Source organism: Pinus tabuliformis, chromosome Q, assembly GCF_031772625.1.
Source record: "Pinus tabuliformis cultivar Carrire ecotype Pingquan chromosome Q, CPIR1, whole genome shotgun sequence".
Taxonomy (NCBI): domain Eukaryota; kingdom Viridiplantae; phylum Streptophyta; class Pinopsida; order Pinales; family Pinaceae; genus Pinus; species Pinus tabuliformis.
The window spans coordinates 34862472-34934560 of NC_142296.1; the positions used below are offsets into that span (position 1 = coordinate 34862472).

General features: G+C 39.4%; 2 pseudogenes; one reads left to right on the forward strand and one right to left on the reverse strand.

Annotated features, from left to right (window-relative positions):
* Positions 1-18788: 18788 nt before the first annotated feature.
* Positions 18789-21645, reverse strand: LOC149218146 (auxin efflux carrier component 4 pseudogene; annotated as a pseudogene).
* Positions 21646-22347: 702 nt separating this feature from the next.
* LOC149218147 (BTB/POZ and TAZ domain-containing protein 4-like) lies at positions 22348-43338 on the forward strand (annotated as a pseudogene).
* Positions 43339-72089: the final 28751 nt, after the last annotated feature.

Below are 72089 nucleotides of genomic sequence, written 5' to 3' on the forward strand. Positions count from 1 at the left end.
TATCATAGGCAACCCATTAATGAACCTATGAATTTTGACCTTTTCCTCTCGAAGATATGGGACATACCTCAATATCCCCAAAAACCTGATAAGATACTTCTCGCTAGTCATTTGTGCCATCCTGAGCTCATAAAATTCCTTTTCCTTATTAGCGTAGTAGCGTTCAAACAAATATTGTTCCTAGAAGAGCTTCTAAAATTGATCCCATGTCAACTACTCCTCAATAATGGCTTTAGTATTTTTCAGGTCCTCCCATTAGATATCGACTTTTCCTTTCAAATTGTTAGAGGAAAATTTGTCCTTCATATTCGCAGATTAGTTGTGTATTCTAAAGAACTTCTTCATTCCTAGCAACCATGCTCCTTTGTCTTCTGCCTTCTTCGCATCTCCATCGAATGTGGGTAGCTTTTCCTTTTTAAATTCTTCAGGCATAAGTTACCCTTCTGTTCTCCTTGAGTGACAGTGATAATTCCTTCGGTCAATGAAAGTAGATGGGTGGCTTACATGAGGTGACTGCGTTCTAGCCCTTCCCCTTAGAGTGCTCAAAAGTTCTCCCCCTGGCACAGTGTCCTCACTACCTTGCTTGGGCCTCTTTCAGAATATGCTCCCATATGCTCCATTGGTGTTCTCTTCTGACTCTTGAGGGCTCTTCCTATCTCTATGAATGGTCCTCATTTCAGATCACCTTTACCTTTACCAGTCCGAGAGACTTTGCAGGATGACTGCATTAATCTCAACCTGTCTCTCCTGATCTCTTACCAGCCTCTCATTATCAGCCTTAAATATTCTCACATCATCTCGTAAGCGTATCAGAGTATCCATCCAATCTAGGGATTGGTTTCCTGCCCCTTGACTAACTGATCTCTCCTTGTGAATGGTTCTGATTCCATCACTTCCTTGTTGGCACTGATCAGAACTATATTCAACCATCTTGGTTCTCATCGTTGTATATTTGTATGCTAAGTTTCTTGTGATGTGTTTTCAATCACACATTGTTAGACATTCTAAAACAACATTTAATCATCAATCAGGGTCATAATCTTGCATTCATAGAGTGTCAAGGGGTTCTGGTGATAACAAACAACCCTTGTTAACATACAAGCCATTTTATAATTATATGTAATTAGTCATTCAATCAAGCAGTAGGTACACAACAAGGATAAAATGCATTTACACTTACCATTCTTGCTCTCATGGAGCCATTAACCATCAACTAACACATCCTACCATAACTTTAGTGATCAAGTAGCGAGCAAATTCAATCAATCAATAAATTAACCAATCATTGACTCAATACTATGTAGAAAAATCCCTTCACTTGTTTGTGACGAGGCCCATCCAGTCAAAACATTGAACTCGGATGCTCTGATACCACTTTGTAATGTCATCGAACTGTCAAATTACCGTGAGGGAATGGAGTAAGCTTCCTAGGAGAACTTCCTTCCCATGGACATGAATTACGATGCAATATATATATGTGTGTGTGTGTGTGTGTGTATGTATATATTTTCATACGCACGTGTATATGTACACCCTTCCTCACATTCATAATGGTTCTGACTCCATCACTTCCATGTTGGGACTGATCATAACTATATTCAACCATCTTGGTTCTCATCATTGTATCTTTCTATGTTAAGTTAATTGTGACCTATTGTCAATCATGCACATTATTAGACATTCTAAAACAACATTCAATCGTCAATTAGGATCATGATCTTGCATTCACAGAGTATCAAGGGGTTTCGGTGATAACAAACAACCCTTGTTCAAATACAAGCAATTTTATAATTATATGCAATCAGTCATTTAATCATGCAGTAGGCACGCAACAAGGATAAAAGGCATTTACAATCACCAGTATTGCTCCCGTGGAGCCGTTAACCATCAACAAACACATCCTATCATAACTTTAGTGATCAAGTAGTGAGAAAAGTCAATCAATCAATCAATTAGCCAATCACTGACTCAGTACTACGTAACAAAATCCCTTCACTTTCCTGTTGTTAGCACTCCATAATTTCTTAAGGCTGTAAAATAAATTGCAAAGGTAACCACAAAACCACTTTTAAGTCTAGAAGCTGGCCATTCTGAACTCAAAGAGGGATCTCTCAGTCATATTTAGCTTTGTTTTGCTTTGTAAATTTAGGCTAGATGTGAAAGTTCAGAGTTTTGTTTTCTAAAATAGTTTGGTTGAAACAGTAAGGAAGTCCATTGAGCAATGGAGTCAAAGGAGCCTAAGAGTGATCAATTTGTAGAAATATCAAGCTTAAGTGTAGCAGGGAAATGTAGGCATACTAATGGATCCTTTTAGTCTGTGAAATGGAGGAGGAACAGATTAAGATTCACTTTAAATATAGAGCATTGTTACCTGAATTCTATATTTAAACTTCAGTGGAAAACATTGTTATTTTTTTAAGCCAGAACAAAGTGTTTTGAAACAAATTATGAACTTAATCTTCTTTAAAACAATACAGAACAGAAATACATATGAAAAACAAAGAAAAAATAGATTACATTAAGAAGCACTTCACCACATAGATATGACACAGGAATCCTGAAACAACTTGTCTTGTATTAATTCAAAAGGTCACTTGAACTAAGTGAACAACTTTACAATAGATGGTAGTCTTTCTCAATACGAATCCCAACACTAATACTTCGAATTATGAAGTATTTATACAAAAATTCTATCTAAATATCTTGATATATAATATCAATATCTATTACAAAATATCTCAAACTATTTTTATAGAGATAGAACACAAATATAGGCAATCTAGAACTGTTGAAGCTGTTGGCACTATTTTCCAGGGTTGTTGGTGATGACTAGATCTGAAAATAGAGGATTTGTTGTTGATTTCCTTCTAGAGGCTTGATGACTGTTTACCCTAGTAACTCACACCATTTTGTCCATTTCTCCTCATCTAGAAGTTTAAACTTAATTAACTTTCAATAAGTCTCATCTACCTCTGTGTATTTCTCAAAGGTAGGCTTACCAAGAAACAAATGACTGATTTCATGTTTAATTAGTAGGTCGTAACTGAGGCCTTCCATGAATGCTTTTCCTGTAATTGTACCCCTAATCTTAGCAAATTTTGGCGTGTCTCTAACAATGGAACTTACAATTTCTGCTGATAATCTTCAAGCTTGACTAATGTAACTCCCATTCCTTTTAGACTAGTGAGACCTTCCTGATGTAATATATTAAATTTCTTATGAAACCTCTATATGATAGTCTCCATACCATTGCATTTGCTCTCTAATTGTAGCATCAAGTTTCTCTTAGTGAGAACCTTTCTCACTTCCAGGATGGTGTCTATTCTGTCCTCTATATCTAGCTCTTCCAATTCTTCTCTGGATTTTGAATTTAAAAACCTTATCAGAGCAGTGGCATCACTGGGTCTAGTGCCAAGGTCCCTTTTCACATATGTTAAGAGTCTCTTTGATTTTTGTACCAATTCATCTTATTCAAAGATAATCTCAATGGATGGCCATATCTTTGTGATGGCCTCATTTATCTCTAGCCATATGTTCTCTTTAGCTTGTGCAATGGTGTCAGCCATAATGGATTGGTTTTCTAGATATTCTATCCTTTGTGAGCTTGTGTGTTTTTTGTAACTCTTCCAAATAGACAGTATCCACTTTAATTTTTTGTTCTTGCAAATTGTTCATTTTTGCAGTCAACTTCTCAATCTCTTGGTCTTTAATGGACATGTTTTCCATTACTTTGGCTAAGTCTAATGGTGTGTTGTTGGATTGTCCTTCTGTTGTTGTAACTACTACTAAAGTTGTTGTTGATGTTGTTGTTGATGTTGATGCCTCTGTTGCCAATGTACCTATCATTGGAATCACAACCAAATGGATGGTCGCACTAAAACTACTTGTTGTTCTTTTTCTTTTAGGAGTATTTCCATTTCTTTCTCCATCTTAGCAATTTGATTGTTCTATTAAATAATATTTTTGAATAGATTCTCTTTTTGTTGTTCATGTTCTCCATATTCCTTAGTCTGTGGATATTCAGTGGAGGGGAAATTAATTTATTTTCTCAATGTTGTTATGTCTGCATTTTTACTCCTTATAATCTCCTCAGCTCTTGTTCTTTCTGACCAGGGAGGTCCAATGAATGACTAGTTGGGGGTTCCCTCGACTGTCTAACTTTTGTATATGAAAACAAAACCTATCTGATTGATAATAAATAAACAAATACACCAATACAGATGTATACTTGAAGACTCCTTTAGTTTACAATTTCATGAATTATTCATGAATGGTTTCTGCTAAAAATTCACTATAACAAAAGATGGTAGGAGGCTTTTCACCTTTGGAAAACACAAAAAGAAAGGCTAGGATGATTTCATCTACCCATTGGTTAGAATGGTATCCTAATAGGTATGCAACTTTTGAAATTATCTGTTTGGTCATCTTAGGGAACATAGAAGCGGGATAAGGAGGGTTTGCTTTGGGCAATTGGCCATTTTCTAGTAAGAATGTCTCAAATATCTTGGCTCTCTGGGGGAAATCGAGCTTATTGTACATTTCCATGAGGAAATCTGGGTGAAAAGGTTGCAAATGATTAGAATTTTGGATTTGGAGCATCTCTGAGATTGAATGACCATTAATGGCAAAAATGCTTTCACCATTTTGGGCACTATTGTTCTCTCACTGGGAATGTATCGAAATTGACACCAGGTTACAAATTCTAGGAAATAATAGGTCTTGGGAAAAATAAATTGGCACGGGAGGGAGTCCCAGAGTTCCAAATCATCGTTGAGGTCAAGGTAATTCTTTTTTACCCAACTGTGAAGTTCGTAAAGATCGAACTCCCAATTGGTCTCTGCAACTGGGTATAAATGGTTGACTAGGGGTTGATGGTCCAAATCAATAGGTGGATTGTTAGACATTCTAAAACAACATTCAATCGTCAATCAGGGTCATAATCTTGCATTCATAGAGTATCAAGGGGTTCTGATGATAACAAACAACCCTTGTTAACATACAATCCATTTTATAATTATTGTAATCAGTCATTCAATCATGTAGTAGGTACACAACAAGGATAAAAGGCATTTACACTTACCATTCTTGTTCTGTGGCGCCGTTAACCATCAACTAACACATCCTATCATAACTTTAGTGATCAAGTAGCGAGCAAAGTCAATCAATTATCCGATCATTGACTTAGTTCTACGTAACAAAATACCTCCACTTGTCTGTGATGAGGCTCATCCAGTCCAAGTATTGAACCTGGATGCTCTGATACCACTTTGTAATGTCATTGGACTCTCGAATTACCATGAGGGAATGGAGTAAGATTCCTAAGAAAACTTCCTTCCCACGGACATGAATTACGATGTAGTATATGTATATATGTATATGTATATATATATATATACATATACATAATATATATATATATATATATATATATATATATATATATATATATATATATATATATATATATATATATATATATATATATATATATATATATATATCTATATATATATATATATATATATATATATATATTGTCATATGCGCGTGTATACGTACACACTTCCTCACATTCATAATGGTTCTAACTTGATCACTTCCATGTTGGGACTGATCATAACTATATTCAACCATCTTGGTTCTCATCATTGTATCTTTCTATGTTATGTTTCTTGTGACATGTTGTCAATCACACACATTGTTAGACATTCTAAAACAACATTTAATTGTCAATCAGGATCATGATCTTGCATTCGCAAAGTATCAAGGGGTTTCGGTGATAACAAACAACCCTTGTTAAAATACAAGCAATTTTATAATTATATGTAATCAGTCATTCAATCATGTAGTAGGCACACAACAAGGATAAAAGGCATTTACAATCACCATTCCTACTCCCGTGGAGCCATTAACCATCAATTAACACATCCTATCATAACTTTAGTGATCAAGTAGCGAGCAAAGTCAATCAATCAATCAATTAGCCAATCATTGACTCGGAACTACGTAACAAAATCCCTTCACTTGCATTTTGTTAGCACTATGTAATTTCTTAAGGTTGTAAAAGAAATTGCAAAGATAACCACAAAACCACTTTTAAGTCTAGAAGCTAGCCATTCTAAACTTGGAGAGGGATCTCTCAGTCAGATTTAGCTTTGTTTCCTTTGTGATTTTAGGCTAGATGTGAAAGTTCAGGGTTTGTTTTTTTAAAATAGTTTGTTTGGAACAGCGAAGAAATCCATTGGGCAATGGAGTAAAATGAGCCTAGGAGTGATCAATTTGCAGAAATATCAAGCTTAAGTGTAGCAGGGTAAGGTAGGCATACTAATGGATCCTTGTAGTTTGTGAAATGGAGAAGGAGGAATAGATGAAGATTCACTTTAAATATAGAGCATTGTTACCTGAATTCTATATTTAAACTTCAGTGGAAAACATTGATATTGTTTTAAGCCAAAACAGAGTGTTTTGAAACAGATTTTGAATGTAATCTTCTTTAAAACAATACATAACAGAAAGACATATGAAAAACAGAGAAAAAATAGATTACACTAAGAAGCACTTTACCACATAGGTATGACACAGGAATCCTGAAACAACTTGTCTTGTATTAATGCAAAAGGTCACTTGAACTCAGTGAACAACTTTACAATAGATGGTAGTCTTTCTCAATATGAATCCCAACATTAATACTTCGAATTTTGAAGTATTTATACAAAAATTCTATATAAATATCTTGATATAAAATATCAATATATATTACAAAATATCTCAAACTATTTTTACAAAGATAGAACAAAAATATATGCAATCTAGAACTGCTGAAGTTGTTGGCACTATTTTCCTGGGTTGTTGGTGATGACTGGATCTGAAAATAGAGGCTTTGTTGTTGATTTCCTTCTGGAGGCTTGATGATTGTTTACCCTAGTAACTCACACCATTTTGTCCATTTATCCTCATCTGGAAGTTTAAAATTAATTAACTTTCGATAATTCTCATCTACTTCTGTATTTCTCAAAGGTAGGCTTACCAAGAAATAAATGATTGATTTCATGTTTAATTAGCAGGTCGTAACTAAGGCCTTCCATGAATGCTTTTCTTGTAATTGTACCCTTAATCTTAGCAAATTTTGACTTGTCTCTAGCAATGGAGTACAGTTTTTGCTGATAATCTTCAATCTTGACCAATGTATCTCCCATTCCTTCTAGACCAAGGAGACCTTTTTGATGTAATATATTAAATTTCTTATGAAACCTCTATATGATAGTCTCCAGACCGTTGCATTTTCTCTCTAATTGCAACATCAAGTTTCTCTTAGTGAGAACCTTTCTCACTTCCAGGATGGTGTCTATTATGTCCTCTATATCTAGCTCTTCCAATTGTTCTCTGTATTTTGAATTTCAAAACCTTATCAGAGCAGTGGTATCACTGGGTCTGGTGCGAAGGTCCCTTTGCACATATGTTAAGAGTCTCTTTGATATCTGCACCAATTCATCTTATAAAAATATGATCCCAATGGATGGTGATATGCTTGTGATGGCCTCATTTATCTCCAGCCATGTGTTCTCTTTAGCTTATGCAATGGTGTTAGCCATAGTGGATTGGTTTTCTAGATATTCTATCCTTTGTGTTAGCTTGTGTGTTTTTTGTAAGTATCCACTTTAATTTTTTGTTCTTGCAAATCGTTCAGTTTTGTAGTTAACTTCTCAATCTCTTGGTCTTTAATGGACATGTTTTCCATTGTGTTGGCTAAGTCTAATGGTGTTTTGTTAAACTGCCCTTCTGTTGTAACTTCTATTAAAGTTTTTGCTGATGTTGATGCCTCTATTGTTGATGTACATGTCACTGGAATCACAACCAAATGGATGGCCTGCACTAAAACTACTTCTTGTTATTTTTCTTTTAGGAGTATTTCCATTTCTTTCTACATCTTAGCAATTTGATTGTTCTGTTCAATAATTTTGAACATATTCTCTTCTTCTTTTTTCATGTTCTCCACATTCCTTAGTCTGTGGATCTTCAGTGGAGGGGAGCTTAAGTTGTTTTCTCAATGCGGCTATGTCTGCATTTTTACTCCTTATAATCTCCTCAACTCTTGTTCTTTCTAGCCAGGGAAGTCCAGCGAATAACTGATTAGGGGTTCCCTTGACTATCTAACTTTTGTAGATGAAAACAAAACTTGTCTGATTGATAATAAAGAAACAAATACACCAAGACAGATGTATACTTGAAGACTCCTTCACTTTAAAATTTCATGAATTGTTCATGAATGATTTCTGCTAAAAATTCACTATAACAGAAGATGGTAGGAGGCTTTTCACCTTTGGAAAACATAGAAAGAAAGGCTAGGATGATTTCATTGGCCCATTGATCATAATGGTATCCTAATATGCATGAAAATATTGAAATTATATGTTTGGTCATCTCAAGGAACATAGAAGAAGGATAAGGAGGGTTTGTTTTGGGCAATTAGCCATATTCTGGTAAGAAATCCTCAAATATATTGGCTCTCTGGGGGAAATCGAGCTTATTGTACATTTCCATGAGGAAATGTGGGTGAAAATGCTGCAAATGATTAGGATTTTGGATTTGGAGCATCTCTGAGATTAAATTACCATTAATGGCAAAAAGGATTTCACCATTTTGGGCCACTACTATTCTCTTACTGGGAATGTATCGAAATTGACACTAGGTTACAAATTATAGGAAATAATAGGTCTGGGGAAAAATAAATAGGTGCGGGAGGGAGTCCCACAGACCCAAATCATCATTGAGGTCAAGGTAATTCTGTTTGACCCAACTGTGAAGTTCGTAAAGATTGAACTCATAATTGGTCTCTGCAACTGGGTATAAATGGTCGACTAGCGCTTGATGGTCCAAATCAATAAGTGGATGTAACATTGGGTTTTCATTGGATGTTTTGGATTTTCCATTAGGTGCCATACTAAAATAGAAAAATGAAATAGAAAATATAATGGTTACCCAGGAAAAACAAATTGGTCACTGTGTATTTTGTTGCCGTGATAGGTACTTGACCGAAGTAAGGGTTGTATAAATTTTGCAGCAGCTCACTGGATAACTAAGTGGAAGGAGGTGGTAGTTGAGTCACCGCAGCAAACCTTTATCATGAACAGAAAAAGAAAGGGGGGTCACCTGAGAAAATTTATAGCTTTTATAGGGCAACCATATCTTTTTGTTACATTTGGCCCGTTATGGAGCGGGTTCGTCACATACGGGAACGTTCCAATTATGAACGGTTAGATTTAATAGGAAGAAGAAATGGATGGGAGCGGGGAGCGCAGGTGGAAAAATGGGAGCGGAAGGGATGTTGATTCGTGGTGGAATAGGATTAGACGAGAGGTGATTATGTGGCGGGGTGTGATGGAATGGCAGGAAACGGTTGTGTGGGTGGTCAAGGGTAGTGGAAAGCAGATTAGGGGGAAGCCCGGAGGGGGGTAGTGGTGGTAAATGGTTTTGCAAGTTGGAGGGGGGGGGGGGGGGGGGTTGTTGATGAGGGGATGCCACGTAGCAAAGGTGGGATAGTGGAGACCACCTCCACAGACCCCTGTTGGATAACCTTCAGAAGTGCTGGGGGGTGGAAATGATCCCCCGTCGTTGATCTAGGCAGGGTGGATCGAGGCCATTGATAGATGCACCCACCTTATTACAAACTGACAAACGGTCTTGTCGTTTTTCAACTTTATTACAAAATCAAACCTTTAGCACAAAGCACCTTATTACAATTTGGTAATCGCGATTTAAATAACGCAATTAATTAATCTAACTATGATTAATTAATTCTAATGGCACATTTTAACTTGCAAGCCTTTTTTCATTTTTTCTAAGGTTTTTAATCCTTTTTTCTCATTTGTTTATCAACTAACCAATCTTAAACAATTTGGTTAATCCATTTTATTCTACTTAATCTACTTCAACCACGATTACACTGTGTGGTTGATTTATTCACTAATCTAGACTAATTTTATTTAATTCATTCTAACCACGTTTAAACAGTGTGATTAGAATAACTAATCTACTTCTAAATTTGATGTGGCATTTAAACAAGTTGCACACTTCATTGAAAATCTCTAAAGTATTATTGATGCATTTTTTATTTTTTGAGTGGCATTTAGACTTGCTCACTTTCATACATATTTTTTGTGGGGTTTCTTCATTCTTTTTCTTTTATTTTCTGATATTTTTTTATTTTTATTCTTTTCACACACATATATATATACACTTCATTGAAAATCTCTAAAGTGTTATTGATGCATTTTTTATTTTTTGAGTGGCATTTAGACTTGCTCACTTTCATACATATTTTTTGTGGGGTTTCTTCATTCTTTTCTTTTTTTTCTGATATTTTCTTTTTATTCTTTTCATATATATATATATATATATATATATATATATATACCTTTTTTTGTTTTTCTTTTGATTTTTATATTTTTTCTTTGGAAATAAATTTACAGGATGGAAGATTATTTACAATCATTTAATATACAAAATTATAGCTACAATCAAGTCATCCTATGAAATATAGGACCCTAACAGTGGCTCCAATGGGGATGGCACCTCCTTGTGAGGTGTCAAGAATGTTGTAGATCAGTAGCCTTGATCCATTGGGCATGTTGTCTTTATTCTGCAACTGAATCTGATCCATCTGATGTTATTTACCAATATGGGCAACAAATCACCAGAAGCTTAGGGCCTTCTCTCTGGGCTTCAACTTCTGATGTGAGCCACCCTCACTCTTGCAATAGAATAGTAAAATGACATATATACAATGGCTCTAAAATGAAACTGATTTAACTTTGAAGAAAATAGTGTTTAAGAAGTCTGCCATTGACAGGTCCACCAGGCAGTGCTTCTTCATTCAAGTCCTTCAAGAAAAATGCATTATTGCCTCTGAAAGCTTCAATTTTATATGGCCCTTTCCACAAGCTGTCAAACTTACCATGTTTTCCCTTGTCTTCATTCCTTGAATCCCATTTTAACACCAGGTCACCTAACTAGAAGTCATCTGCTTTTGTTCTTCTATCATAGATCTTTTTTATGTTGTCTTGAATAAGTTGAGTTTTGTTATAAACTTCTTCCCTGGACTGCTGCAATTGTATAGTCTGGTTGATTCTTCTTTGTAGATCATTGGTTTCCACTTGTGACTCCTGTAACAATTTCAACATAGGTACTCCTAGAGAAGCAGGAAAAACAACATCAACTCCATATACTATTTGGAATGGAGACATTCCAATAGACTTTTTAGTGCTAATTTGATCAGCCCACAGAGCATTGATCAACTTTTTATGCTAGGATTTTTTATTCTCCTGCAATAGATTTTTAATGATGTTGACTAAACTCTTGTTGGAGGACTCAACTAGCCCATTTCCTTGTGGGTAATAGGCAGTTGAGTGTCCTAATATTATGTGGTATTTGTTACAAAAATCAACCATTTTCTTTGACTTAAAGGCAACAACATTGTCAGTGATAATCTTATGGGGGCATCCAAACCTAGACAGAATGTTACCTTCTAAAAATTGGATAATGACAGTATATGTGGCTTGCCTGGTTGGGATAGCCTCAATCCACTTGGTAAAGTAATCAATGGCTGTTAAGATCCATCTATGTTGGCCTGAGGAGCTGGGATGGATTTCACCAATGAAATCTAGGCCCCACTTCTAAAAAGGAGTTTCAACTAAAATGGGTTTCAATGGTAAAGGCAAAATATTTCTCTTGCCTTCAAAGATTTGACACTGGTGGCAAGTGGTGACTTTCTTATGTACGTCTGCAAACAAGGTGGGCTAGTAAAAACCAGCCCTTAGGATCTTGTTGGTTGTGGTTTTCCAATACAAATGGCCTCCACAATCTCCTTGATGAAACTCTTCCATGACCCTGTCTGCTTCATCTTTCAGTAAACAGTTTAGTAAAATACCTCCAGAATCTTTCCAATATACATTCTGATCTAAAATACAAAATTTCATAGCTTTCAGTTTAAGAAACCTAGCTTTTGTTTTGGTTAAACTAGGAGGAGCTTGTAAGTTTTGCAGTACAAAGATAATGTCTACATACCATGGTGAAGTAGCAAAGGCTTCTGATACCTGTGGAGTCGCCAACTCTTCCTGTTCATCCAATGCAGAAATATAATTGATATTCGGTGCATGAAAATTGGATTCAACCATTAGTTTTTCTAGTCCTTGACCTTTTATAGCTTGGTTGGTTTGATTTTAATGGCATACTCTAGGATCACAGCAATCCATTTCCCTCTTTTTCAATCTAGGTCAGTGTGTGTTGGAATATCTTTTACCACAACACTTGGGACAAATGCAATGATATGTGAATGTAGGATGTATACTCTAAAATATTGTAATGTCTTCACCAAAGAAAAGGCTTGTTTCTCCATGATGTTGTACTTAAGAGATGCATCCATCAGAGCTCTACTAAAAAAAATCTATGGGTTGTTCATAGCCTTCACTATTTTTCTGCAATAAAACAACTGTAATAGTATGCTCAGATGCAAAATAATAAAAAAAATTAAAAAAAAAAAAAAAAATCCTTCGTAAAGTCGGGGCTTATCAAAATAGGAGCAGTAGTTAAAGCTAACTTTACTTCACTAAAGTATTTCTTGGCTTCAGTGTTCCCTTTTATTTCCATGTCTTTCTTTGGACCTTAAAATTTCAACCAAGTTAAGTATAAATATTCTAAGAAAATTTATCCTACCAATCAAGGATTGAACTTCTTTCTTGTTTCTAGGAGGGTCAATTTCAGTATGGCTTCTAATACCTTCTTTAGAAATGATATGACCTAGTATTTTTCCCTCCTCTAAACTAAAAAGAGTTTTCTTAGGGTTTAAGGAGATACCATATTTTCTGCACTTTCCAAAAACTCGTCTTAAATGCAACAAGTGTTCTTCACTTATCTTTGAAAACACAGTTATATCATCTAGGTAAGTCACAATAAATCTGTCAATTTCATCAGAAAAGGCTATGTACATTGCTCTCTAAAAGGTGGCCCCAGCATTCATAAGGCCAAAAGGCATTTTTACATACATAAAAGTGCCCCAAGGTGTAGTGAATGTTGTTTTGTGTTGGTCATCAAGATGAACCAGAACCTGGTTGTATCCTGAGAAACCATCCAGCAATGAGATTCTACTGGAGCCAACTACCATTTGTAGGATATGGTCCATTTTAGGAAGGGGATAGTTATATTTTATAGAAACCTTGTTAAGATTTCTAAAATCTACACAAAGCCTAATTTCACCTGTTTTCTTCCTAGTAGGTACAAGATTTGGGACCAATTTCAGAAATTTAATAGGTACAATGATCTTTTCATCGAAAAGTTTCTTGACTTCCTTTTCTATCAAAGGCAGTGAAACTAGGTTTATTCTTCTCAATTTCTATTTAAAAGGCTTTTGATCTTCCCTGATGGGAATGGTGTGTTGAAGGATACTTGTATCATAATGTTTTAAGTCTTCATAGCTCTAGGCAAACACATCAGTGAATTCGTTAAAAAGATCAATGTATTTTTTTTTTCTTTAGGAGGTAGGTACTTGGATAGTTTGACAATTTTGGGGTCCTTTGCAGTTCCTATGTTACAGTCCTCTACATCAGCTCCTACAGGTTCTCTTTTTGGCTTCTTGGCTACATCATCAAAGTCAAAAAGATCTTCCAATGGTACCAATCGTCTCGGTAACACGTTGTCCTTTAATTCCATAACCTTAAGTTCTTATTTATTATCATCAATTTCATTAACCACTATTTATTTTTCATTTTCATTTTCAACTATATCATTTTCTATATCAATATTTACAGACTCAAATTCATATTTCTTTTTTCCACCGGAAAAATTGTAATCTTTCATTAATAGAGTTGAAAAATTACATATAGTATATGCTTATCAGCATATGCGAATATATCCATATGTCCGTAATATTTACAAAACCCATTCTTGTGAATGGACGAGTCAAAAAATAACCAGTAAGATCATCACGCAGGATGATGCTATAGTGTTCATAAAAACATAAATACACCTCACAGGGTGTTGAGCATAAATAAAACTAGTTATCTACATCTTCATATATGGTCGATATTTCTGTACAAAAACTAGGTACCATCCACCTGATGGTAGGTCTGATCTATGTAAGGCCTGTGAAAGTACTGGTAATGATTTGTACCCCTTCGTTCTTGGATTATCCACTGTCCTCTTGGCAGGGGCGTGGCCTCCTTGGAAAGGTCGTCGGCACAGTTGTTGTGTTCCCTGTAAATATGACGAACATGGATTGTGTTAAATAAAGATTTTAAATGCATCACTTCATCCAGAATATTTAAGAGTGTGTGTGCGTGACATCTAGTTTTCATGTTGATCCAGTTGATAATGATATTTGAGTCACCGAAAATCTGAATATCTCTGCAATCATGATGTAAAGCAAAATGTATTAGATGTCGAAGAGTGATTGGTTCTGCAAAATTATTCAATCCTTCGCCCAATCCCATCTTGACTTTGTAGAAATGTTGATCTGAATGGTAGAGAATGAAGCCTCCCCCACATCCATGATGTTGGGTTGCTCCATCAAAAAAGGCCCACGGGATGGAGTGGTCTATAGGATCAGGAGTAGAGGGTCTGCACGAACGAGGTGGTGTGTATTCGGGAGTTCCTGATAGGAAGCGATGATTTTAGCAGTTATGTTCTGCCATATAATTTGACAGTTTCCGAAATTCATTTTATTCCTAGCCATCCAAATTGCCCAACATATGATCAGAGGCAGGGATGGCAGGTTTGACCCTACGTGAGTGTGGTTCCAAGCTTCCCATGTTGTTGATATACTATCACCTTCCCATGCTCCTGTGAATCTGATCTCAACAGCAACATCTCTCCAGATCTGTTTTGAGCTATTAAAGTGAGGAATAGATGCTCGGTCGATTCAGTACTCTGTTTGCATAGTATGCACCAGTGAGGTCCATACAAGGATCTTTGAGTAAGCATGTCCCTAGTAGGAACCTTGTTACACAGAATACACCAAAAGAAAAGTCTGGTCCGGAGTGGGGATTTTAACTACCATATGTGCTTCCACCATTTTTGAATGTTTTCAGGCTATTTGTCATGGAGCAGACAAAGGTATCCTTCCTTAGGGGTATAGAAACCAGATTCTTCCATACACCACATTAGCTCATCTGATCCCTCCTTGATAAGAATATGAGATTCACTCAGAGCGTTTGTGTATTCATTCCAGATTTGGTGCCAGATAGGAGGCAAGTTTAGCTGTGTGGCCGATTTCCATGCCTGTGAAAAAACTGAGGAGTTCTCATGATCCGCTATATGAGCAATTACCTTTATATTATGTTGATTAAGCAATAGGGTGAGCTCTCTAGGGAGAAAACATCTACCTCCTCCCCCAGTCCAGGGGTCCAGCCCAATGCGAGCACTGGTTCCTGCATTTATTCTCCATTCAAGGTGACTTCAAATAAGAGGGAAAGAGATAATTAAAGCTTTCCAGACTGAGGAAATGCCAGTCCTGTTCCATCTCGGCAATATTATCCAATCCATAATTTGGGGGGGCCAGATATATTTGTGGTAGGAAATGGTCGTCCAAAGATTGTTCTTAGTAAGTAGAGTCCACCCCATTTTTGTAGCCATAGCATGTGTAAATGAGGGTAGGTCTTTGAGACCCCATTCGCCCCACTTTTTGGGCAGGGCTATTTTGTTCCAACTTATCCAAGCAAAGACTCGTTTGTCCTGGCCTCCATTCCATAGATATCTACAGCATATTTGCTTGAGACGAGCCAGGATACTTTGATGGATCCATGCTAAGGCCATCCAGAATACCGGAGTTGCTTCCATGACTGATTTGATAAGTACCAGCCTGCCTGCTCTGGATAAGAAACAATGGCTCCAGTGGGAGATTCTTTTCTCTAATTTGGTGATGAGCCAAGTCCAGTCAGCTATCTTATGACTCAAGGGCTTGATCCAGAATCCTAAGTATTTGAAGCCCTGATCAAGAGGACAGGGATTGTAAGTCAAGTGATGCAAAGCCATAGCGAATTCTTGAGCTGAGGTATGAGCCTGAGTAATGGTAGATTCAGCATGGTTTGCCATCATACCGGTGGCCCTGTAGAAGGTTCCAAGGATCTTGTTAAGGGCAACAGAGTCACAAATACTTCCATCCAAGAAGATGAGAACATCATCCACAAATAGGAGATGAGTCAGGAAACACTGATCATTTATCTTTATTCCCGATAATCTGTCATGCTCCTTTTCATGATAAATTAGCTTGCTTAGGCATTCCATGACAATCAGGAAGAGGAGAGGAGAGAGAGGGCATCCTTGCCTGAGTCCTCTTTCAGCATGGAAAAAAGGAGAGGCAGAGCCATTGATGAGGAGACTATATGTAGGGGTTGATATGCAGGCCATGATCCAAGTAGTAAAATGATGGGGGAAGCCAAGATGGATAAGAAGCATTTTGATGTATAGCCAGCTCACCCGGTCAAAAGCTTTTTCCAAGTCGATCTTGAGGATGATTCCTTTTAGTCTTCTGGAACAAATGGAGAGAATATCTTCTTTAGCAGTTCTTATGGTTTCATGGATCTGTCAATCTTCGAGGAAAGCAAACTGTTCAAGGAGGATATGCTGAGATAGGATAGGCCTAATACGATTTGCAATAATCTTGGAGATGATCTTGTAGAGATAGTTGCAGAGTGATATGGGCCAGAAATCGTTGAAAGAGGCAGAGGAGTCGGATTTGGGAATGAGGGATATAAAGGTAGAGTTGATAGCATTGTACATTTTGCCAGAGGACCAACATTCCTCCACTACCCGAAGAAGGTCCAGGGCCAGAAATTCATAAAAATCCAGATAAAACTTGATCGTCCACCTATCTGGACCCGAGGTTTTGTCTTTTTTGAACCATTTTAAGGTTCCTTCGAGTTCCTCCATGGTAACTGGTGAGCTTAGTCCAATCGCTGCCTCCTCCCCCACAAATCTAGGAAAAAGATCTGCCGCTTGTATGATATCAGCCAGGTTTGCTTCTTGTGGGGATCTAAACAGATTCTGAAAGTGTGATGTGCCCAACCTAGATAGTTTTTGGAAATTGTCAGCATGTCCTCCATCTGGATGACGCATTTTCCAAATAGTGTTGGCTGTCTTCCTTCCTTTTGCGAAGTTTTGGTAAAACTTTTTATTTTCATCTCCTGCCTGAAGCCATATGGCCCTACTTTTCAGTCTCCAAGATTCTTCCCCCTCTTTCAAAATCTTATCTTTATGTTTTTCTAGCTTGATCAGCTTTTCTTTGGCTTCTGCAGATGTAAAGCCAAGGTTTCTGTCATCCAAGAGATTAGTCAACTCCGCTTCAATGGCTATAATCCTCTGATCATCCTTAGCTTTTTTCTCTTTTGCCCATGCTATGGTTAAATGCTTAAGCTAAGCTAGGTTATGGCATAAACCTTCAGCCGCTGATCTGTGGTTTGATATAGGGTGGGAGGTCCAAAGGTCCTTAACAAGACTTATATATCGAGCATCTTGTAACCAAACATGGTTAAATTTGAAAGGGGCCTTTGGCTTGGCATCAGGGCCAGGGATCTCTAGAAAGATAGGAGAATGATCTGATATTCCCCTTGATCCTACCCACTGTCTATATCCAAAAAGTATTTGAAGCAGGGGAACTTTGACCAAGAAACGGTCAAGCCTTCTGGCCGGGGCTATGTTAAGAAATTTACCAGAGAACATAAATTAATATTGAGATTTACCGAGATGAAAAATATAAAAATAACCAGCAACAACCATAATAACATAAACACACATGTTTATCCGAGAAAAACCCAACCTAATGATATCTCATTAGAATTGGCCAAAAAACCCTAGCTAATCCAATCAAGTGAGCCTTCACCACTCACCTCCAGGCCTTGCTTTACAATGAAGTCCTTCCAGCCTTTTATAAGCTCCATTACATATAATACCATGGGCAAGGTGCACAATACCATGTGCCCCAAAACCATCAATTTTTATCTCGTCAACAGTGACTCTATCCTGAGTCAAGTTTATCTAACAATTCCCCCCTTAAACTTGACTTGAGGTTCCCTGACTAACTCCAGCCAAACCTGCTAAGTGAGACAATCCCGCTCACTCTAGCCCTTACCCCCCTCAGAGTTTTTACCCAGGGTATTAACCCGACATCCCCCCTATCACCTAGGTCTAACCAGCCTTTACTAGTGATTATCGAGGGGTACACATGCCTTACCAGGTCTTACAGTAGTATGCACATTTACATGCAATAATTTTGACTTCAATAATATTTTTTTTTTTTTGGTTGCTGCTATTCTGACCCATCCTCTCTCAATTGCGGGCATCCTTGTTTCGTTTCTTTGTTGCCTTCTTGCCAAGTTTAACTGCCTTTAATTTCTGAGATGAGTCCTTGAAACCCTCGCCTGGGGTGACTTCACCAGGAGGCCTTGATCTAGATCTGGAGCGTGATAACATGCGATGCTTCTTGTTTGGTTGATCTATATCCATAGCATCAGCATTCTCTTCCACGCCACTTGACCTTTCTCGCTTACGACCTCGTCGAGACACAGATCTACTCCGAGCTCTCTCTATTGCTGCCGAAGGATCCAACCCCAGGTTAGAAAGATGTCTGCCCATCCTGTCTGTGGTAAATTGTTTGTCTTTGTCAAACTTCCTCGGCATCTTGCTTCACCTCGACGTTGGAAGGTCAAATCCCAGCATCCTCAAATGCATTCATGATCTCTTTCTCCTTGTGTCCCACCATGAGCAACGACCCGAGTGTGATTCTCCCGTCATCGCTGTCGTCACCCAAAAACAAGAAGGTCTGATCCGCCCTCTGTATCTTGAACCCATCGAACCTCGCCGACACCCGGAAAATCCAGGCGCTTTGCCACCGCCCCCGTGGCAATGATGACAGTATCGGCATCCGTCTGGAGGAGCTCCCGCCCGTCCAGCGACACGACATCGGAGTCCACCTTGAAGGAAATGATGGAGGCCGCGGTGTCTAGAAACTGCTCCATGATGAGCATCTTGGCGCCACAGTACTCGAAAAGAAACAAGAGCAACGTATACCATATTATGCACTGCAGAACCACGACCTGCACCATCAAGTTCCCCGAGAACTCTCCATACATGGCCTTGAGCAATGGTATTCCCATCACCAGCGTGTTGGGCAACGTGGACACCGAGAAAATCGTGATCATCCACTCGGTGCTCCCGCTCCTAGTGAAGTTGGTCCATAGCCCCAACACCACCAACATCATCAGCTTCTGCAGCGTGTCCGCAGTTGTGAACTTGAAGTTCATGGTGTATGGGTCATTGGTGGAAATAAAATGAAAAGAGAGCAACGGCACCATGAATATGGCAACGAAACGATTGATCCCCGAGCACTGATCCGGCGTGAAGATCTTCCACCATTTCACAGAACCATAGGCCAATATCATAGCCACGTACAGTGGAACAACTACCACATGATGGATCTACTCTCCAGCCACTTGCGCCTATATTTGAACTGTGCCCAGATCAACATCGATCTCTCATACGTGAGCATTGTGTCGCAACTCGACCACTAGTAATATAGCAATCTCATAACCATGCTACCTCAAATCTTCAGATCGAGACCTCCATGAGTGCAGCGAATCAAATTTCTTTCATTCACCAGGCCAATAAAACCCTTGGCAACAAAAGCGTCCCTTTGAAGCCAACATTTGGCTCTGATACCAATTGTTAAGAAATTTACCAGAGAACATAAATTAATATTGAGATTTACCGAGATGAAAAATATAAAAATAACCAGCAACAACCATAATCACATAAACACACATGTTTATCTGGGAAAACCCCAAATCCGGGGAAAAACCCAACCTAATGATATCTCATTAGCATTGGCCAAAAAACCCTGGCCAATCCAACCAAGTGAGCCTTCACCGCTCACCTCCAGGCCTTGCTTTACAATGAAGTCCTTCTAGCCTTTTATAAGCTCCATTACATATAATACCACGGGCAGAGTACTATGGGTGCACAATACCATGTGCCCCAAAACCATCAATTTTTATCTGGTCAACTTTGACTCTATCCCGAGTCAAGTTTATCTAACAGGCTACTTCCCCTATTCTTCGATTCCTCCACGTGGGTAGAGGCTTGTTCATGGGAATATCAGCCAGATTGCGCTGGTCCAGGATATCCTTGAAGAAATCAAACATGGGATCAACTTGGGCTTGTGTCCCCCAGGATTCCCCATATCCTATGGAGAAGTTTAAATCACCCCCAATGATAACCTGATCCACTATGTGATATTAGAATGAAGAAAGAACTGCCATAAATCTTCTCTTCGCTGGCATGGACCATACACATTGATGTCTCTGATGGATAATCCAAGCTCCGTCGAAAAAAGATCCAGGCCAATGAATCCCACTCCTCCCCAAGTAGTAGAAACATTAATGGAGCGAGGGTTATATCCTATGGCTAAACCCCCAGATATACCTATGGCATCCAGGGCATGGAAATGCCAACCAGGTTTGATGGCAGATAGGGTTTGCTCAATAGATGCTGCATTGCCCAAGGTCTCCTGCAACATGATGATATCAGTCGACTCACTATCAAATAACCTCTGCATTGCTAGTTTTTTGGAGGCACTAGCCAGGCCTCTACAGTTGAAGGACAGCCATTTCATGGTGGAACCCTTCCCGGGGTGTTCAGTGCTCTAAGAACCCCTTCCATAGTGGACTGCTTGCCAGAGGCTACTTCAGCCCCTGCCTTCTAAATGGCTTTTGATAGGTAATATTTTCGCCCCCATGTGGATTGTATAGATGGTCCAGGGAAGGCTAGACCTAGACCAGAGTGGGAGCCAGGATCAGGGAAATTCCGAGAGTGAAGATTGTAAGAATGGGGCAATACTGGTTGAGAGCTAGTCGAGGCCCCGAGCGAGGATGGATGCGGAGGCAAGGTAGGTGCGGAGGAGGCAATGATGGGCAGAGGTAATGAGATTGCGTAGGTGATAGCGGGTGACAGTGGAGGAGATAAATCAAAAGATGAGCAAACAGAAAGAGATGAAATAGTATAATGAGAGGAAAGGGAAGAGAGAGGAACTATACCCGCTTTCCTTGCCAGCTCCGCGACCGCTGCAGCTCTTGCCCGAGTCAGTGGGGGTGAGGGCGATCTATGGGGATCCTCCGTTGCCTTTGAGGATTCACTAATATTCAATTGTTTTTGGACTGGGGTGTTAATCCGAACTACAGCAACAGTGGTTTTTCCCTTTTAGAATGCTGGAGAGCCGAGGGGTTCTACTGATTTTGTGAGCAGTGGGCATTCTTTGAACACATGCCCTACTTTGTGGCACCTCCTACACCAGAACGGGACTCCCTCATAATCCAATATCTGTACCCTGGTATAGTGCCTCCACTTGAGGGTAATCTTCTCTTCCAGACCCTCCCTTGTGTCCAAGTGTACCAGGATTCTTTTCACCGCACGGTTGTTCTTCTGCACATAGGTTTTATCGTATTCCAGATAGGTACCAAGGGCGTTTCCAATTCTTATGAACACAGCTTCAGACCAGAATTGAAGGGGGAGGCCTGGCAGTCGCACCGATATGGGACCTGCACCTATATGCTCCCATTCCAGATAAAATAATGGAGACCATCGCTTGAGAAGGACAGGTGCCATCTCAATATGCCATTATTTCGCAAGAATCAGCCCAATGTAGGCTGCCTTGGAGAAATGTAACGCGAACCATCCTCTGGCAAGGCTCTAAACCTCTGGAAGTTCCTGAAGTATGCCCCCCCAAATTTCTTTTACCCAGTTTGTGAGCGTGGTCGCTGAGTATGCTCTTCCTTTAACATGCCCAACGAGAACCCTATTTGCCTTGTCCACCACCTCGCCCATCGAGATATCTTCGCCGAAAGTGATGGTGAGGTCTTTTGCTGAAGTTTTCATGCACTTAACCTTTCTTTTGCCCGTGCGCAACACCGAAGGGTGTTCTTTCAGGGGATCCAATCCCGCATCCGTCTGTGGAGTCGATGCTTTAGCCTTGATGACCGGTGACTCGAAGCAGCCCAAGGGTAGGGGGTTAGGGTTTGGTGTAGAAAGAGGGATGCAACATGGAGGGGGTGAGGGATTGAGCGCAAGAGACGGATCAAAAGCAGGGGATGGCGGCGTAACAGCGGTAAGGAGATTGAGCGTATTGGGGGACAGAGGAGGGAAATCGAGGCCCAATGTGTCTAGAGAGCGATCTGAAGCGTAATGGCGAAAAGGAAGATCCAGGCAATGAAACAATCGACAAGAAAACCAGGTCAGTTAACCTATTCAAAGCAAGGCTTACTGTGGTAGGGTTAGGGCTGCGACTGCCGAAGATAGACTGACCCTCAAATGGATCCAGGGAATAGTCTAAACCCTCCTCCTCAATATCCATTCTTTCCATGGACGGAAACTGCCACCGAAACCGCGGGAGAGTCTGTTGACTGCGTTCTCAGGGACCTGGATGTCGACAGGTTGAGAGAAGAGGTAACAGCTATCGCAGAAGCCCGATCTACTATGGTAAGTATTGTTAGTTTTGTCTCTATGTAGGTGCAGGGATGCGCACACACCAGCTGCCCGCCTGCGGCCACGTCAGAGCCCAAAACATTTTTCCCCGTCATCCTCAAATTCATATTTCATTTGTAAAATGTTTTCTATTTGTTTAGAATTACCGAAAACCTGCCAATATCTTACAATATCAAGAACATTTGGCCTATGTTTCACTTCCACCGCATATTTCTTATTGGAATGAAAAGGCATTTTGCAAGCACTGGTTGAAACAGCCAAGGCATCAGCTAAAATATTTTGGCCTCTAGGAATGACAGACAAATAATATGTAGAAAAGCATTACAAAAAATCCAAAACTTCATTTATGTAGGCCCTCAGTCTAGGGTGTTTAGCAGCATATTCACCCTTAATTTGATTGATTATTAGCTTAGAATCCCTGTGCACAGAAATTTGTTTTGCCCCTAATCTCTTTAAAATTTGCAGCCCTAGGATCAGTGCTTCATATTCAACTATGTTATTAGTGCACTAAAAATTTAGTTTGTAACCATGGCCCTTAGCCATATTTGTGGATGAATTTACAATGAAAACACCTGCCCCTGCTCCATCCTTACTTACAACCCCATCAAAACTCATATTCCAAAGAGCCTCTCCCTCTACGTCTTTTTCTTCAGTATCCAATTTTATTTCCTTTGTATCATTGTTTTCAGCTTCTAAGGGTGAAACTTCATTTTCTACACATTCATTATTGTACAAAATAAATGAATCCATGTTTGAATGTACTAAATACAGGGGGTAATTGTTGGGTTTGTCTTGACTACTAACCATGTACTTCATTAGTGTTTCCCTGTATAATCTTCTTGGCTGACCAAACACTGGAATTGTAGCATAAGTCATATCCATTTGCAAAGTCCCTTGTAATTTTTCTCCCCGAGATCTAGAGAGAAACATTCCATACTTAGGAGGTATGTCTGCTACCACAATGTCCATTACCAAGCTCTTTGTTGGTATTTGGACTAGAGTAACACATAAATCTTTAATTAATCCTAAGCATCTAACTTTACTTGAATCAAATGAATATAATTCTTTGTAAGGCCTAGTTATGTCTAAGCCTAGTTTCTCCATAATAGCTCTAGGCATTAGATTATGTGAGGCTCCAGAATCAAGCATAGCATTGTGTAGAATTTTATCATGAATGTTTAAGCTAATGTAGAAAGGGGGTACATTGTCATCCTGAGATTTTCCTTCGACCTCAGGCCCAAACAATAACTAATTTCGGTCATCAGCGAAATTGATTATGTTAGTACCTTCCCCTATCTTCAAGGCTTTTATAACTTGTGATCTGTATGCATTTTTATTGATTAATTCAGTGAGAGGAATGGAAATTTTTTACTTTAGCCAGTTCATTTTCAATGTTAAAAGATGTAGGAGGTTTTTCTATTTCTTTAGTGGCTGCATCTGGTTTCTTAGAAGTTTCCTTCTAAGAATCATCTTTAGGTTGACTAGTAGAAGGGGTATCATTTTGGGTCCTTTTGGGAGGAGTTTCAGGAGTCTTTTTGGGAGGAGTGTCAGCAATATTTTTACTCCTCAAGTTATATTGTCTATGCACTTCCATAATTGCGTTATGATATCCTTGTTTGTAGTCTTCAGAGTCTAATGGAATGGTTTCTGGTTGTGAGAGTAGGAAAATGTCTTGCTCTTCCTTAGTCAGGAAAATGTGGTCAACTTCGGCCTCCTCAAACAAATTTATTTGATTTTCCTCAGGATAATCAAGTATTTCAGCTTCCTCATCTGCATATTTTTCTTGAAATGGAGGTATAATCAGTTGTTGATCATTTTGGCCTCTCTGCTCTCTTTTTTTAATCTAAGGATAGTTTTTCCTTAAATTTGGATTTCTCATTTGGGAACCACCTTGGTTTTCCCTTGGAGGGGTTCTATCGACTATAGAAATTATCTCCATCATTTTCTCCATTGTTCTTACTAAAGTGTCCAACTTAACATCAGAGGAAGAAGAAGCAAGTTCCTCTTTTATAGTAACTCTCCTTTCAGCTCTCATTCTAGCTGTCTTTGCTAACATATTAGCTTCAACACTAACTGCATTTCTTTGCATTTCCTCTAGGGTTGCATGGCTCCTTTCTCTTAATTGGTAATAGATATCAGAGTCAAAACTAGCTGGGAATTTGATACTTTCATACTCTGTTAAAATTTGTAGATGGTTCTTTTTCACTTCCCATCTTCTGAGGAAAGTGTCTTGAAATTGAGCATGGTCCAGGATAGAGTTAGTTGGTGACCTTTTAAACCATTTTTTAACCTCACCAGTGAGACTTTGAGCAAACAATCTCATTTTACATCAGCATCATCCATCTCTTGGAGGTCTAAGCAGTCATTCATTCTATCAATATGTTGTTGAGAAGTTATGGGCCGAGTGTTATCAAATTGAGGAATCCTACTATGGTAATCTTGAGGCATTGCATTGAGTTGTGGAGGTAGGACCAAGGGGGCATATTGAGCTACCATGATTGGTGTTTGATATGCAGATGGGATTACAATAGGTGTGGGTATAGAAGGTATGAAAGGGGTTGTAATTACACTTTGTTGTGTTGATGTAGAAGTGGTAGTGGTTGAAGATGAAATGCATGTAGTGAAAATGGGGGTGATTATTAGAGGGGAAGTAGGAATAGAAGGAATTTGTATAGGAATAGAAACAATAGGTAATTCTAAAGGGACAGAAATAGTAGGAATAAAAGGAATTATATGAACAATTGGTATTTCAAATGGAACAGAAAAACTAGGTGGAATTACTAGAGGAGTTGGGGATGAAGCAATGGAAGAAGAATGTGAGGATTTAGGTGATTCAAGAGTTTTTTGTACAGCTTGATCTAGTTCAGACACCAACACTTCAAGTTTGTTAAATTGTTTAATGACATCATCCTCAGAGTCTGATTTCAGAGTTCTATGTTTTGAAGTGTAAGGTTTTAAAATGTTTTCGTCAAAAACAGTTTCAGCTACAAAACTATCAGATTTAGTTCGAAAGAGACTATGTTCAAATGGTAAATCAAATTCTATGTCTTCTACTGTTTCAAAACCTTCAGGCATAGAATTAACCCTAGGGAGAGGATTATTACTTGCCTGACTCTCAGCTAAACTTTTCTTTTTAAGGAATTTTTTTGGATTATCTACAATTTTTGGTGGATTTGGATCTGGATTAGCTCTAGTATAAATTCTTTTAGGATCTAGATCTACTAGTAAGTATTCATAGATAAGATATATACAGCTAGTGAAGTGGAACAAAACAAAAATCAAAATCAATTTTTAAGCCACAAAACCTAGAAATAGCTTTAAGTACTAAAACAAAAATTTACCAAGGAAATACAAATCAGATTTGTTCGCTCCCCAGTATCGTCGTCGAGATGTTATCACTCTATAATTTCATAAGGTTGTAAAATAAACTGCAAAGGTAACCACACAACCACTTTTAAGTTTAGAATCTAGCCCTTCTAAACTCAGAGAGGGATCTCTCTGTCATATTTAGCTTTGTTTGCTTTGTGATTTTAGGCTATATGTGAAATTTCAGGGTTTGGATTTTTAAAATAGTTTGGTTGGAATAGCAAGGAAAACCATTGGTAAATGGAGTCAAAGGAGCCTAGGAGTGATCAATTTGCAGAAATATCAAGCTTAAGTGTAGCAAGGCAAGGTAGGCATACTACTGGATCCTTCTAGTTTGTGAAATGGAGAGGGAGGAACAGATTAAGATTCACTTTAATTATAGAGCATTGTTACTTGAATTCTATATTTAAACTTTAGTGCAAAACATTGATATTGTTTTAAGCCAGAACAGAGTGTTTTGAAACAAATTTTGAACTTAATCTTCTTTAAAACAATACAGAACAGGGAGACATATGAAAAACAAAGAAAAAACATATTAAAGTAAGAAGCACTTCACCACATAGATATGAAATGGGAATACTCAAACAACTTGTCTTGTATTAATGCAAAAGGTCACTTGAACTCAGTGAACAACTTTACAATATATGGTAGTCTTTCTCGAATCCCAACACTAATACTTCAAATTCTGAAGTATTTATACAAAAATTATATCTAAATATATTGATATAAAATATCAAGATCTATTACAAAATATCTCAAACTATTTTTACAAAGATAGAACAAAAATATAAGTAATCTAGAATCGTTGAAGTTGCTGGCTCTATTTTCCTGGGTTGCTTGTGATGACTAGATCTGAAAATTAGAGGCTTTGTTTTTTATTTCCTTTTGGAGGCTCGATGATTGTTTACCCTAGTAACTCACAACATTTTTTCCATTTATCCTCATCTGGAAGTTTAAACTTACTTAAATTTCGATAAGTCTCGTCTACCTTTGTGTATTTCTCAAAGGTAGGCTTACTAAGAAACAATTGACTGATTTCATGTTTAATTAGCAGGTCATAACTGAGACGTTCCATCAATGGTTTTCCTGTAATTGTACCCTTAATTCTAGAAAATTTTGACTTGTCTCTAGCAATGGAGTACAGTTTATGTTGATAATCTTCAAGCTTCACCAATGTATCTCCCATTACTTCTAGACCAAGGATACCTTTTTGATGTAATATATTAAATTTCTTATGAAACATCTATATGATAGTCTCCAAACCGTTGCATTTGCTCTCTAATTGCAGCATCAAGTTTCTCTTAGTGGGAATCTTTCTCACTTCCAGGATGGTGTCTGTTTTTTCCTCTATATCTAGCTCTTCTAATTCTTCTCTATATTTTGAATTTAAAAACCTTATCAAAGTAGTGGCATCACTGGGTCTGGTGCCAAGGTCCCTTTTCACATCCATTAAGAGTCTCTTTGATTTATGCACCAATTCATCTTATTAAAAGATGATCTCAATGGATGGCCATATCTTTGTGATGGCATCATTTATCTATCTCCAGCCGTGTGTTCTCTTTAGCTTGTGCAATGTTGTCGGTCATAATGGATTAGTTTTCTAGATATTCTATCCTTTGTATGAGCTTGTGTGTTTTTTGTAACTCTACTAGATAGATAGTATCCACTTTAATTTTTTGTTCTTGCCAATTGTTCATTTTTGCAGTCAACTTCTCAATCTCTTGGTCTTTAATGGACATGTTTTCCATTGCTTTGGCTAAGTCTAATGGTGTGTTGTTGGATTGTCCTTCTGCTATTGTAACTGTTTTTGAAGTTTTTGCTGATGTTGATGCCTCTGCTGTCGATGTACCTATCACTGGAATCATAGCCAAAGGGATGGCCTGCACTGAAACTGCTTGTTGTTCTTTTTCTTTTAGGAGTATTTCCATTTCTTTATCCATCTTAGAAATTTGATTTTTCTATTCAATAATAATTTTGAATAGATTCTCTTTTTGTTGTTCATGTTCTCCATACTCCTTAGTTTGTGGATCTTCAGTGGAGGGGAGCTTAAGTTGTTTTCTCAATGCTACTATGTCTACATTTTTGCTCCTTATAATCTCCTTAGTTGTTGTTCTTTCTGACTAGGGAGGTCCAGTGAATGACTGATTGGGGGTTCCCTTGACTGTCTAACTTTTGTAGATGAAAAGAAAACTTGTCTAATTGATAATAAAGAAACAAATACACCAAGACAGATGTATACTTGAAGACTCCTTTAATTGAAAATTTCATGAATTGTTCATGAATGCTTTCTGCTAAAAAATCACTATAACAGAAGATGGTAGGAGGCTTTTCACCTTTGGAAAACACAGAAAGAAAGGCTAGGATGATTTCATCAACCCATTGGTCATAATGGTATCCTAATAGGCATGAAACTATTGAAATTATCTGTTTGGTCATCTCAGGGAACATAGAAGCAGGATAAGGAGGGTTTGTTTTGGGCAATTGGGCATTTTCTGGTAAGAAAGTCTCAAATATCTTGGCTCTCTAGGGGAAATCGAGCTTATTGTACATTTCCATGAGGAAATTTGGGTGAAAAGGCTACATATGATTAGGATTTTGGATTTGGAGCATCTCTGAGATTGAATGACCATTAATGGAAAAAAGGATTTCACCATTTTGGGCCACTACTATTCTCTGACTGGGAATGTATCGAAATTGACACCAGGTTACAAATTCTAGGAAATAATAGGTTTGGGGAAAAATAAATTGGGGTAGGAGGGAGTCCCATAATCCCAAATCATCGTTGAGGTCAAGGTAATTCTATTTGAGCCAACTGTGAAGTTCATAAAGATCAAACTCACAATTGGTCTCTGCAACTGGGTATAAATGGTCGACTAGGGGTTGATGGTCCAAATCAATAGGTGGAGGTAACATTGGGTTTTCATTGGATGCTTTGGATTTTCCCTTAGGTGCCATACTGAAACAAAAAAATGAGACAGAAAAGATAATGGTTACCTGGGAAAAACAAATTGGTCACTGTGTATTTTGCTATCGTGATAGGTACTTGACCGAAGGAAGGGTTGTATAAATTTTGCAGCTGTTGACTAGATAAATAGGTGGAAGGAGGTGACAGTCAAATCACCACAGCAAACCTTTATCATGAACAAAAAAATAAAGGGGGGCCACCTGCGCAAATTTCTGTCTTTTATAGGGCAAATGTATATTTTCGTTGCATTTGGCCCGTTATGAAGCGGGTCTGTGACATACAGGCATGTTCCAATTATGAACAGTTGGATTTAACGGGAAGAAGCAATGGACGGGAGCGGGGAGGGAAAGTGGCATAATGGGAGTGGAAGGGATGTTGATTCGTGGCGAGATAGGATTAGACAGGAGGTGATTATGTGGCGGGGTACGATGGAACAGCGAGAAATGGTCATGTGGGCAGTCAAGGGTAGTGGAAAGCGGATTAGGGGGAAGCCTGGAGGGGGGCAGTGGTGGTAAATGGTTTTGGAGGGGGGGAAGCCACGTAGCAAAGGCAGGATATTGGAGACCAACTCCCCAGACCCCCCCCCCCCTCCCCTATTGGATAACCTTCGGAAGTGCTAAGGGCGGCGAAAATGATCCCTTGTCGTTGATCTAGGTGGGGTAGATCACAACCATTGAAATATGCAGCCACCTTATTACAAATCAACTAACGGTCTTATCTTTTTTCAACTTTATTACAAAATCAATCCTTTAGCACAAAGCAACTTATTACAATTTGGTAACTGCAATTTAAATAATGCAATTAATTAATCTAACTATGATTAATTAATTCCAATGGCGTATTTTAACTTGCAAGCATTTTTTCATTTTTCTAAGGTTTTTAATCCTTATTTATCATTTGTTTATCAACTAACCAAGCTTAAACAATTTGGTTAATCCATTTTATTCTACTTAATCTACTTCAGCCACGATTACACTGTGTGGTTGATTTATTCACTAATCTAGACTAATTTTATTTAATTCATTCTAACCATGTTTAAATAGTGTGATTAGAATAACTAATCTACTTCTAACTTTGATGTGGCATTTAAACAAGTTGCACACTTCATTGAAAATATCTAAAGTATTATTGATGCATTTTTTATTTTTTGAGTGGCATTTAGACTTGCTCACTTTCATATATATATATATATATATATATATATATAGCTATATATATATATATATATACCCTCTTTTGTTTTTCTTTTGTTTTTTCTATTTTTTCTTTGGAAATAAATTTGCAGGATGGAAGATTATTTACAATCATTTAATATACAAAATTACAGCTACAATCAAGTCATCCTATGAAATATAGGACCCTAACACCTATGACGAGGCCCAACCAGTCCAAGTATTGAACCTAGATGCTCAAATACCACTTTATAATGTAACCGGTCTCTCGAATTACCTTGAGGGAATGGAGTAAGCTTCCTAGGCGAACTTCCTTCCCATGGACATGAATTACGATGCACTATATATATATATATATATATATATATATATATATATATATTACATATGCTCGTATATACATACTCATCACATTCATAAAATTTATATAAATATACTTATGCGTAGGAATACAGGTTGCGACAGCTCCGAGACCACTCGACTTTCGACTCCCGATGTAAGGTCCCCCCCCAGAATAGATCCGACTGGATGACTTATCTCATCTTTGGGACCTTACGATACATTATGTTATCGAGTCGCAAGTCCTCCTCAGAACAACCTGTCGATTAACGATCCACTTCCCCTACATTGACTTCCACGTCATATCCCTAAACTAATCACCAACGAAGGCTTCCCCTGACACTCCCCCCCCCCCCTCCAGGATCTGACTTTTCACAATCCGCACCAACCATGCTTGGGCCTCACCTAAAAACATACCATACGTCGTCAACATATGGCCCATTGGCACCCGGTGTGCTTCCCCCGTTGGACACATGTCCACTAGGAGGTCATGCCAATATTGCTTCCACGCAAAGGGAACGATGACCCATTTGCTATTGTTTTTGTACCAGATCCCCACAAGTGGTTGGACTTGTAAGCCTGAGACATCTTCGAGAACCTATTCCACCTCATTATGGGGTTCCAACCTTGTGGGTTTTCGGGGCGGTTCCTCCTCCCAACAACCATCCCTCACCATGCAGCTTGGTTAATCGAAGAACCTCTATCATTGACTTTGACAGAACCCTGGTGCTCCATTATCGTTAAGCCCCCGGCTTGTCACTTCAAATCCCCTTCTGGCTCTCCACTCTACGATATCTACTTTGCCATCCTGACCAATCCCATGAAGGAGACTATCATTCTGACCAATATCCTGAAAGGAATATCCTTCCACCAATCGATCGTCTTCCTTGACTAAGGTCTTGTCCGTTTTGTGGATAATATTTTCCCAATGTTTCTTATAAGTTCATGGCCTCTTACTCTGAAATTGCAACAAGATTTATGGTTCCCTTCTGCCATGAATCAGTCGAAGGCTTCTGGCCTCACACCAGTTCCTTAGAAGTAGAACTTGGCAACCCTCCCATTTGTAAGCCCTACTACCACATAGGATCTCCTAAACGAACCTTACCATATGCGACTCTCCCTCGTGAGTCTGGTAGACCTCCAAACAAGATTTACGCAACCATGGCAACGTGCTTGGTCACCTAGGGCGATTTTTTATGTTATTCCTCTCGAACTTGAGTGATTTATCCTCCAATGAGCCCTTGGCCCGTGGGTTTTCCCATTCCACGAGGAAGGAAAGCCACCAAGGGAGGCATAGGCACTCTTGCATGGATTACCTAACACGAGCTCGACGAAGACTTTAGATAGGGCTCAAGCCTCTCCTACTACAGGACGACAGTGCCAGACCTTGTGTTAGCTTGCACACATATCTAAAATGAACCTTCAAGCTTTCAGGCCCCTCAGCCGTCAGTTTATGGTTTCAACAATAGGCATACATTCTTTCTAAAAACGCAAGGTTTAAGGCCATTTATGTAAAGTTGGTCGCTCAACAGACACCAGGGAAATCTCCCTTGGACGTTAAATATGTGCTCATCGAGCAACACAGTGATTTACAACGTGACCACAGGTGGCTCACAAGTGAATGTGGACGTTGCCATGCAGGAGGTCTCTCTCCTTGTAATCTTATAGTAATAAAAATGGGTTACAAAGCCCATTATTCTTTACACATTGATCAAAGCTCTTATGTCCCAATGCTAAATTATAAGTTAGTCTTATTAATCTTAAATAACATATAGATTACATACATGTATACATCACATGGTTCATGCCTAACGATTAGCAGTTCATAATGCATTCTCATTTCCCACTTTATCAAGCATGCATGCACATATTCCACATAGACACACTCACAGATGCAACCATTTAACACATCACCAATGGAATATAAATTATAAGAATGCTTCTAGCATTATCAAGTGGTCCCCACATTCAGATCATTATCTATAGCACGGTAACAGCATTCATCATACATTATATAAAATGCACAGTTACTTATCTTGAAGTGGACAGGGCAACTGAGCCTAAGACGAGGACTCTCTGCCCAACCGTAGATAACTCCAGCCACAATTACTTTCAGTCACCACCCCCAAGCTAGGTTCCAAAGTCAAGGAAGAGTGTGTGCTTTAGGGACTAACACACTAATCGGTTACTGGATTCTAGGACTCTAGAAGACTTCCTTTCTCAATTCCAACCAACTAAAAACTTCTTGCTCAGTCAACATTGGGAGTCTAGAGGTGTCCAACCTCACCCCAAGTGTTCTCATAGTAATTCACCCCCTTCCTAGGAGTCCATAATCCATTGTTCCATCCGGGAATTAACCACTAGTCATCATTTTGGTCTTCAGCAGCTTCTACTTCAAGATGGCCTCTACCCAAGTTGTTACAAGGCTCCAGAGTTTTCTATCTCAACCCACAGCCTCCAAGGGACCTAAGTTTCTACGGGTTCTAGAGATTCTATCCCAACCCACAGCCTACGGGGACCGAAGCTATTACAGGGCTCAAGAGACCTTTGTATCAACCCACAGCCTCTAGGGACCCAAGTTGTCACAAAGCTCTAGGGATTCCATCTCAACCCATAGCCTCGCGGGACCCCAAGTTATTACATGCCCACAAAGACTAGTAGCCCAACCCACAGCCTTTAGGGATCAAGATCCAATCCCCTTCGATTATCTTCTCTTCTCTCGGCGTCGCCTACAGAGAATTCCTTCTCCAATCACGCACATTCTACTCTATATTCCCCCTCCTCCCTTTCTGCGTCCTCCTTTTTTCCTCTGTTTTCTTTCTCAGTTGTTGTTGTTGTTGCATCCTTCTTCTTTTTTTGTAGTGCACCTTATCGTCCATAAATTCCTACCCCTTCTTTCTTAGGGTAACTTCCTAAGTAGCATGGGTCTGCATAATTCTTTCCCCACTCATTTAATTTCAAGAGCTCTCTTCTTTAATTCTGGAACCTGGTAGTCTTTAATGGTTGTCCTACGTTTCCAGGTTTCACCCTTGGAAAAGAAACCCATAACGTCCCAAGCAGTAACTCCCTTCCTGATTATGGAATCTACGTCCCTGACTTAACCCCCATTCTTTATTTCAATTCGTCATATAACATTTCTAGTGCATTTACAGTGCCCATTTTAAGGGGACCTTGGGTGGGGCTGTGAGAAAGAGTTTGTGGTATGTACAGATGCTTGCAAGAGAGGACTTGGTGGAGTCATGATGCAAGAAGGATAGGTGGTTTGCTATGAGTCAAGGAAGTTGAATGAGCACTAGCAGAAATATTTGACTCATGATCTTGAATTGGCAGTTATCATTCATGCATTGAAGATGTGGAAACATTATCTTCTTGGTGGGAGGTTTGTATTGATGATTGATCACAGTGGGTTGAGGTACTTATTTGATCAACCTAATTTGAATTCGAGATAAGGTACATCAAGGGAAAGGAGAATAGGGTTGCAAATGCTCTTAGTAGAAGAGTATAGGTGAATGACATTACAACAGTGGGTTCTTATGGCATAGATTTACAGGAGTGGATCTTGCAGGCAAGATAGCATGATGACAAGTATCAAAAGTTGAGTTACAAGATACAACAACAAGGTGAAGGTAATAGAGATGAGGAGTATCATCTCTGGCATATAGCTTGGTCAGATTCAGGAACATGATTTATGTACTAGATGACAGTGAGATCAAGAAACTTATCTTGAGGGAGTTTCATGTCAAGTTGTATTCAGGTCACTTAGGATATCAAAAGACATTGACAGTAGTTAAGAAGTTTTACCATAGGTCGAAATTGAAGAAAGAGGTGGTTGAGTTTGTTGCAAGATGTTTGGACTATCAACATGTGAAAGCAGAGTGTAAGCATCCAGGTGGTTTATTGCAGTCGATTCTGATTCCAGAGTGAAAATGGGAGGTAATTTCCCTAGAATTTGTTACAGGTTTCCCGAGGACATCGAGACAGCATGATTCCATCATGGTTGTGGTTGACAGGTTAAGTAAGGTAGCTCAGTTCATTACAATTAAGTCTACGAATTTAGCTAGTGAGGTAGCTCATATTTTCTTGAGGGAGATAGTGAGTTTACATGGTGTTCTTAAGAAGATCATATCAGACAGAGATGCCAAGTTCACTTCCAGGTTTTGGAAAGAGTTGTTTGTAGGTTTAGGGACAGAGTTGGATTTCAGTACAACTTATCATCCACAAATAGATGAACAGATAGAGAGGGTCAACATGATTTTTGAGGACATGTTGAGGATGTACGTCATGCATCAACAGAAGAAATTGGAAGATTATCTTCCACTAGTAGAGTATGCGTATAATAATGGCTATCAAGAGTCCTTAAAGATGAGTTTGTTTTAGGTTCTTTATGGGTGGAGTTGTAATACTCCTATCAGCTGGAGTGATATAGTGAATAGCATATTGATTGGACCAGATATGTTGGCAGAGATGGAATAGGAAATGCAAGTTATTAAAAGGAATTTGAAGGAAGCATGGGATAGGAAGAAGAGTTATGCACATTAACACAAGGAATTTAAGGAGTTTTAGGTGGGGAAACATGTGTACTCGTGCATCAAGCCTAAGAGGATCTCCTTGAGGATTGGGTCATGTGCCAAGTTGGCACCTCGGGATTGTGGGTCCGTCGAGATCCTTGAGAGGATTGGACCAGTGGCCTACAAACTTGCATTGCCTCTGATAGTGAAAGTACATGATGTTTTCCATGTTTCATTGCTTAACAGATATGTTCAGGATGTTGATCATGTGATTGATTGGTTTGTATTGTAGGTGGAACCAGAGGGAGAATTCTAGCCATAACCACAATGCATATTACCACAGAAAGGGATCATGCTCCGAAATCGAGCAATTGAGCAAGTTAAAGTGTAGTGGAAGCATTGTGGGCTCGATGAAGCTACATGGGAGATGGGTGGTTAGATGCGGCCTTTGTATCCTTCATTATTTGTTGGTTCAAGCAAATGAGTTTTGGTATATGTATGTATATATGTGTATGGTCGTAAATATTGCAATGAGTTGTCTTATAAAGCTCCAATAAGCGGTATGATTGTCATATTCTTCATGTTGGTCATGGTTTTTCGTAGTTGTTCATTGTAAATATTGTATTGAGCTATGTTATAAAGCTTCATAGGCAGTATGTTTTGTTTTTAGCGGTTTGTTAGTCATAGGTGTCATAGAACATTGAGGGCGATGTTCTCCTAAGGGGGAGGGGTTTGTAACAAGCATGGGTTAAAAGTTCATGTAATAAAGGTTAATAAAGGAAAAATAAGACTAAGGTCATGAGACACGTATTCCAAGCTCACTGTTGGGCAAAGCACTATAGTGGGCATCACTTTCACATTATTAATGGCTAAGGAAATTGGCAAAGGAAAAGAGGCATTAATTGAGATTCCTACCGCAAAAAGTGCAATTTGTTGCCTCGTTAAATTTTCCAATAACCCTTATGAGCCAGATCAGGGTCACATGGCACCATAGGGTCGAGGGCCTAGGCCAACTGATCGTCCCCACTGGTTTAACTCTCATTGTTTTCGGTATGGTCACATGTGTTGATGTGGCAACGGGCCGAGGATAACCGCCTGCCCCTGCCGACTTCGCACCAACTGTGGTCACGTAATGACTATGGGAACTGGGGGTCGGGGCTTATCCGCCCGTTCCCTCCATCATAGCCTCCTTTGAATGGTTATATGGTTGTTGATGGGACTGGAGCTAGGGCCAAGTGCCCCGCCCCTCCCCTTATCTCTCTTCCTCGATCGTATGTGTGACAACAAAACCTGGGGCTCGGGCTTCATCTCGCCCCTCTCCCTTTCATTGTGCATTGTGGACACATCGTGATGACATGACCAAGGGTTGGGTCTCACCGCTCGGCCCCTCCTCCCAAATGCCTAAATATATGACTTTAAATGTATGTGGCGACCTATGTTGGTTAAGAACCAATGCAGTGGTGCGACGGTAGAGTGCGGAGTTCTTATGCAGGAGGTATAGGGGTCAAACCCCACTGGGGCTTTTGGCTATATAAAAAAATTGTGCAACCACGAGGCGCCACATGGTGCCCTCACATAGGGTCACGTGGCGGCCTCTCATTATACCACCTCAAACCACACAAACCAACCAAAACACACCAAATGCACCTGTACAAAGATGCGACGTATCAAGACCTGATTAGTCCTCTCCCAACCGTACCCTACACAATCAATTGATGATGTCAGTTGTAAGGACTGCCCAGTCAACCCTGATATTGACTTTTTAATTATTGCTCAAAAACTTTAGAACGTCATAACGTCTTCATACAACATCGGATTGAGGTGTTTCAAGCGTCATTGGAATCAGGACAACGAACACTACGACTTGAACCCGGTTTTGGGAAATTCTAAGAACTTTAATTTTTGAAACTATTTTTTTTATCTCTGGATCATACCTCCCCACTAAGAACTTTTGGTCCTCCAAAAGTTTATCTTGAATCAGCAAATAAGTGAGGAAAAAACTCATTAGCTTTCCCGATCTCAATGCTTTTTGTTTTGTTTGAATTGGTGCCTTCGAGCTCCAATCAAGGTACTCCACCTTGCCTCTATGTGAAGTCCTTATCTTCCTGACAAGAATTGTGGCTTGTTGCAATTCTCTTAAACATACAGGAACAAAAACTTTGATGTATGGAATCTAAACATTCTCTCTAAAACCATCATTCTTTTTCTCAAACAAATTTCATCTTGAAGTCCCTCCTTACTGAACCCAAACTTGATTTCCCACCTGAAAATCATAAGCAACTCAATGCTTGCCATGCATTGATTTGTACTTTGCTTTGCTATCCACAAACTATACTTTTACTCTTAGATGCACTCACTACATTTGTTCAATGACATGCATAGATTTGTCCACGTAAGCAAAGTCATCTTCGTCACAATCTTTACCAAAGATCAAATTCACAAACAAGCTTCATATTGAAACACTTGTATAAGTGAGTGCTTAACACAACTATAGACATACTGGATGAAATACAAATCCTTAGCCCAAAAGTCCCCAAACAAATGGACTCATCATCAAGCCAAAATAACATAACATGCCAAGGAAAACATACTTGTTACAGATAAGTGATTGTACATGACTTCACTTTACAAAGTACCCAAATGGGAATATACAACAAGTAATTACAATTTTACAAAGAAATCAAATTACACAAAATACTATACCCATTATTTGCTTATCCCAGGCTCATAGGTTCTCTTTCTTCACCCGCTCCGCTTCAAAGGCTGCTTTAGAAACTACAGTAGTTTCCACTTTCTGTTGCTTTCCTTACAAAGGAATGCATGACCTCTTTGTCCTTCTTGGGACGAAGTTCCAGATGAAGTTTCCAACATTTTTCAATCTTATGCCCATTCATGCTACAATGGTTACAAAAATGTGTTCGCTTGCCCATCGCTAAGGAAGTCTTCATAATAGGGGGAGATTCCCCGTATCTTGTTTCAAGGATTTGATCCATTCTTTTGACCATCGCCTTATGTTGCTCACAATCAACCACACAATGGTCAGTTGCATCACAAAATGTGCAAGGAAACTTTTCCCATAAATAATCAAAATCACCAACATTTCTAAAATCCCCATGAAATTTATACCTGTCCTTTGGGCTATGACTTTGACGATGAGGATTGGAATTTGCATGTCCCTTGGAACATTCATCTTTCTTTGGAGACAATTTTCCATCATCACTACCATCATGGTGTGACATATCATCACTTGATGATTTCTTTGCCTCAACAACTTTAGAGCACTCTCTAATTTCTCCATGACCATAACCCAATCCTTCATATCGTGGTCGTTCCTTCACCTCGATAGGATTAGTGATACCTTGGCCATTGACTCTGAGGCCTCTTCCATCATAACCCATCCGAGTTAAAAGCTTCATACCAATACCTTTGGTATGCTTTTCAAAAGTTGCAAAAGATGTGTTATCAACATTAGTTGAAGGAGTAGAACTAAAAATGTTAATTACTTCCTTTTGCCTATCACCCATCTTTTCTATTTCAGATGTTGACAATGAAGTGTATGATGACTCAAGCAAACCACTTTTACCAATTGGCACATAGGAGAATCTTTCAGATACTGACAAAACTCACAAACATCATTCTCAACATAGGGTCCATATCATGTGTACGAACGAACCATGCCCACAAATTGGCTTCATATTAGAGGGGTTCTTTGTTTCTTTCAGGATAGAACTCTCACCAGTTTTTTCCTCCACTACATGTTGCAACTGTAGACACATTTTCCTTTTCTCCTCCTCTACAATTTCAAGTAATCTCCTTAGGTCAACATTCTCCATTCAAAGAGATAAATTAATCTCCTCCAAATCTTAGAGTCTTTTGCACTTCCATTTCTTGCCCATACTTGCAACTTGGTCACAACCTGCTCTGATACCACCTGATCTGAGAATGGAGGGAATACTCCTCCTATCAAAAACCAACCATCCTCTCACACTTTGCAAGTTAACAAAATGGGTCTTAAAAGATAAAATAAGTTTCACAACCTCTTCAAGATGGTGAGTTAAGTTTTCACATGAACTTAAAAGAGAAACGCATTCGCATGCAACTCAAGATGATAAACATGAAGAGAAGAAACCAACATTTGATAATGGAGTTCACCCCTCCTGGGCTACATCTCTAGGCCTGCTCAAACAACTAGACCATATATTTATTTCAGCAGCAAATGAGTAAATACAACTTGTTGACAATAGAGTGGCTTGTTTCTCCTATAAAGAAACATTCTCCTATAAAGAATTATCGCTCGGAAAGATGGCTCCCTATAGCAAGTCATGAAAATGTCAACATAAAAAGGACTCTCACACAATAGGTCCTTGTACTCCACCTAAAATCAAAGCATGAACATGCAAATCCTTCACAATCCTAAAATCAAAGCATGAACATGTAACTCCTTCACAATGAAGAGTTAAAAATGACTTATCTCCTTAACACATTGAGAAAAGACTGAAAAGAGTTGCTCTACTTGTTGTCGCCAATTTGAATCCAATTAGATCCTCGCTCCTTCTGTCAATTTCACCTCGTGCCTCCCTCACTATATGACTTCTTCTCTCATATTTTCGTAATCAAAAATCGATTCTTTGAATTTTCATATTTACCTACATCAAATATATTGTTGTAACCTGTCAGAAAATCAATATAAAAAATTAACATATTAATTTTGAATTAATAATTACAATTATTTTTTCTTTTTTTCTTTTTTTCTTTTTTCTTTTTTTTTTCACTTCTGGTTCACGGATACCATGGTCAGTGGTCCGCTACGTCCAGGATCGGAAGTCTCTAGGGTGGACCCCACCCGAAGGGGGTCACACCCCTCGGCCATCACAGACCTAACCCTAAGAGCTTTCGGGTTTCGACCCTGTGACCTCCCATTGGCGAGGCCCCGGCTTGACCGATTGAGCTAACCCTTGGGGCTCATAATTACAATTATTATTACAATAAACTAAAATTAAAATAACATAAAATAAATTGATTAAATTAATTAAAATACAATTATTAAACTAATTATAAAAGTTAAAAATTAAATAAATATTAATAAAAAAATTAAATTAATTAAAATACACATTAAATAAAATATAATTAATTAAAATACAAAATTATGAATTAATATAACATGAACAAAACAAATATTAAAAAAATAAAATAACACAATTAAAGTAAATTAATAAAATATAATTAATTAACATTAATTATTAATAATAAATTAAATTAAATCAAACTTCAATAATTATACATTAAAATAATTAAAAATTAAATATCAATTAAATAAAATATTAAAAAATACTTTAAAAACTTTAAAGTCACCCTAACTTACCTTATTAGTCCCTGCCAAGGCAGCGGGACTATAGTAATCAGTAAAGGTGCTTATTATTAGTCTTTGCATCTGAATTCAAACAAGAAACCTAAAGTTTTGGTACAAACCCTATAATAAATTTTCTAGTCACCCTATTAAATTTTTACAACCATTTTTTTGGGCGAGTGAATAATTTTAGGATCTTATTTAGCCTCTTCCCGAGGCAGAGAGGCAGAAATGGTTTGGAAAACATAGGATTAAAAATCATGTTGGAAGGATTTCTTTTTTCAAAACCCAGTAATGTTAACATTACTTGGTTAACATTAATTGTTTGCCTCCATGCATGTTGCCTCTACTGTTATAGCTCCAAATCTCACTCTTATGGTTGACGTTGCATCACTCTCGACAGTACTACTGGAGGGCACCCTTGCGAAGCTTGGGGGCTTGCACCGGCGCAGGCTGTTGTTAGGAGGTCAGCGTAACTTCCTCTGTTACCTTCGCTGATAGGACTGGGCCGTCATTATCCCAGACTATCTTCGGAAGGCCGCTGACTCCACTTTCTTGTATTTTGGTGTCCGGTCCTCACCACCCGGAGCGGAAATACTTGGAAGTTGTTTGACTGACTGTATCTTTAGGGACTTTATAGTGTGTGCTCTTTGTTCCTTGTATATAGTTCGCTTTAGGTATTTTTGTCTAGTCACGTTTGGACTTTGTGTTCTGAGTGACCGGCTTACCACTCTACCGATCTTGAAAGGCTTTTGGTCATTCTTTCGGAAGTTGTGGAGTTGCCTCCTCAAGGGCAAAGGTTTTGATTGCTTATCCATATTCTTTGAAGAGTTATTTCTATATTCCCTCAAGGGAAAGGGTCTTTGGATCAGTTAGATATGGCTAATATTCCTGTGGAAACCAACCAAGGTACCCTTCCAAAAGGGGATCCTTGTGCTTTTCCTTTCTTTGGAAACGTTGGTACTCCCTTGATTGCCACTTTGAATATTCCTGGGTTGAATGTTGGACTACCATCCCTTCAACCATCTACAACAGTATCTTCCCTTCAACCATCTACAACAGTATCTTCTACTTCATCCAGTGTCGGCACAATCCTTCATTGAGAGTGCCATGATCGTGCCACGATCTCGGGCCCTCTGGTACACACAGCGACTATCGAATTACCCAAATTGGCCAACTGGCTTCGTAGCCATGATCCCAAGCCCTTTGGTACACGCGGCGGTTGTCGAATTACCCAAATTGTCCAACTGGCTTCTCATGCGAGGTTCCCTTTACTCTGTCGAAGTGAAAGATGATAGCATCGGTGCAATCCAACGGTTGTCGAATTTCCAATGATATCAACCAGCGAAGGTGCAATATCACTGAGGTTAGGAGGAATAATGTCATCGAGCGGATTATTATAGTTGTTATTTGGTAGGGAAGGGTATTCGTAACTTGGTGGCAGAAGCATAGATGGGAGACACTCAAGCAAGGGTTCTGCTTAACCTTTTCATATCTCAGTAAGACCCTTGATGTAAGCTTAGCAAGGATCTTGGGGAAGTGCAAGTCTCCCAAGTTGGTGCCGTGATTGAAGAATTATAGGCACAAGTCACAGAGTTTCAATTGAAGCTGGCACCTAAAACCAACCCAGGGGAAAAATATCACCAAGCACGCATCCAAGAGGATACACAATGGTTCAATTAGATACATGAGTAGGAAGCATAGTTCAACGACTTACTTAGTTCCAACTATACCGGCTATGTCAAGGGATGAGACACAATGGGTCGCTTTTCAGCATAATATCCAAATAAGAATTAAGCATATTTTTACTTGTAGGGAGGGGCCTAATCATAGTGAACACTATGCTACAAAAAAAGATACATAGAGGAAATTTGCTTTCTGCTTGCCAAAGGTTATATCTATCCTTCTCAATCGTGCTATCCTTGGATGTGAAGATGAACTTGCCATCGTTTGCTTTCTTCCATCTGGGACTTAAATTCAAATGGATGTTGTGAACCCTGAAAATGGTCGAGATGTTGCTACCTCCAACAAACTCTGAATGAATGTGAGTTCCCCATAAACCCCACAAAGACACGAACATCCACAGCAGGTCGATTTTCAACACAAGAGGAAGTCAAAGAAATAGTCCTTATTTCAACTGTCAAGATTATGTGATGCACCACGCTTGAATCTGTTATGCACCTGCCTTATTGTGAAGAGCTTCAAAACTGTAGCAAAGTCAAAGGGATGGAAAGTGATGAGATAGTCCAATCCTAAGTCAGTGTAATAGATTTTAGAATCTTTCGTTGAGGCTGATTCTGTGAGTAGCTAAACCCCCAAATAGAAGTGGATTTAAATAGATAATTAGAGAATTCTTCATCTTATATCTCTGATTAATAATTTGGGTTTGCATTTTCACATTAACAGAGAAAACAAGAGAGGCTTCAGAAGATAAAGGAGAAGAAGATATACCTACAACTATATGATGCCATGGAAGCACTTGTTCACATATGCAGAGATGGTTGTCGAATAATAGGGCCTCATGACAAGGATTTAGATGAAAATCAAGGGCCTTGCAATTTCTCAACCTGCAAAGGGCTTGAATTGTTAGTCTGACATTTTGTTGCCTGCAAAACTAGAGATCCCAGAGGATGTGTACATTGCAAAAGAATGTGACAACTTCCTGAACTACATTCAAGAATTTGTTTAGAGCCAAACATCTACAAGGTTCCTCTTTGCAGGTATAATCAAACCTCGTGTTTAACAGTGTTTTTTATTACATCCTATTGGTGTTTTATTCCTTAGGAAAAGATACTTATTATTGATTATAGATTTTTGAGAGCTATGAACCTTATGCCCACTTCAATGTTGGCTCTATGCCTGCCAGAGCTTGAACCTAGGTTGTTTCATACTGATGACCTGTCACAAGGCCATAGCTCCCCAGAGAATTTGTTTATCTCACCTTGTCATTATTATATTTTGACTGTGCGGGCGCTTCAAAAAAAAATCCAACAACAAAGCAAGAAGGATGAGGTGAAATGGAAGGTGTTGGTGAGAAAACTCACGGTAGCAAAAAAGGTTGTCAATTCATTTCAGCTTATGTTGTTGTTAGTGTTCCAATGTAGAGAATTTTGCTCTTAGTGCTCGATACATTTCCTTGTATTATAGTCCCATATACTCGTTTCAATTTTTTTCTTCTAAAAATGAATTATGGGTTTTGGCTTGGACAAACATGATAGGTTACATTGATTTTACAGTGTTTGAAATTGTGTTGAAGGCTTTAAGATATGCCTATTATTGATCCGGATTTAAGCAGGAACGCAATAGATTACAGAGATAACCATAAATACAGAGATGTGATAACCATAAAAACAGAGATGCAGCGGAAATAATACTTCATTTCATTAATGGAGAATACTGAAATATGCTTACAAATAGAAATAACCCAGCTAAGGCGATGGTAGCTTATCTCTAAGAAGAGATGTGTCGGCTACATGCCTCTGAACTGTTTCGAACTGTGTTTACAATGAGGCTCGAAGGCCTATTTATTATTGAGAAACAATGGAAAACCCTTAACATTCCAAAACCTAACCCTAGAAGATGAAACGCCAAACTATGGGCCCCGTTTGGGTAAATTGGTACATCAACTTCCCGGGGTTGTAACTTTGGCATACGATCTCCGTTTGATGCGCATGATAGCCCGTTGGAAAGATCTCTCCGAGGACTACGACGAAAAAGACGATTTTTTACCTAAAAAACCGCGGAAGTAGATTTCCCAAAAAACGTCGTTTAGGGCCTCAAAACGGCTCCGGAAGTTTAGGACCTGAAAAACTACTAAAAATAGTAAACTGCGCTATAATTAAGGAAACTGAAAAACTGAAAGAGACAGTTGTGGGGGTCCAAATGGGATAGGTGGGTGGTCACCAACATCCACCTGGATCAATTATGTTAAAGGGTATAGGTTCCAGTGTCTTTTGTATTGTGTACTGCCTTTACCTTGTGTTAATAAATTGGATGGCATCCTCAAAGGCTATGTGCAATGAATTTTTAATTTGTGGATGTTATACTATTATTGCAGTGAATGATGCCCATGGGGAAGAAATAATGGAAATCGTGTTATTATTCCCTATTTTTTCCATATCATTTTGCTATGGACATTATTTCTTGTCAAAACAGGTTTGAAGCGTTTGATTTCACTTGATAGCAGTAAAAAGGACTATTGTAAATGAGACATTAAATGAAACAAAGAAGCTCTTTCTTATTCAAAATGGCATACACAGATTCTCTTACCCAACCAAAGGAAGCCTATGGCTTGTAGAAATGGTCTTAACCAATTTAAATATTACATGGAAAATAATAATCAGGATAGTGAATATGGAATGTGTTTTGTATGATTGGCCCAAGACGTTGTCTCGTGAATTAGATAAACAAATTAAATTCCTGCATACATCGGAAAATAAGCAAGCTACATCTCAACTGCATTCCTTTTCCAGAGATTGTACCTTAAGCACCCTGGTGTTGTAGTTAAACTTTCTCTAATTTGTGCAACGACCTGCAATAAGTTTGTCAAACAAACGATTGTTAAGGCAACTAATTGGATCTTTCGTTTATTGGAACTTTGGCACACCGATGATTCTTCTTCACTTAAACCATCGACCTAATATATTCTCTTTTTCCACCTACCTTCATTGAACTAATTGTTGCCTGAGACCTTAGACTAGGCAGGAAGGCCAGTCGGTCTCTAGAGACTGATAACACAACCAAAATAGAATTAAGATACTACCACTGGGAATATGTTTGAGTGATTGGTGGATCACCTAAAAAAAAGAGGTGAGAGATAGGATAGAGAGGCGGGCCTAGTTCATCTGGTTGGGGCAGTCTCCCAATGCACACCAACTCCTGAAACACCTGCATAACTAACTCTTTTTGTTAGCGTGAATTGAGAAACCTGGTTCATAAGGATCGACAGGTTCTTGAGATGAAAAGTTTCCTACAAATATTTGCTGGAAATAACTAGGACTCTAGACTAACCCGCAAGCCATTGATTCTTGTTGGGCACAAGATAAGATAATTGTTTAGTAGAAGGTTGGTCATTGTTTCAACATCGCGCACTGCATGTACCTACTCAAGGTGGTCTTTGAGGGTCCTCATTAAAGCATCTAGCTTGATGTTTTCCTTGGGGTGTTCTTCCCCAGACTAAGCAGGGTCCTTCTTCTTGACCTTTGACAATATGTCATGCAATTGCTTGTTATTCGATACCGTTCCATACTCTCAAAAGACTCTCCACAACAAAATGTTTGCATTGCTTCTTCTTGTTATTCGATACCCTTGAAGATTCAAAAATTTCCTCTTTTTTCTCTTTCGAGCTTTGCTTTTCCAATAGCCATGCTTCTGGTCCTACTGCGCTTTTCCCCATGTTTCTTTTCTAGCTCACAAAAGCTGCAACCTCCTACACTGAAGTTTCAGGTTTGTTTTCTCATTAATTTCTGGTTCTACTACTACTCACGCTCTTCTCAACGTGGTGGCTTCTTATTATTGGTCATCAGTTGTTAACTCTTAAACAAAAAGAATGGAATATTGACAAGACACAATACAGTGATGTCGAAGATGATAAAGTAATTTAAAGTGATAAATATACATGTTATTGTCATTTTGGCATTTAAGGTTTTATATTCACACACATAAATGTAAATGTGAACAATTAAACACCAAATATTCAAGTTTGTTGATTTACATTGCAAGTAAGGGTAGACTAAATCACATCTAGTTGCATAACATATAACTTCCAAGGTACATGAAGCATGTGGGTAATGCTTATGCTTGCTTTGGATCTGTAATAAGACGATCTTTAACTACAGAAAAAGGCATCGATATATTAAGGAATGTAACTTATGCTTTCGTATCTGGTGTTTTGTAGAATTAACATTATTTATTTGTTCTCATCTTGTTGTACCTTTTAATCATACCTAGACCAATTACCTATATTGTATGGATACTTTATTAACACTCACAGAGACTCGCTGCTTCACAACTCCACTTATTTACCTAAATACCTTACATTCAAACTCTTTTAAAACATATAACCAACTCATGAATTTGTATTTCAACTTGCACTCTTAAAATGGTTATGGGGTATTAAAATATGAGTCATCACACACCCTTCCCAAAGAACAAATAGGATATGGTTATAAATCCATAACAAATTTAAGAAAAAAAAAAGTAGTTTTGTATTATGTCGGGTTAGTTTATAACATTAACGAACGAATAACTCTCCACTTGACAATTATCAATCACTCTATTGGACGACCAATATTGCATCGGGCCTATTCAAAAAACTAATTATCGACTCTTCATCGAAATTAACTTTACTTACCTTTCTCTCTCCTCCAAATCATCTAACAATTTGTTACATATTAGTTTTAATATATGTCTTAAAATTTATATATATATTTATTTATTTATTTCACTCATGTGATATTAAAAACAAGCTTGTCATTTGAAATGTCGTATAAGTTTAAATTTGTTACATATTAGTTTTGATATATGTTTTAAAGTTTATATTATTACTTAAAACATATATAGATATATATAATTTCACTCATGTGATACTAAAGTTATAACTATATATATATTTTATCAAAAAATTTACATATATATTATTTGGAATTTTAAATTTATATATATGGAGTTAAATTCATGGTATTTTAAAATAAATATTTAAAATCTATATCAAATTTATATATATTATTAGAAATTGGAATATATATTATATTACAAGTTTTATATATATATAATTTTGATTATATTTTTAATTAAAATTTAAAGCTTACGAGAATAAATGTTTAAAATTAAAATTAAAATCTAAAATTTAAAGCTATATTTTTGAGATTTTATATTTATGGAACTAAGGATGAATGGAAAATGTGCAAGCATGAGTTTAACGTGAAAGAGTATTGAAAGGGGAATTATTCAAATTTTATATTCAAATAGAGATCTAAACTTTATTAAATATTTATTTCAGATTTCATTTAAACTCAGAATTTTATGTGTGAGTATGTGTATATATATATATATATATATATATATATATAGATATATATATATGTTTCTTTATTTATGCAAGAATTATACCATGGGCAATTTAATAATAACTTGATTGAATATTTGAACGATAGATTAATGGGAGAAATAAACATATGTTTCATTTAGTCATAATAATAATATTGATGTAATTTTACTAGAAGTTACCGAAACTAAATAAAATGAACTTCCAGACATTCAAAAGAGGAGGTAGAAGATTGTTTCAGAGACCTTTTTGGGCAGACTTTTTTGGGCAAATTGAAGGATGGTGGTGTATCGAAGATGAAGACTTATTCTTTTTAAGGCCATCATGTACTTGCTACAGTGGTGTTGTTCATTGTGGCAGTGAGAATTCTTATTTAATAATATCTATTTCTTTATTTTATTTGTGTGCGTTATTTTTATGTGAGGTTTCATCTACTGGTTCATTGTGCAAAGCAATGATATAACATGATTATTCAATAATATAGCATGCAATAATGATTTAAATACTTAAATACTTGTTATTTAAAGTATATTTGAATTTATTGGTTGCATAACGAAACTCTAGCAATACATGTTATTTAGGGTTTTATTTGCACATAAATTTAAATACCACAAAATCAATCTTCCTATTATATTTTTTATTATTAATTTATTTTTCACTTTTCATTTCTTTACAACACTGGTAATATGTGGTGATTAGCAATGCTTTAACATGATCAGATTAATTAATCTCCCACGCAGTAAAATTGGTTTAGTTTTTCCAATATTTACTATTTAGAAAAATTAAATCAAATAATTTAATTGTTTTGTTTCACGATGAATAATAATGGCACTTGATGCCATATTGTTTCAACTACAACATTTCTATTAAATGCATTTAAACTAGTTTTTCCTAACTTCTGTGTTTTCATTTTATTTTTATTTTTTAATTTTTACTAACCCTTATGTTTTGTGAGAAATATGATATATTAAGTTAAACCTCATTTAGTCAAAATGACATTTTATTTATAATAAGTTTTCACATGTTATATGCCTACCACCTCTATTTCCTAAAAAACAATATTATTTAAAACAAATTGTATTTAATAATCTAGTCTATATATTTGTTTAATTAGAAAATATATATAATTCACATTATTCTACAATGACTATTTAATTTACATTATGACCAGGGATTACCCCTTGTGGTGAAAGAGAGGTCAGCCCTTGTCACCTAGAGCGGGAAGATCTAGGATCCTCAATGATGTGGTATTAGGTTGTCCTTAGTTACCGAGACAATCTACACACCAACACTATTGAAGTAACAGTTGCTACGGATGAAACTAGAAGGCTGGAAAAAACCTCTAATTAGGCTCTCTCCATGCTCAAATATGCCTCCATACTGCTTCAAAATTAACTCTGCCTCTAGCACTAAAAGCCCTTATTCTCCAAAAATTCCATCATAAAGTGCTCAAATCATAAAACTAAGGCTGCCATAGAGTCGATGACACTTAAAAACCCCCATCAAGGCTCTTCTTGAGCTCAAAAAGGTTAAAATTGAGCAAGATATGCTTCTCCAAGCTAAGCTCTGCTATATGTCTTACAAATTGGCAAAACCTACTAACTACGCGACGATTTCACCCTTTACACAGTCCATAGAGCGACAATTTCGCCTGGGACCAGCAAGACTCCCACCACAAAAAGTGAAATTTGTTGCCTCCTTAAATTTTCCAACAACCCCTATGCGCAAAATCAGGGTCATGTGGCGCCATAGGGTTAGGGGTCGAGGCCAACTACCCGCCCCTACCAGTTTAACTCCCATTGTTGTCGACATGGTTACATGTGTTGATGTGGTTGGGGGCCAGGGCTAACCACCTGCCCTTGCCAGCTCTGCACCACCTATGATCATGTAACGGTCACGAGAAATGGGGGTCAGGGCTTATCTGTCCACGTCGTCTGGCATAACCTCCTCCGCATAGCCATATGGTTACCGATGGGACCGGGACTAGGGTCAAGTGCCCCACCTCTCCCGCTAGCTCTCATTGTCGGTTGTATGTGTGCCAACAAAACCTGGGGCTAGGGCTTTCGCTCAACCCTCTCCCTTTCATTGTGCGCTGTGGACACATGGTGATGGCATGACCAAGGATCAGGGCTCACCGCCTGACCCCTCCTCCCAAACACATAAATATATGACTTTAAATATATGTGGTGACCTATGTTGGTTAAGAACTAACACAGTGGTGTGACGGTAAAGTGAAAAGTTGTTATGCAGGAGGGCCAGGTGTCAAACCCCGTCGAGGCCTTCGGGCCTTATATAAAAAGTTTGGCCAACCACAGGGCACCACATGGAACCCTCTGATTGGGCCACATGGCGGCCTCTTATTGGGCCACCTAAAACCATGCAAACCAACAAAAGCGCGCCAAATACACTTGTACGAAGATACCAAGTGTCAAGACCTTATTGGTCCTTTGCCAACCGTACCCTGCACAGTCAATTGATGACATCAATTATACGAACTACCCAATCAACATCCCAGTCAACCCTATTGTTGACTTTTTAATTGTTGGTCAAAAACTGCATAACGTCATAACTTATTCATACAAAGTTGGATTGAGACGATTCAAGCATCTTTGGAATCAAAATGATGAACACTATGACTTGATGCCAGTTTCGGGAGATTTCGAGTAAATCCTTTTTTGAGCCTATTTTTGATCTTCAGATCAATTTTCTTTTGGAATTAGTTTCAGAAAGAGAGAGAAGAACACCAATAGGAGAAGGAAAGCAAGGAAAGTGTTGATGGTGCTAGACCCGCCAACATTCAATGGATCTCCCCGATATGAAGTCCCAACTAGACCTCAAACCGTTTGGAGTAGGAGTCCCAACAGTGGGTGGTAGTGTAATGCCTTAACCGCAGTAGTGCACAAAGCTAATTATGATAAATTCTAGTGAGAACAAGTGTTTGAACCTGTGGAGATTCAAGTGCGATGCATGAAGGTTCCAACACACGGAGGGGAAAAGGAAGTGTGCCCCTTAGAAGCCTGTAATAGTACACAACTTGAAAGGAACACATGAGCGGAATGACATCACAAGCTAAAATGTAGAATAGTCCACAAATTAAAGTGATGAGTTAATCCAACAACACACATTCAACATGATTCGTACAATTGCATACAAATTAGTTCATAAGCGAATGTGTAAGTTAAATAACATACATTGCTAAAGCAACCAGAATAGTTCAACTACATTAACAACATATGCATGAAAGCGTGTTGGCTCTGATATTATTATTATAAGCAAAAGTTTCATTCATACATACACCATTAACAACCACTAACCCCAATAGTGGAACATTACAGTCAAGAACACCTGCTCCTCCAAAGAAGTATGCTCGCTCTATGCTATAGAGAAGCCAAGGCTCTTCAAAATACTCCTAAGCATTTTCTAAGCCTAAGCCTAGCCAAAATATTGTGTTGGATTGTGTTACATTGTTTCCGCGACTAATCCACGTAGTTAACTGGGGGGTTAGAGGAGGGGCGAAGCCCCCTATTTGTTGTGCCGATTGCGTAGCGAGGGGGTCACAAGGGGTTTGAGGGGTGCAGGTAACCCCACTCTATGGGGTCTGGGGTAGCACCCCAAAAAATTTTGGTTTTGGACCATGTTAGGTTAGGCGGACCCACCTATGGTTTTGTGCATGATTTTTGCACATGGTTTTGGACGCGATGGTTTTCGGTCCATGGTATTGGATGCTTCGACATGTATAAATATGTATTCTAACATTGAAAGGGACATAATGAAAAAATCAAGCTGGTAGTCCCGATTTTGGGATCCAGGGGAAAATCTTTGTGTAGATGTGTTTTATGTGTTATGCTCTCGCATTTTTTTATTTTCTATGTTTTAGAATTCGTATGCAGGTAATCTTTGTATGGGGTTAAAAACTACATTTGGTATCAGAGTTGTTTTGGCTTCAAGGGGACGCCTTTGTTGCTGAGGGGTTTCGCTCAGGCCTATGGTAGACCCTGTTCAGTGGGAGATCTAAGAGATCGATTCTGGTGGTGAAAGAAGATGGCGAGCAGTGGAAAGATAGAGATCAAGAAATTTAATGGTCAGAGTTTTGAGTTGTGGAAACTCAAGATGGAGGATCTGTTGATGGATAAAGATCAGTGGATCGCGGTAGATCCGAGTACTAAACCAACGGGAGTGTCCGATGAAGAATGGAAGAAGTTGGATCGGAAGGCAAAGAGCACAATACGATTTTGTGTCTCAGATTCAATATTGTTGAATGTATCAGGGGAAGCTACGACAAAGGCTTTGTGCGACAAGGTAGGGACTTTGTACCAATCTAAGTCTTTGGTGAATAAACCGTTCCTGCGGAAAAAGCTGTATAACCTGAGGATGAAAGATGGAGACTCGGTGATAGAGCATCTGAACGCATTTAATACTGTGGTAAGTCAATTAGCATCTATTGATATTAAAATTTCAGATGAAGATAAGTGCATCAATTTATTGTGTTCTCTACCAGATTCGTGGGATAGTCTGGTTATTGCAATAGGTAGCAATGCAACTGCCTTGCAGTTTGATGAAATAGTCTCATCCTTACTGACGGAGGAGATGACACAGAAAAATATGGAGAGCCAGAATGCTGATGCCTTGTCTGTACGAGGACGGTCCCAGAATAGAAACAATAATAAGTCATCAAGTGGGAGATCTAAATCTCCAGGAAAACCTGTAAAGGTGGTGTGTTGGAAATGCAGAAAGGAAGGGCACTACAAAAGGGACTGCAAATCTAAAGCTCTTGATAAAGGAAAGGGATCTGATGATGCTCCTTCTGCAGAGGCGAAACCACCTCAAATGAAGGTGGGGATGTGTACTTGGCTTCTTCAAGTACACATGTAGATCATGAGGCATGGTTGATTGACTCAGGTGCATCCTTTCACTTCACTCCCATAGAGAGTGGTTCTGCGAGTATGAGAAATACGATGGTGGTGATGTCTTCTTAGGGGATGATAGGAAGGCTAGAATCGTTGGTCGTGGAAAAGTAAAGTTGAAGTTGCAAGGTGGAAGGGTTAGAACACTTCTGGGTGTTCTGCATATTCCTGCATTGGCCAGAAATCTGATTTCTGTAAGCAAGTTAGATGATGCAGTTGTAAAAATAGTGTTCGAGAAGGATACCTGCAAGATGGTTCGGGGAGCACTGGTATTGATGATAAGAGTTCGGATTGGAACTCTGTACAAGCTGCAAGGTAGCAGGGTTGTTGATGGGTGCAACAGTTTTGTGGTTCCTGAAAGTGGAGCAAAAAATATAGTGGTCTCTAGAGAGAAGACCATGTTGTGGCATCAAAGGCTTGGACATATTGGAGAGAAAGGCCTTCGAATACTTCATGGTAAAGGTATGGTAGAAGGTATGAGTAATAGCTCTCTGGATTTTGATTTTTGTGAAAATTGTGTATATGGGAAGCAAAATCGGGTGAGTTTCCCCTCTGTTGGTAAGAGGGCAAAACATATATTAGAGCTTGTGCATAGTGATGTGTTTGGACCTATGAAGGTTCCATCACTGGGTAAGTTTGTGTACTATGTATCATTTATAGATGAATTCTAAAGGAATACATGGATATATTTCCTTAAGAAGAAATATGAAGTCTTTGACAGGTTTAAAGAATTCAAGGCTCTGGTGGAAAACCAGATTGAGAAGAAGATAAAGGTGTTGAGGACAGATAACAATGGAGAGTTTTGCAGTAAGGAATTTGAAGAATTTTGTAAGAAGTGTGGTATAGCACGGTAGAAGACTACTCCATATACACCTTAGAAAAATGGAGTTGCAGAAAGAATGAACAAGACGTTGATGGAAAGGGCAAGAAGCATGCTCAGTGGCGTCGAGTTAGGACAGGAATTCGGGGCAGAGGCAGTGGAGACAGCATGTTACCTAGTCAACAGATCACCTTCATCAACGTTGGAGGATAAAACTCCACAAGAGGTATGGATTGGTAAGAAACCCTCTCTTTCACATCTAAGGGTATTTGGATGTGATGCATATGTACATGTTCCAAAGGAGAAACAGAGTAAGTTGGATAGTAAATCTGAAAAGTGCATCTTTATTGGGTATAAGGATGGTTTAAAGGGTTATAAGCTTTGGAACCCAGTAACAAGGAAGGTTGTGTACAATCGAGATGTGGTGTTCAAACAGATGAAAGATGTTATTAAACATGAAGTTCAACCAAAGGAACCTGAGAAGATAGAGTTTGAGCCAAAGGAGGACAAATCAGACTCTACAGCAGAGGAGGAATCAGAAGATGAAGAGCCACAAACTTCGGGTGTGAGAAGATCAGTACGAGAAAGAAGGCAGCCAGAAAGGTATAGTCAATCTGCTTTCTATTCAAATTTTGCTTTATCTATTACTGATGATGATCCCAGAACTATGAAGGAAGCAGTAGATTCAGAGGATGGAAAACTCTGGAAAGAGGTCATGGTTGATGAAATGGCATCTTTGCACAAAAATGAGGCTTGGGATCTAGTGGAGTTTCCGGCTGGAAGGAAACCCATTGGCAGCAAATGGGTGTTCAAGAAGAAGACAAATGTAGAAGGAAAGGTGGAGAAATACAAAGCTCGATTGGTAGCAAAAGGTTATTCCCAGGTGTCGGGAATTGATTTTGGTGATATTTTTTCTCCTATTGCCAAGGTAACCTCTATTAGATTACTTTTAATTGTTGTTGTTGCTTTTCATTTTGAGGTAGAACAGATGGATGTGAAGACATCATTTCTTCACGGGGATCTGGAAGAGGAAATTTACATGAAGCAACCTGAAGGCTTTGCGGTGAAGGGTAAGAAAGAATTGGTATGCAAGTTAAAGAAGTCTTTGTATGGGATAAAACAGTCACTAATGATGTGGTATCAAAATTTTGATACATTTATATAGGGACTTGGCTTCATTAGAAGCAAAGCAGATCACTGTGTGTATTTTAAATTAATTGGTGACCGTGTTATTTATTTGGTCTTGTATGTAGATGATATGTTGCTCGTTGGAAATGACAAAGAAATTATCCAGGATTTCAAGATCCAATTGTCCTCCAAATTCGACATGAAATATCTTGGTGCTGCAAACTATATTTTGGGCATGGAAATTAAAAGAGATCGGGCAAAGAGGAAGCTCTAGTTAAACCAGAGGAAGTATTTTGAGACAATATTGCAGAGATTTAATATGCAAGATAGTAAACCGGTGAAGGTTCCTATTCTGTAGGTGTAAAGTTATCTGTTGAACAATGTCCCAAGACACAAGAAGAGGAAGAGGACATGTCCCGTGTTCCATATGCAAGTGCAGTCGGTAGCCTGATGTATGCAATGGTCTGTACTAGACCATAAATTGCACATGCAGTGGGAGTATTGAGCAGGTTTATGTCAAAACCAGGAAAGGAGCATTGGACAACAGTGAAGCAGGTTTTCAGGTATTTGCGTGGCACTAGTAATTATGGTTTGTGCTACCAAGGAAGACCAGGATTGGACAGAGTGTTGGATATTCGCGGCTTTGTTGATGCAGATTGGGCTCAAGATCTGGATCAAAGAAGATCTACAAGCATTGGACAACAGTGAAGCAGGTTTTCAGGTATTTGCGTGGCACTAGTGATTATGGTTTGTGCTATCAAGGAAGACCAGGATTGGACAGAGTGTTGGATATTCAGGGCTTTGTTGATGCAGATTGGGCTCGAGATCTGGATCAAAGAAGATCTACAAGTGGGTATGTGTTTAACCTATTTGGAGGTGCAGTCAGTTGGATGAGTAAGAAACAATCTATAGTGGCACTATCAACTACAGAGGCAGAATACATGGCAGCCACTCATGCAAGCAAGGAAGCAGTTTGGTTGCAGATATTGTGTTCAAGTATGGGGTTAGTACAGGGAGTTATAAGGATAGACTATGACAGCCAAAGTGCAATTTTCTTGGCAAAGAACCTTGCTTATCATTCAAAGACAAAGCACATTGATGTTTAGTATCACTTTGTGAGGGATATGATAGAAGACAAAAAGGTGTTGTTGGTAAAGGTGGACACTTTGAAGAATACTGCAGATGCATTGACAATATCTATGAGCTCTGAGAATTTCTCTTGGTGTAGAGAAACAATGGCTATTGCAGGGATGGATAAATGACTAATCTCTCTTGTGGCCCCCTATGGAAAGAAAACAACAAGTGGGAGAATGTTGGGTTGTGTTTTATTATTTCCACGACTAGCCCACGTAGTTAACCGGGGGGTTAGAGGGGGGGCGGAGCCCCCCGTTCGTTGCGCCGATTGCATAGCGGGGGGGTCACAGGGGGTTTGAGGGGTGCAAGTAACCCCACTCTATGGGGTCCGGGGCAGTGCCCCGGGAAATTTTGGTTTTGGACCCTATGTTAGGTCAGGCGGACCCACCTATGGTTTTGGGCATGATTTTCGCACATGGTTTTGGACGTGATGGTTTTCGGTCCATGGTTTTGGACACGATGGTTTTGGTCCATGGTATTGGATGCTTCGGCATGTATAAATATGTATTGTAACATTTAAAGGAACATAATGAAAAAATCAAGCTAGTAGTCCCGGTTTTGGAATCCAGGGGAAATATCTGTGTATATGTGTTTTATGTGTTATGCTCTCGCATTGTTTATTTTCTATGTTTTAGAATTCATACGCAGGTAATTTCTATACAGGGTTAAAACCTACATCTTGGCTCCCAAAATCTCGTTCTATGAGTTATGAGGTTCTATTTATAACAAAGGGTGGGGTGACCCTTGACATTCCCCTTTGTGACTCTTTGACTCCCCTCGTGACTCTTCAACTTTTTTACAAGTAACTCATTACATAACGTGATGACTTTTCACATTCCACTAATGACACTTGGAATTTCACTTACAATATATTTACAAATAATATTACATTTTTTGTATGTACCCTTATAAGACAAAATAGGCTAGAGATAGCCTAGAAGGACACAATACTATGACTCTGGAGTTTGGGGAAATTCTGGCTCAACAACATCCACTTGATGCTTCTCGGCCACATATTGATGTCAAGCTTGGTATTATGTGATGTTGTCCCCAAACTATTTAATGGTGCCTTTTTGGAAGCGGGCTCTTACCTCCATGGCATTCGTGTATATGGTCTTGGAACTTGTATCCAACTTGTTCTGAAGCATGAACAACATGGTGTTGACCTTGACGGAACCATCGTTGTACTTTTGCATGTTGTGTGCATTCAGCTCCAAGTCTTCCCTGGTGGCCTCTCGTCTTAGTTGCTCCACGTACTCATCGATCTCTAGCCAGACTTGGTTCTTGGGTCTAGCATCGGTGAGGGAACCGATTGATGGGATCACGTGCTTTGTCACCATGACATCCAAATTGTTGTACATCCACACATATGAGGCATGTATGATGTTGATGAATGGGGCGAGCTACTTGTAGTTCTATATCAACATCAAGACCTTTGCTTTCTCCAGCTCTACCTATGGCTTCATCTTCTTAACTAAGTCAAGCGAGGCCCCTTTGTACCGCATTGTCCACTCTTGTACATGGGTGATGGCAACATGTATGTTCTTGATAGTTTGAACAAACTCTTTGCTCCATTGTTGTAGGCCATGCAGATGGAAAATTGCTTTATGCATGGTGACAAATCCGTCATAAAGCTTTCGCATGGTACCCTCAAGTGTTGATACTTCAACGAGTATCGCTTTTCTCATTTCTCCCATTGCAGAAACTGCATTCTTCATTGATGCTCGAAGTTGCTCTGCCTCTTTCTTGGCAGCCTGCAAGTTATTTGTCAGTTGTTCATTCTCGATCGTCAGGTATTTAACATTTGAGTTTGTCACTCCTGCATAAGCCAAGTTGACTTTGGCAAGGGCAGTGAGATGCTTCCTAGTGTCCGCCATATCACCCTTTCCTTGATGAATGCAGGTGATGCGTGACCATCTAGAAAGTGCTTCCTCTGCACCTATACAATCTTCTTCTCCAACTAATCAAATGAGAGATTGTACAAATCCATGAATGCATCATCATCAAGGAGAACAATATCTCCTTGCTTGTCAAGGACTGGTTCTGACACTGGAGGTGGCGGAGACGGAGAGATGACCTTTGGTGCTCTCGGCATAAGGTCAGTATCTTCATTATGTGGCTCATGTTCCATCTCCATGTTTGTTACATCAATCAATTGCTTAATCTACTTAGCAAGCTCCCAATCATGCATCTGTTCACCCTCTTCCTCAGCTGCTGGTTGTTCTGACTTATCAACCTATATGGGCGTTGTTTGCTCTGTCATCATTCCTTTCCTTTGTTCTTATTCCTGTTTCTACTTCTCTTCTCTTCCACTCCTCCTCAACTCATGTTCTTCCTTAAACTTCTTCTCTAACTCCTATGGCTTTAGTTCTGATTCCTGCAACCTCTGTTTTTCTCTCTTCCTTTTCTCTACTCTCTTTATCCATTGCTCCCTCTTTGCTTCTGCTGCCAAACTTGCCTTCTATGTGATAGGATTTGCCTTCATCTTGTAGCTTTGCTCTACCTCTAGGTTCTCGACAATCTTCCTCTTTCCCTTGTCCTACACTGGATTTATTCCTACTGATGTTGTTGTTGTTGTTTCCGGAGTTGTTGTTGTCTACAAAGCAGCCTTCCAAGATGTTGCTATCTTGGCTAGCTCATGGATTTTGGAGGCATTGTAACAGTACCTCCAAGGGTCCTCCTCTAGCCAATGACATGCCCCATGGATCCATGGAAAATACACCCTCGCACAGTGGTCCTTGCAAATACCGTGGGGATCATACGAATTAAAGTCTTTGGTGCCGAACTCGAATTTCATTATCTTCTTAGCCTCAGAATCTGCATCCTTCAAGATTTTAATCTCGTATAATCCAATCTGCAAAGGAAGAGTGGGCCATGGAGTTTCTTCTTCCTATGCAGTCTTGTTGACAACCATGTAGAGAGGTGATATGACACTTCTTGCATGATAAACTTGTCAGTGGCATACCTTGGTAGAACATGCAGAGGCTTCTCTCCACCAAACACTCTGATGAAGGTGTCGTCTAGTGAGGCATACCAATCTGCAATGCTTACTATTGCCTCCATTACTTCCTAGGACAATCAAGGTGAATCCTGCACAAAGATAATCTTGTACAACGGGGTAATAAAATGGTTAGTTAGCCTTGCCATGACTCCTCGATAGTTGCAACCGGAAAGCAACTTGCAATAGATGTTGACGACAGACTTTTTTGGTGTCCATGTCTAGCTCATGCCAGGGAACTGTTGCTGGGAACATATTGCATCTAGTAAGTATGTGGACATGTAAAACCTTTCTTGTTCATTCTTGGGAAGATTTCAAGTTGTAGTCACATGGATCTTCAACTGATGAGCCAACAAATTTGACCAATTGAATGGCTTCCCATCACTCCCCAACTGGTCTAGTACGACTACCCACTGTTCAGGAAAGGTTTTTGTGTTCTCTTGACCATATATTTTGCAAGAAAAGATGATCAAGAATTCATAAGCCTTCATGAGGGACGTTTTCTTGTAAACATGATTGGGTGTTTGTCTAAACTTTGACGGCTCTTTCACTCAGCGCTTAATGGTATCTTTAGTGTTCACAAAGCTATGGGTGGCATAGAAAAATGAGTCCATGCGCTTCACCGGCTAGGGTAAATGATACATCTGTTGAAAGTTCTTTGCCCTGAAGGTGGCAAGCTCTATCCCACTGGCACTGCTCATTGTCATAGTTTGTTCATCTGTGTATGAGACAATCCAAGGGAAAATGTTTGTACATGGGAAGGCAGGGTACCTACATGCAACCTTGTATAAGCCTGACCGTTGGATACTAAGATAAGTCTTTCAGTCCTCTAAGTCTTCCTTGAAGTTCTCTGCGAAAGTATATTTGATTTGTTTCCATGTCAGTGTTGAACCCTTCTCAATGAATAATAGAGTATCTGCATAAACTGGTAGATCAACTGATATCTTCTCAACTACTTCCCCAGTACTGCTCTCGGTGGTTTCCTTTGATGCAGCTCTCTTGGATGCCATGTTAATTATAACTGCTAGAGAGATGCTCAACAACTGTTGTACCTATGGGACAAATAGGACACTCATGGAAAGCAAATGTCAGCTTAAAAACCAAAGAAACTTCAAGACAAGATCAAGCAACAAGTCGGGCTCATGATGGGAAAGATTGCGCAGTTTTAATTGACTGTGGGAACTGCGCATTGTGCAGTTCCAACAGTCAATCAGGAATCTTGATGACTGGAACTACGCAATGCGTAGTTTAGTCTTGGGCCAAGGCCGGGAGAGACTGCGCATTGTGTAGTCTCAGTGGCCAAGCTGGGAGGCTGGCCAGGATAGGCTCTACATAATTCCAGAAGCAAAGATAGAGGCCTTGAGCTCCTAGATTGTGCAGTGCATGCAATGAAGTGTGAGATTCACGCAATGGGAGCTCATATATGCTCATGGGGAGTGTTAAAATGAAGCTGATCAGAAATATGGTGATATGTTGAGTGCAGATTTGACTAAGTTTTGATGCATGCGTGCGAAACAAGCATGGCAATCAATTGAAGGAAAACGAAGCATGTGAAGAGAGTCGTTGTGACGACGATCGTTGGTGCAAAAACTAGAAAACACATACTAATCCGAATTGGATCCGTAGAAGACTGGCAAAGTACCATGATTGTATCAGGTCGAACAAATCTCTAAAGAAATCCAAAACAGCAATCAAAGACACCCTGAACCAGTGGCAATGGCAGCCAACGTGGAACGACGAGGACCTCGGTCAAAGTGCGTTGACCGAGGCCCATGGAGACTGTGCAGAAGGCCAAAGTAGCCCCTGGGAGCCCCGGAATGGGCCATGAAGGAAAAGCCCGAGCACTTGGTCGCATGGGGGAAGAGGAGGACTGCGGGCGGAAAAAGGAAAAAGCGCTAAACGCAACGGCGGGACCCACGCTCTGGAAAACCAGCGATATTGATCGGGGCGCCCTTAAACGGTAAGAGATTTTGGATGAGAGCGGAGCGATTCCATACATCGATCGACGCATGGCAAGCGGAGGTGAAAGAAAAACGCCGTTGATCTCGTGTTATCGGTCGAGCAAGTCAACTGCGCCAAACGTGTGTATGGAGTCGGATCTGGAGGGTCCAGATCGGATGGTTGAGATCGCGCCCGATGGGGGAAGTAGAACATACAGGGAATTAAGCCACGTTTTAAAGGGATTTGGAATCCGTTTGACCGCCACGGTGGAGAAAGACTTCATCCATGACGTAACCGAAGAAACGAACCAACGAAGCATGCTGGCGCCATTTAGAGGAGGACAAGTGGCCACTCCCTGAGCGTTCATGATGACGCCAAACAGGGAACTCCAAGCGCAACTGCAGAAGGTGAATCGACAAAGGCGGAAGAGGAACCGAACAGGAATAAGGGTCGAATGGCTAAAGCCATGAACAGGGGAAGAAGACAGTCAGTTGAGAGTTGAGTAATCGAAGTCGAGAGATGAAGAAGTGGAACAGTGAACCTAGAGAGGAGGACTGACCACAGAGAACAATAAAGCAAAGCAGAAGAGATAGAGGGCCGAGCTGACCGGAGGCAGCATCGAGCACCAGAGAGCTTGAAGATTCAAGCCATCCCATAGAGGAATCTGTCTGGACTAAGCATCACAGTTGGCTCTTTCCACTGTCGACCAGAAGGTCACAGAGCTGGTAGGAAGAAGAAGTATGTGTACTCAAGTTGCTTGGGGATTCCAAGAACCACCCGGCTAAGCAAAACCTGCTTCAGGAGAAATGACATTGAGTCCTTATATTGTAATTTTCTCTGCTTAAAGGCACAATAAAACAAGGCCACCACATAAAGCTGGACCGGAGACGTAGCCCTGGAGAATAGGGTGAACTCCTTATTAAAATTGTTTGTGTCTTTGTGTTTGTTTACTGTATTTCTCTGTTGTCTTTCCATTTTAATGTCTGTCTATTGGAAATCTGATCGATCCGTTGCTTCAATAACACAGAACACACACCAGCACATGAGTCTGTAACACCTTAGTTTAATAAATCTTTAACTGATGTCACTCATAGGGTGAATATTAGGTCAAGTGGTATCAGAGCTCTAGGCTGTAAGGTTAGACAAGCTTGTGTTGGTTTAGCTGTGAATTCTGACAAGATCAAAGCTCAAATTAGGAGAAGGAGAGTTGGTGGAAACTAATCCTGAAATTGGGAGAGTCTATCCTCGAAAGACAATGTCAGAGGAAGGTTCTGTAGGGCCAGACCCTCAATTCATAGAGAGTTTCCTAGCTATAAAGTCTATGGTTGAAGAAATGTACAGAGACTTTAGAAAGCAAAAGGTGGAAGATGCATCGGGCTCTAAGCAAGAGAAAGAAGAAGATGAGTCTCACTTCCATGACAACTCCAAAGGAAAGGGGAAAGAGAAAAGCTTTCTCACACCTCCTAATAGCCCTGTGCATAATAAGAAAGCATATTTGATTAAGCTAGATGCTAAATTTGATTTGCCTATATATGATGGAGAGTTGAATGCTGAAAAGTTGGACAATTGGATTAGACAAATTGATGTGTATTGCAGGGTATAGAACATAAACTCAAACAAGAGTAAGATTCAGCTGGCAAGCCTACGCCTAGGAGGCACTGCCTTGGTTTGGTGGGAAGGCAGAACCCAAGATGATATGAAAAGACATGGCAAGACCATCTCTGTCTGGAGTGAATTTGTTGCTGCAATCAAAAAGCAGTTCTATCCATTGGCCTACATGCAACAAGCCATGATGAGTTGGCAAACTCTTCGACAGTTGAAAGGGAAAAGTGTGCAAGGGTATACTCAAGAATTCAGAAAGAGAGCATTGATGTTGGGTATCTCATTAGACTCACCAGAGACTCTTTTGAAGTACATTGGTGGTCTACACAGCTACATGAGGCATACCATCCTCATGTTTAATCCCACTAGTATAGATGAGGTATATGTACAAGCTACTCATCTAGAAGCTATAGGAAAGAATGGCAATCTAGAAGTTTGGGGACCATCCCAACCCACTGTAAGCAAGAGCAAGGAGAAAAGAAAGCAAAAGTGGAAAGCAAGGAAGGCTAACACTGCACAGAAAGCCTAAGCTTCATGCACTCACTATAAAAAGGAGGGGAATGATGATGATCATTGTTGGATTCTGCATCCAGAGCTGAGACCTAAGAAGTCTGAGGGCAAGAAGAAGAAGACAACTGCAGCTATTCAGAAAGATTTGGGGTCAGACTTGGGAGATGAAACAACTATAGCAGCCACAGGTATAAAAGGTTGTCTGCTTTAGAGAATGTTGAAATCAAGAAGCAGGTGCAGGAGTTGCTCGAGAAGGGCTTCATTAGGCCTAGCACATCACCATGTGGGTCACCAATCGTTTTGGTGAGAAAGAAAGATGGCTCTTGGAGAATGTGCATTGATTACCGAGCACTGAATAAGATAACAATCAAAAATCGTTATCCCCTTCCTCGCATAGATGATCTTTTAGATCAATTGAAAGAAGCTGTTTATTTCACCAAGCTGGATTTGCACAGTGGATACCATCAGGTCAGAGTTGCAGAGCAAGATGCATGGAAGACTACTTTCAAAACAAAGCAGGGATTGTATGAATGGCTGGTTATGCCTTTTGGCTTAACTAATGCTCCTGCTACTTTCATGAGATTAATGAATGATGTACTCAGACCTTTTCTTGATGATTTTGTTATTGTGTATCTGGATGACATTCTAATTTTTAGTAAGACGTGGGAAGAACATTTAAAGCATGTTAAGCAGACATTAGATGTTTTGAAAAGAGAAAAACTTTATGTTGAACTCTCAAAATGTGAATTTGGCAAAACATCTCTAAACTACTTGGGTCATAGAGTAGGGGGAGCTGAATTGAAAATAGATCCCTCTAAAGTGGCCGTCATTTTGAACTGGCCTAAACCCAGGTCTACTACAGAAGTGAGAAGCTTCTTAGGAGCAACACAATATTGGAGGAAGTTCATTTCTAACTTCTCCTCGATTGCAGCTCCCTTACATGCTTTAACAGGATTGAATAAGGTGTTTCAGTGGGGAGGCAAACATCGGAAAGCCTTCCACACCTTGAAAGAGAAAATTAGTACAACACTTGTACTAGCACTACCAGATCTACAAAGACCATTTGATATCCAAACTGATGCCAGTGACTATGCCATGGGAGCAGTGTTGACACAACACGGCAAACCCATATGTTATCATTCTCAGACTTTTAATCCTGCAGTAGTTAACTATCCTACATATGATAAAGAATTGTATGCATTAGTTCAGAGTGTGAAAAAGTGGAAACATTACTTAATAGGCAAAGAGGTAGTAATACACATTGATCATCAACCACTTCAATATCTACACTCCCAAACTAAGTTGCAGCAATCAAGACATTACAGATGGATGGGGTTTCTACAACAGTTTCACTTAGTCATCAGATATAATAAGGGCATACATAACAAGGTTGCAGGCATGTTATCTAGACCCATTATAAGTGCATCTACCATACTTAAGCATAATTATGTGCTACATGAAAGCTACATAGAACAATATGCTCAGGATATGGACTTTAAGGATGTATATGCAACTTTGAGTCAAGGCAAAGAGTAGAAGAATTGGACTATCATATAAAGGACCGACTCTTATATCATTGTGGGAAACTCTGCATTCCACAAACTGGGAGGATAAAGATAATTAGGGAAGCACACACTTCTTTGATATCAGGTCACTTTGGGGTAAGTAAAATAGTTGCACAGCTACAAAGATTCTGCTATTGGCCGAAAATGAATGAGACAGTTTCTAGATATGTAAGAGGTTGTGCCATGTGTGCTAAAAGCAAGCCCAGCAATAGAAAACTAGGCTTGTACACTCCATTGCTAGTTCCTTCTCACCCTTGGGAAAGTGTTTCCATGGATTTTGTTGGAGGACTGCCTAAATCTAGGAAAGGTCATGATTATCTATATGTTGTTGTGGATAGGTTCAGCAAAATGTGTATTTTGATACCTTGTAGTAAATAGATCACAGCTGAACAAACTGCAAAATTGTTCTTTGAACATGTATGGATTCATTTTGGATTACCCACTTCCATTGTATCTGATCGAGACACCCGATTTGTGGGGAAGTTTTGGTCTAGTCTGTGGGAACTGATGGACACCAAGTTGAAGAAAAGCACAGCTTTTCATCCACAAACAGATGGCCAGACAGAAGTAGTAAACAGGACAGTGATCCAGTTACTGAGAGGATATTGCAACAAACATCCTAAGCTTTGGGATGAACACTTGTGTTATGTGCAGCATGCTTACAACAGAGCCAAACACTCTTCTACACAGAGATCTCCTTTTGAGACCTGTTTTGGTTTCACACCAAGGTCTCCTTTGGATTTTGTCTTTGGTAAAGATACCATGGTTGATGGACACAGTGATATGGACAAGGCAACTAGGTTCATTGAACAGATCCAGGAGATCCACCAGGCAATACAGGAGCAGCTGGAAAAGAGCTAGACCAAGTACATGGCTAGGCATGATAAGCATCGGATTTAGCATAGTTTTCAAGTTGGAGACCAATTCTGGCTGTATATCAGCAAGGATAGGATGCAAGGTGAAGGTAAAAAGCTAAAGCCCATCAGGTATGGACCTTTTAGGATACTTGAGAAGATTGGTGAAAATGCTTTTCTCCTTGATTTACCATCTTACATGCACATCTACTCAGTCGTAAATGCAAATCGCTTGAGATTGTTTGAACCTTCAATGATTGAGGACCCTGAAGAGCAAAGTCAATTGCCTTCTATTGATGACCTGTTACCTGAATACCTCAATGAGTTGCAGGAAGACACAGTGCTGAACAGGAAGGTGAGGACAACGCGCAAGGGAGATGTTGAGTACCTCAGGATTGGGCTCAAAGGTTCAAAGCCAAGCAGTGCAAAGTGGATTGAGATTGGACAAGTGAGAAAACAGTATCCTCACTTAGTCGATGCCTGAAAACCAACTTTTGGTGGTCCAAAATCTTTTTCAGTGGGAAGGCCGTAATCCGAATTGGACCCGTAGAAGACTGTCAAAGTACCATGACTGTATCAGGTCAAACAAATCTCTAAATAAATCCAAAACAGTGATCAAAGACACCTTGAACCAGTGGTAATGGCAGCTAACGTGGAAAGGCCCATGGAGACCACGCAAGAGACCAAAGTAGCCCCTGGGAGCCCCGGAATGGGAAAAGGAGGTGATTTTTGATGCGTGATTAGTGCTTAGCTAGGCGAACAGGGCCATGAAGGAAAATCCCAAGCACTCGGTCGTGTGGGGGAACCAGAGGACCGTGGGTGAAAAAAGCGCTAAATGCAACGGCGGGACCCGCGCTCTGGAAAACCGACAGTATTGATCGGGGTGCCCTTAAACGGTAAGAGGTTTTGGACGAGAGTGGAGCGATTCCATACATCGATCGACGTGTGCCAGGCGGAGGTGAGAGAAAACTATCGTTGATCGCGCGCTATCATTCGAGCAAGTCAACCGCACGAAACGTGCGTATGGTGTCGGATCTGGAGGGTCCAGATCGGACGGCTGAGATCGCGCCCGATGGGGGATGCGGAACAGACAGGGAATTAAGCCACGTTTTAAAGGGATTTGGAATCCATTTAACTGCCATGGTGTAGAAAGACTTCATCCACAACGTAACTGAAGAAACGAAGCATGCTGGCGCCATTTAGATGAGGATAAGTGGCCACTCCCTGAGCGTTCATGATGACGCCAAACAGGGAACTCCAAGCGCAGCTACAGAAGGTGAATCGACAAAGGTGGAAGAGGAACCGAACAGGAATAAGGGTCGAATGGCTAAAGCCATGAACAGGGGAAGAAGACAGTCAGTTGAGAGTTGAGTAATCGAAGTCGAGAGACGAAGAAGTGGAACAGTGAACCTAGAGAGGAGGACTGAACACAGAGAACAGTAAAGCAAAGCAGAAGAGACAGAGGGCCGAGCTGACCAGAGGCAGCATCGAGCACCAGAGAGCTTGAAGATTCAATCCATCCCATAGAGGAATCTGTCTAGACTGAGCATCACAGTTGGCTCTTTCCACTGTAGACCAGAAGGTCACAAAGCTGGTAGGAAGAAGAAGTCTGTGTACTCAAGTGGCTTGGGGAATCCAAGAACCACCCTGCCAAGCAAAACCTGCTTCAGGAGAACTCACATTGAGTCCCTGTATTGTAATTTTCTCTGCTTAAAGGCACAATAAAACAAGGCCACCACTGAAAGCTGGATCGGAGACGTAGCCCTGGAGAATAGGGTGAACTCCTTATTAAAATTGTTTGTGTCTTTGTGTTTGCTTATTGTATTTCTCTGCTATCTTTCCATTTTAGTGTCTGTGTATTGGCAATATGATCGATCCGTTGCTTCAATAACACAAAACACACACCAGCACATGAGTCTGTAATACCTTAGTTTAATAAATCTTTAATTGATGTCACTCATAGGGTGAATGTCAGATCACATATGACACTTGGGAAAGTCAGTCTAAAACTTGAAACGACACTTATACAAGCTAAAACAAGTTAAAATGCCAGCATTTGTTCAAAGAAACAAGTGAAACAACACTCACAAGCTAAACAACAAAAAGAGACATAATATGCCGCAAAATACTAGAAAAGCAAAACTCACCCGGAAAAGCGACGACGATCGCACTGAAGGTTCCTTGATCTCCTTGAGAATAACAGAACCCCAAGATCGAATTTGCAAATGATCTCGGACAGCATCGATTAAATATATTTGGTCAAGTTAGGTTTTATGATGTGCATGCCAAAAATCAAGGAAAAAGCGACACTTGGTAGCAGTTTCCAAAATAACTCAAGTGCCTCCTTCGGGTTGCTAAAAATAGATCCCTATTTTTTAGGGATGTTTTCTTCTTTTTGCTTTTTCCTTTTCTGGGAAAAACTACCATGCATTGCCCAGAAATATTGCAAAGTTCTGGGAAGAACTAGGCAACTCTCTGGCTCATGCATTGCGCAGTTTCTAAGCGCAGTGGATTCTGTACAATTTCTGGGTTGAGTGACTCTAGGTTCCCTCTCATGTCTGCGCAATTTCCCAGCTCAAGGATGGCTACTATCCAGTACTGCACATTTTCTAAGCTCAAGGCTCACTGGCAGTCATGATTGTGCAATTATCAAGAGCAAGGCTTGCTTCCCTCAAGAATTGTGTAGTTCTCTAAGGCAAGCCCAGAACTGTCGAAAGAACAAAGTCAAAAGATCGGCTTGTGGGTTAGACAAAGATCTAAGTGAGAAAACACAAGCTAAGATGCAAACAATAAGGCTCAGTCGAAGCACAAGTACCTGGATTAGCGTAGGATGAGTTGTTGTGGTTTAGAAGGGAGGATCCAAAATCGAAGCATATGCAAAATTTTGGAGGGTGGTTGTAGCCGCTACAACATTGGAGACACACTGGTAGAACTCTAACTCTCTGCATGGACCTTGTCTCATGCAAAATGAGTCTAACTATTCTGGAAGTATTGTTCAGTTCTTCGATTATCATAGCTTCTTCGCTTAGCTTGAGTTAAAGATGTAGTCCCTACGATTCTCTTTATCAACAACACACATACCAAGCCAAGTCAAACCAAGTTGTTTCGATTGGGGATGAGGGGTATATAGATGCACAAATAATATATAATGTTAGAGTTTTAGTTTCATCTTTGGTGTTTCTCTGCTGCCAGAAGGCCTAGACAGTACCTTGGCCGAGTAACTTCAGGAACACAAGCATTGCCATGCAGCCAGTGAGTCTAGACAATACCCCAACGGAGTTACTTTCTTCGCCTCTATGTGTAGGAAGCATTTCTCTTCTTTCGCCCTTTATTTCATTTTTTTTCATCTTTTCATCTTTCAAAGAACTGTGGATAGGCACTTATTTATTTTATGAGGCGGAATAGGGATCCTAACTTATTGACAGGAGAAGAGGTTGTCCATTCATAGAAGGATATTTATATATACCTCTGACATACTTGTTAAGGCTTTCCCCCTCTCCTTACTCTACTTAACTGAGTTGTTGAGGGTTAATCGAAAATAGAAAATCGATTAGAGTAGGTGGTACTAGTTAAGAGTGCAAGCATCATGATTTCACCATGACTCTCTCTGAAAGGAACGTATTTTCCATCAGGGTATTATCGATTAGAATAAATGCAAGATTCACATAAAGATAGGGAATAGACAAATAACCAAGTGTTGATAGATGTACAATTTCCTCTTGGATTTCAGCTTGCTTGACAAAGAAGCTAAACACATTTTCATGTGGAAACTAACCTACAGGTGCAAAAGCAAACAAATAAAAGAAGCAAGAAAAAGCAGGATAAAGTAATGAAATCAAGAAACAAACAAGAAAACAAAACACTACTCCTACTCCTAACCTAAGCAGAGCATAGATAAACTCACGTAAATTGATACTTACAATGTAGCCATCAGCTCATTGGTTGGTCAATGCAGACGAGATCATGATCAACAAGAAAGATATGCAAGCAAACCCGTAGAAAATAAAGATAAAGCAATGTAAACCAAAAATTTTGAAGCTTGAATACATCCACAAAAAATTAAAGATGGAAAGCACATGAAAGGCACTATGTGGATGTATCATCGTGTCCTAACACATTGTGCATGGAATAAAAACATGTACACACCTTCGAACTTGAAAAGCGAGCCAACATAAAGAAAGAAGAAAACCTTCATTTCAAAACAATGCTTGCTATGTACGACTCCTCCATTGCTTGAGCAATAGGATCGTGTGATTCCAGTGGAGGATGCGAGAACTGTGAAATAGATTGATTTTTAGAGTAAACAATAGAGTGATGAGGAGCCTAGAAAGATTGAATCAATTTCTAATCAGAAGTGGAACTAACCTCAAGGCTACGAGAACCTGACATAACCATCATCTTGGGCTAAAGTGCCTCAACAACTTGAGGAGTTTCCACTTCATTAGAAGATGTATCATCAAAGACCAGTGGCTTATAAAGATAAACAGTAGGCAAATCAAAATCGTGATCAAGTGAAGGAATGAAAAGATCATGACATCTACACTCAGATTGTACAAGACGATGGACAATGACATCCTCGTGACTTGACGAATCGTACAAAGGGGATAATGAAAAATGAGAAATCTCACCCTTTATGTTTCTGGAAAGGTAAGATGAGAGATTTGGTGGATCAGGGAAGATATATGTGTCCTCTCCACATTCCAATGAAAATTTGGTATCCCACGTGTTCTGTGAATGATCGAAAGTGGAAACATCCGAAAAATGATTTTTCACAAGATGCAACAAAAATGGCAGAATTGTGGAAGATGTCAGGATAAAGCGGACAAGGTGCAGATAGAAGGAGGTCATCCTTCACCGAAAATTCTTGTTCAGATTCCCACACATACTCATAAAAAATGATAGCGCAACTTGGTTATCCAACACCAACACCGTCCAAAACTTGATCCTAGTAAACATCACATGTGAGATCTGAGACGGATGAACACAACACACCAAAATCTAGAGGATCAAAGGGAACAAAGGATGGACCCTGAGGAGATAAGACCACATGACAACCATCGGTGATAGAGTCCAAATCTGCACAAAAATCCTGAGCAGGTGGGGTAGGAGGAGATGGTGACAAATCAACAGGTATATTCTCAACTTCTCCCACCTTGACCTGCGGAGCTAGAGTTGTTTGATAAGAAAGGGATGAAGGGTCACTATGGACAACAACCTTGTCCATCTCAGATTTAGAAGCTCTAACACCGAGGTATGTTGGGAGAGGTTTGAAAGATTCTAACTCATGTGAATTCTCATAAACATGAACAAGATATTGAAATATTTCCTCCAAAAATTCCCAGTCAACTTCATCTTCAGGAAATTCATAACAATAGTGAAGAAAACGATCGTTAAAATCTTGAAGGGATTTGTCGGTTGATTTTTGCAATTTTAAAATATTTGATTAAGGGCTTTACGGTCATAAAGAATGAAATCACGACATAATTCTCTAAAAAAGTGATCAAACGAGTGTATAGAGGTTGTAGGCAATGTGTGACACCATTGCTTTGCGTGCCCTTCAAACGTGAACGCGAACAACCCACAAGCAATATCATCCGACGTGACATCATTCTTATCATAGAAGCCAACAAAAGCAATCATGTGCCTAAACAAGGTTGTTCCACCCTCGCCATTGAACTTATAGTTGGACAAGTCATCTATAATGCTTGTCAACACTTCAAAATCAACAATGTGACAAAAACATGCAGCATTATGATTTGGACAGAAGTCATGAAATATGTACAGAAATTTAAAACAACCTTCAAGGGCTCAACTTGTCATCTGGCCCTCCTTCTAGCGCCGTAAATGTTGACGGTGCTTGACCCGCTGACATTCAGGGGATCTCTCGATATGAAGTCCCCACTAGACCTCAAACCATTTGGAGTAAGAGTCCCAGTAGTGGGTGGTAGTGTAATGCCTTGACCGCATTAGCGTGTAGAGGTAAGTATGATAAATTTGGGTGAGAGCAAGTGTGTGACCCTGCAGAGATTCAAGTGTGATGCATGAAGTTTCTAACACACGGAGGGGAAAAGGAAGTGTGCCCCTTAAAAGCCTGTAATAATATGTAGCTTGAAAGGAACACACGAGCGAAATGACGTCACAAACTAAAATGTAGAATAGTCCACAAATTAAAGTGATGAGTTAATCCAACAACACACATTCAACAAGATTCGTACAATTGCATACAAAGTAGTTCATAAGCAAATTCTTAAGTTAAACAACATACATTACTAAAGCAACCAGAATAGTCCAACTACATTAACAACATATACATGAAATTGTGTTGGCTCTAATATTATTATTATAAGTGAAAGTTCCATCCATACTTACACCATTGACAGTCACTATCCCTAGTAGTGGAACATTACAGTCAATAAAACCTGCTCCTCCAAAGAGTTATACTCACTCTACACTATGGAGAAGCCAAGGCTCTTCACAATATTCCCAAGCCTTTTCTAAGCCTAAGCCTAGCCAAAAGCTTGGCTCCCAAAAGCCCATTCCATGAGCTATTAGGTTATATTTATAACAAAGGGCCGAGTGACCCTTGACATTCCCCTTTGTGACTCTTTAACTCTCCTCGTGACTCTTCAACTTCTTTACAAGTAACTCATTACATAACATGATTACTTTTCACATCCCACTAACAACACTTGGAATTTCACTTACAATGTATTTACAAATAATATTACATTTTCCACATGTACCCATATAATACAAAATAGGATAGAGACAACCTAGCAAGACACAACACTATGACTCTGTAGTTTGGGGAAAGTCCAGCTCAGCAACATCCACTTAATGCTTCTCGGTCACATATTGATGCGAAGCTTGGTACTATGTGATGGTGTCCCCAAACTACTTGATGGTGTCTTTCTGGAAGCATACTCTTACCTCCATGGTATCCGGGTATATGGTATTAGAACCTATATCCAACTCGTTTTGAAGCATGAACAACATGGTGTTGACCTTGACAGGACCACTAAAGAACTTTTTCATATTGTGTGCGTTTAGATCCTAGTCTTCCTTGTTGGCCTCTCATCTTAGCTGCTCCATGTACTCATCGATCTCTAGCCATACTTGGTTCTTGGGTCTAGCATCGATGAGGGAACCGATTGATGGGATCTTGTGCTTCCTCACCATGACATCCAAACTGTTATACAACTGCACATATGATGTGTGTATGTTATTTATGAATGGGGTGAGCTTCTCGTAGTTCTGGATCAACATCCGGACCTTTGCTTTATCCAAATCTTCATGTGGCTTCATCTTATTAACTAAGTCAAGCAGGGCCCCTTTGTAACACATTGTCCACTCTTATACATGGGCAATGG